This window comes from Zingiber officinale, chromosome 6B, assembly GCF_018446385.1.
Source record: "Zingiber officinale cultivar Zhangliang chromosome 6B, Zo_v1.1, whole genome shotgun sequence".
Lineage (NCBI taxonomy): Eukaryota > Viridiplantae > Streptophyta > Magnoliopsida > Zingiberales > Zingiberaceae > Zingiber > Zingiber officinale.
This window is the reverse complement of record NC_055996.1, coordinates 6,269,932-6,342,020: the sequence shown is the minus strand read 5'-3', so window position 1 is coordinate 6,342,020 and position 72,089 is coordinate 6,269,932. Positions and strand designations below refer to the sequence as shown.

The following is a 72,089-nucleotide window of genomic DNA, read 5'->3' as shown; positions in this document are numbered from 1 at the left end:
GGGATCTTGACAAAGGTGAAAGTTCAATTAGTGGAGTCTTGGATATGTAAGTCCAAGTATGTAGTCTTGGCAACGTAAGTTCAAGTGTGACTTTACAAGGTTGAAGTCCCGAAGCGAGGAGCTCTTGGCAAAGGATGAAGCCCTGGAGGTGAGAAGTCTCTTGGCAATAGAAGACTCGACAACAAGGATAAGATCGAAGGAAGCTTTTGAAGGTAAAATGTGAAAGATGGAGAAGCATCTGAGGGATGCAAGGTTGATGGAGGAGACTAAAAGGTAAGGTTAAGGTTGTGCGGGTGAGAACGAGTGCTGAGAGAATGTGCTCAGGATAAACCTTAGGTTTTGGGTTTACCATTCGACTAGTGTATGTACCAGTCGACTGGTCTTGGCACCAGTTTACTAGTAACGAGCCATTGGGGTTATAATGGTTGAATTCCATAGAGGACCAGTCGATTGATGGTGTGACCAGTCGACTAGTAACAATAGAAACAGCTTGATTGTTTTTCTCATGCTTTATATAATAGATCTTAGAGTGGCTAGCTTAGGTGACCACAATAGGAGTGGTTAACCCCTATTGGAGTCTCTAAAGCTCTCTTGGTGATCAAGAGTGTATGTTCAAGTGTTTGTGGTGAGATTTCTCCACTGACAAGGAGCTTGAGCTAGTTGGAGCTTTTCGGGGAATCATCCACTGACAGATTGGGATCGTCCACCTTCCGAACAGCCGTGGAGTAGGAGTAAGCTATCTCCGAACCACGTAAACAAATGTATTGGTTTTTTCTTCTTGCTTTTATTGTCTTTAGGTTAAATTTCTATTTGCTTGTTTGTATTTTGTTGCACTAACAAGTGTAGGAAGCGATCGAAGTGGATTATTGGCTATTCGCCCCCTCTAGCTAGGTATCAAGGTCCCAACAAGTGGTATTAGAGTGGAGTCACTCTTAATTAGACTAATTACCGGAAGGAGCATGCGTTAAAGGAAGAAGACGATGAGATGAAGTCGGAAGGTTTGCTAGGATGGGACATCCAGATCCTACCTCCATACGAGCGGGAGGACTTCGACTATTAGAGAAAGCGCTTGGAGACATTGTTCCAAATGAATTAGAACCAATGGATTACGTTGGAGGAATCGTTTGAAGCTCCAATGAACAAGAGAAAGTGCCTCCGACCTCAATATTGAACTGAGGAGCAAAGGGAGCAATCAGAGATGGACAAGAAGGTAACAATAATTTTATTAAATCTTTTGCCTTCTAATGTGTTGGTTAGTGTAGGTGATTACAAGAATGCAAGTGACCTTTAGAAAAAGGTAATTGCATTTTATAAAAGTCCTACACAAGTCCATGGAGTGGAGGAGCCCAAGGAGAATGACTCATTGGTCCAAAATAAGGAGAAGGACCAATAGAATGTGGAGACAAGCTCAACATCTGAAAATGAGGAAGAAGTGGAACCGTCCACATTTTCAAGTGAGGAAGAAGAGTCTAAGACAAGTGAGGAAGAAGTCTTGGAAGTTCAATCCTTAACTTCAACTACTGAGAAGAGCGGAAAATCACACATTAAGTGCTTTGAATGTGGTGAGATGGGACACTACAGGAGTAGGTGTCCATTATGCAAGAAGGTAAAGAAGGTAAATCCTAAATCTTGTAAAGTTGATTTAAAAACTAATGTGATTTGTAGGGATGATGCCAAGAAGAAGTGTCACATCATATGCTTCACGTGTGGTGAGCGGAGACATAACCACACAAAGTGTCCAAGGAGGGATAAGCTCAAGAAGATAGAGCAATTGAAGAAGTGGAGGAAGAATGGAAGCTCAAGTCATGAGGGAGCTCTAAAGGTAAAAGGGAAGGTAAATCCTTATTTGAAGTTTAATTAAAATTTAAATTCCTCCATGCATGTTAGAAATAATATAAATTATTTATCCATGCATAATTATAGATTTAGGTATACTGATAGAAATATGGTTAACATAGTTGATAACTTTAGGAAATCATATGCAAAGGTTAAACCTAACAAGAACCAAACTATCATGCCTAAGGAGAGGAAGGTAGTGAAGGATCTAGGTATTAATCCCAAGAAGGGGAGACATATGCCTAGGAAGGTGGGTAGGTCTAAGAATGTCCATGGTGGATAAGTTGATTCTAGGGTTAAAAATCTAGAATTGAAAAATCAAGCTTTGAGGAAGAAGCTTAATAGGGTAGAAATAATTCTAGGTAGATTCATTAATGGATCAAAAGGACTTGATAGGATGTTGGGTAGTCAAAGACCCAATGGTGATAGATCCGATTTGGGATATCGATCATCATCAAACAAGGGTAAGGAGAAGTTATCCATGAAGCACTTTGGCGAATATGTCATAGTAGACTCTCCTAAGGCTAAAAGAAGGTCACATGCAATGATTGCAATTGTGCAAATGGTAAGGGGGAATCCTCCAAGGCTAGAGAAGAGTCATGTGCTAGGGTTAAGAAATGACAAGGGAAAGTCATATAAGGATAAGGAGAAATTAATCAAAAATAAGGTATCTAAGACTAAGAAAGTCAAGTCTGTAAGTCAAGTGTTATCTGAGGTGCAACGATGTGGTCTAGCCATAGTAGATGAGTCACCTAGGGAGGTCGCTAAGGTTAAGAGCTCTAGGGGGAACTCAAGGAGTCAAGTTGGGACCCATGGTCAATGGATCTCAAGTGGACCATGCTTGAGATTCTAGATGGGTTATGAAATGTGACAAAGGGTTTGGAGACAAACTTGAGTCTCTAATCTAGTTGGTTAGCACATTTGGGATGTGATTTATGCATAAAAATATGAAATGAGATTCATATTGTATGATAATTGATTTTAGATATATAAATTCCATATAAACTAATGCTATGGATGCATTATGATTTAGTAGGGGCAGACATATCAAGAGGAAGCCAAAATTAGAACTTTAGGTTAAAATTCAATTGAACCATTTAGATAGTTTTAGATTTTGTATCAATCTTAGGATTCATGATAAATATATTTTTTTAATATATTTTTTCCCAAGTAGACATTGGTAAAACATATCTTACCACAAAATTTAGGAATATTTGGAGGTCTGTGGAATTTGTAGTGTATTTATGAAATTTGATTCAGAATGCTATTTGAGGCTGAAATAGGGTACCACTCAACTGGCTCAGATACCAGTCGACTGATAATAGTGTTCATTAAGCATAAAATGGTTCTGTGAGGTAATTTGATGAGATCAGTCGATGAGGCCTATGATAATCGATTGATACAGGTTGAAATTGGTTTTTCAGAAATAAAAAATGACTAAAAGAATGGTAAACATGTATGTAATCTTATGGGGGATTAATACATGATAATTAAAGGTTAAAGAGTTCAATAATTGGGATATTGTTGAATCTCTTTTTGATGTATGACAAAGGGGGAGAAGTTTAGATTTAAGTGGAAAACCTAAATACCTTTGTAAAAAAAAATCTTACCTTAAGGGGGGGGCTTAGGTGAAGGAGGAGCCTAGGATTAGGTTCCATGATATAAGCATGAGTAGATTTCTTATTTATTGGCAAAGGGGAGAAGTTTACATTGCGGGAAATCCTAGCTAAAAGGGAAGCTTAGGTAAAGGGAGAGCATAGGATTAGGTTTCATGATTTATGCATGAGTTGGTTTGTATATTTATGTGCATATGTATTGCTATATCGTTTCCCTAACTAAAATGAGTTGTCAAATATCAAAAAGGGAGAGATTGTTGGAGAAATCTGTGTGACCCTAGGTTTTGATATTTGGACAAAGGTTTAAGTTGAGATCATTATTGTATTTAATATGTGCTTGTGAGCGTGTAAGATACAGTTATAACAAGAAAAGTCCAAGTGTGATCTCAGCAAAGGTAAAGTCCAAATGAGATCTTGGCAAAGGTGAAAGTCCAAGTGGAGTCTTGGAGGTGTAAATCCAAGTATATAGTCTTGCCAATGTAAGTTTAAGTGTGACTTGGTAAGGTTGAAGTCCCGAAGTGAGGATCTCTTGGCAAAGGATGAATTCCCAGAGGTAATAAGTCTCTTAACAACGGAAGACATAATAATAAGGACAAGGTCGAAGGAAGCTCTTGAAGGTAAAGCGTGAAGGATGAGGAAGTATCTGAGGGACGCAAGACTGATAAAAGAGGCTAGAAGGCAAGGTTAAGGTTGTGCGGGTGAGGATGAGTGCGGAGAGAATGTACTTAGGGTAAACTTTAGATTTAGGGTTTACCAATCGATTGATACATGTACTAGTCAACTGGGAAGAGAACATAATGTTTATATTCTCTTAACCAAAGATGACCAGTCAACTAGTTCTACCACCAGTCAGCTAGTATCGAGCCGTTGGGGTTGTAACGGTCGAATTCTAAAGAAGACTAGCCGATTGGTGGTGTGACCAGTTGATTGGTAATGGTAGAAACAACTTGGCTATTTTCCCAAGCTCTATATTATGAAGCTTGGGGTGGCTGGCTTGGGTGACTACAATAGGAGTGGTTAACCCCTATTAGAGTCTCCAAAGCTCTCTTGGTGATCAAGAGTGTATGTTCAAGTGTTTGTGGCAAGGTTTCTCCACCGATAAGGAGCTTAAGCTAGTCGGAGCTTTTTGAGGAATCATCCACCAACGGATTGGGATCGTCCACCTTACGGACAACCATGGAATATAAGTAAGCTATTTTCGAACCACGTAAACGAACGTGTTGGTTTGTTCTTCTTGTTTTTATTGTCTTTAGATTAGGTTTTCTATTTGCTTGTTTATATTTCCACTGTGCTAACAAGTATAGGAAGCAATCGAAGTGGATAATCAACTATTCACCCCCTCTAGCCGGACATCAAGGTCCCAATTTCTTGATTCTGGGGTTAACAAGATTTGTTAATAAAAAATATCCTTCGATATTTGTACTTTGGGATAAAAAAACCCTTAAAACTTTTATAACAAAAATTCCATTTTAAATTATAAAAATTAAATTATATATATATATATATATATATATATATATATATATATATATATATATATATATATATATATATATATATATATATATATATATATATATATATATATATATTAAAAACAATATTAAAAAACATAAAGTAAAAAACAAAACATGTATTGTTTTGTAACCAAATTAATACAATAAAAATATTAAATTAAGTTATACCAAATAATATTAGGTTATATTTTATTTCTAATAATCTTGATTATATGATTATATGATAATTACATAACTAAAATTATACATAATAACTTGAACCAAACATATCTTAAGGGTGTGTTTAGTTAGATGTTATCCATCTAAGGTTATCAACGAAAACCATATTTAGTTTAGATAATCGATGATTCCCGAGTAATGTTCCATGCCCGACACGTCAGCAAAAGAGGCATATAATTCGGAATTAGAAAACCTCAGAAAACTAACATTTTTCTTGATTCCGAGGTTAACTATATATATATATATATATATATATATATATATATATATATATAATTTTATGTTAGAATAAATTTAGAATAAATAAACACTCCCTTTTTTTAAAAAAAAATCTCACGACTTATACTATGTTTTCTTAATTTTAAATATTTTAATTTTATTTACCAATTTTAGTAAAAATTGTTATATAAATTTAAATCAATTTAATGTTACAATAAACACCTACTTATATTTATATTTCTTGAATTCTCCAAACTTGGTACGCTCGGGACAGTGTGGCGCTTAAGAAATAGAGTGTTGCTATATAAGGTTTTAGGATCAAAACTCAATATATCAAAGCATGTCTTCCTCATATCTTGGCCACCTACACTAATGGATAGTAGCCATCTGTGATTTACCTCTTCCGTGTTGACCTAGGGACAGGTTAACGGGGGCGTTGAAGGCGAGCGAATCACCTTTTACCACACTTGAATTCTCTAAACTTTGCCCCTAGCTATGATGCAGCAGTAAGGGCACTCAGTTATCTCCCAGCTATGACATATTTATAGGAATTTTTTTCTCCGAATGAGACTTGCAACTCAGGTATGCTGGTTAATCATTTTTTAAAATCCTCTTGACTTTAGTAGACCTGAGAATACTGTTTGTCATGATAGACCTCCATGTGTACTTCCCCGATTTACTTTGACGACCGATGAAAAACTTTTGTAGGATCAAGCCGGTCGTCCCATGTTTGATGTTACATGACTTAGTTAATCATTTTTTTAGTCCTCTAGACTTGTCTCAAGATTATGATGTAGTGGAGGGGTGCTAAATTATCACTTAGACATCCACGGTTAGATCTCCAACTACGACACATTTGCAGAGATTTTTTCCTCCAAATAGGGCGCATAATTAGGGGATACCAGGCTTTTGAGTCGCTCGTCACGAACACTTGCCGATTTATTCTTATGGCTAGTGGAAAATTTTCGTGGAATCGGATCGATCAACTCATGTTTAGTGTTACTCTAGACTTGCCCCAGGTTATGATGCAGCGGAAGGATGCCGCCAAGTTGTCACCCAAATATCCATAGTTTAATCTTAAGTTATAGCATATTTGTAAGAATTTTTCTTTCAAACAAGTGGTGCAATCATGAAATACTGGACTTCTAGGCCACCCACCATGAGCACTCCCTGATTTATCTTAACGACCGATAGAAAACTTTTATAGGACTGAATCGGTCATTCCAAATTTAACGTTATTTGATTCATCAATAGTTTTTAATCCGGTAGACTTTAATATATATATATATATTCAATTTAGAGAAGTATAAGTGCTCTTCCATGCTTCAGCCTGCAACCCTAGCTCTCCACGATGGGAGCATTTGAACGATGGAGAAGTTCGCCCAAAGGACCACATGCACTGTTCCATTGGATGCCATGACATAGGGAACACCACAAAAGCTCCCTTCTAAGGCAGGTTACAATACTATATACCACCACACCCTCCCAAAAGTGGGAGGGGCATTCCGACATGAGAAGAGCAAGTGCAGCAGCAGCTAACAAGGGTCAGTAATGGTCAAACTTTGGGACTCACCCAAACGAAAACAAACACTTCTGTCTCTCTCTTTTGCCCCTTGCCACCTCAAGATCTTCCCGATCCCCTTCTCTTGGTGGTCAATAACAAGGATATATAGTTCAATTTCTTATACAGTCAGTAATTATTAAATTGTTGACACTGTCTCTTATTCTTCGGTTGCCTAACTCCTTGCTTGCCCTCCACTTTAACCATCTTACAGTCAAAACTCAAAAAGAGCTTCAAGTACAGATATCAAAAAGTCGATAAGCCTTTTTGCTCTGCTCCAAGGCAAGTTAGTCTCGGCAATTGTCATGAAATTTGACAGATAAGAAGAAGATGGCAGCGATCGATGCCCGTCGAGGTGTGACCTTTGATTAGATTTATTCAGTCAATTGGAGCTAGGCATGAAAACTTTTTTTAGCTGCACTCGAACTCGGCTGTCAGAAAACAAACTCAGCTTTAAGAAAAACATGACAATCAGGAGCAGAATTTTGAGGGTGGAGCTGGCCCATACGCCACTCATTAGGCGAGTTGTCCATCGGACAAAACTATTTTTTTTTTGCCTTGTTAATGGATGTCGCCATTTCAAACAGTTTAGAGAGCGTGGTTGAAGACAACAAAAACATATTTCCCTAAATTTGTGCAGATGTGAGCTTCTCTCCAACACGCGAGCCCACCGCAGCAAGTTTTCATATGATCGCATCTGATAGAGGATCTTTCGAGCAATTCTGAAACGGGAGAGCCAGCCAAAATGAGCTCACGATTCGCTTGGGATTTTTAGGAGCAGATTCTGTGACAGATTAAGACTGGCCCTGCCTACCCTAATAACCAGCAGATGGCTGCTAATTCAGGCAGCAAGATTTAATTAACAAAAAGGAAGAGTTATCCTTTAAAACCCAATTAGCTTAATGATCACATCTTGAAATATCACTAGAAGCCATCACAAGTTTAGTTCTTCGTGTCCTCTGCCATTTTGTAAGCTAAATACATTTGTTTTTCCCTATCTATATCGATGAACAGCGATCGAGACAATTATCCACATATATATTAATATCCCTTTTGAAACACCATTTGGCGATTCCACCCTCATCGCTCACCATCTCAAGAAAAAAAAAAAGAAAAACAAAACAAAGTAGTCTTTGTTAATGATTTCCTGTTTAGAGAAGAGAAATGGCAGGGATCGTAGCAACACATAAAGAGAGGAGTCCTTTCTCTGCTTGTCTCCTTGCTGCGGCGGCCAAGGCTAAGTTCACCACGAGAGAGATGCAGTACTACTCGTGAACTCACTCACTCACTCCTCTTCTCCTCCGAGAGCTCATGGGAGAATCCAACAACCTACTCTGCTACGAAGATGGTGCGTTCTTGGACTTCTCCCTCACCGACGTCGCGCAGCTCCATGGAGTTCTCGTCGCCTGCGACGAGGACTGCCTCGAGAAGCTCGAATCAAGAGACTCCGTCTTCCGCTCGCAACACCCAAAGCCTTCCGACTGTTGCTCCAACCACTTCCGCTCCGATGCTGTCGAGTGGATCCTAAGAGTGGGTTGATTGAAATAAGAATCCATCCAAGTAGCTTTTAGCGTCTAGAAATTAAATCTGTAAAGCTTTTCAGACTAAGTCCTGCTTCGGATTCAGCTGCCGGACTGCTTACCTCGCCGTCGCTTACTTCGATCGTTTCTTGGCGCAACGGAGCATTGAGGTGATATGAAGCTCGAGATCTCATTGCCTCAGCTCTCCGTTGTCTTCACCAATTTGCTTAATTATTTGATTATTGAATAGGACGGGAAGCCATGGGCGGCGCGGTTGCTGTCTTTAGCCTGCGTCTCGGTCGCCGCAAAGATGGAGGAACGCAGTGTCCCGACGCTAACCGACCTCCAGTCCGACGCGCTCTCCTTCGACGCTAATTCCCTGCAGCGAATGGAGCTGCTGCTGCTCGACACTCTGCAATGGCGGATGAACTCCGTGACCCCGTTTGATTACTTGAGTTACTTCATTTCAAAGTTCCGCTGCGATTCTTCTCCAGAGGAATCGTCGCGCAGAGCCATTGACTTCATTTTCTCCGCCATTAACAGTCAGTCACTAATTCGATCTCTATTTTTTTTTTATTCATCGCACCAGTGATCAGGGTTCGATCAGTCATTCAATATCCTGTTTTATTTCAGTGATAAATTTAGCCGCCTATCGCTCGTCTGCCATTGCTGCAGCTGCCGTATTGGCTGCATCCAGCAAACTGTACGCAAAGGAAGTTCTAGAGTCAAAGATTAGCAGTGTATCAATGTTTGGATCCTGCTCAGAGAAGGTGATTTGTTGCCGTCCATGCATTAGATTTCTCAAGAATTAATCATCATTTGCTCCAGTTTCCTTGTCTTTCCTTCAGGAGCATGTATTCTTCTGCTATAAAATCATGACTCGAGATCCATCACACAATGACAGCAAGAGAAGAAGCGCAAAGAGGCCTAGTTCTTCAACAGAGGAGCACTCCAGCATCACGGAGGTCAGTGACAGTGCGCCCTCCAACTCGTCCATGAACAAAAGGAGAAGGCTCCGATTGGCGGATACCAACAGGAGACAACCTTGACACACCGCTAGCTTCACGATTGCTTTTATATATTTTTTTCCCCCTTTTTGCAGTTTGATTCGATAACTGTTCGAGTTCTTGCTCGATCAAGTGTGTGATATCAATTAATAAGATGAGAGTTGAAGAATTGGCCAGGGGAATGAGAAGAGGTGAGCAGTGTTCCAAGAGTGTGTGTGGAGTGTGAATAATGAGATTATTAGATCTCGATATTCTTTGCCTGGTTATTGAAAAGACTGGAGTGAGGAGGTACATGAATCACATTCTGTAAAGTGGAAGAAAATGTACTTGGATTTGTTTCGTTTGATGGAATGGAATTGTGAGTGCATATGGCGATCATTGGATTTTGTGATGTCATGTCACGGGAATGGAACCCCCGGAGGGGCTTCTGTTCCTGGAAGCAAAAACCAAGCAACATGCTCTTGTCAGGAACAAACTAACAACTGTTTTGCACACTGAAGAGGATTTCTCTGATCAATTGAAAAGAAAAAAAATATAGATATATAGATAGATAGATAGATAGAAACGATCAGAACAGATGTATAGAAACTGACGTAGATATCTGCAGGAACAGAATCAATTAACTGAGACAGCACGCACACTTGCTTAATTAAAAGCTGCTGCCCATTCTCTTTCGGTTTCATCCACAGGCTGATGCCTCTCTGCCCTGCTCAACGCAGAGATTCCAGCTGCAAATGCATGATGCCTCCTTGGCAATTTTTTGAGGGGAAGAAGAAAAATGTAAAAAACGCTGAGCGGCATTTTCGACGCGGTCAAATGCAGAGGCGCATGGCGTCTGAGGGGTTCGGTAAACCTACTGGTTGAAAAGCCTACCATACCTTGATGTGAGTGAGCTCGTTGGCAAGCACCACCAGCACAGCAAGACACCTCGGCTGGTTACAACAAAAACTCTTAATTCCACTGTTCATTTGATAAAGTATTATGACAGGAGGAATTTATGCATGAGCCCTGTCCCTGTGAACTAAAGGCGAGCAAGGATCTATGGCGCTAGCAAACGGCATTAAAATACACCAACTCTATAAGCACACATGAGACTGACTGCTTGGTCAAACAAACATTTGTTCGCAGGCTTTGGTGAATGATGATCTGTCTTTAGTATGCAGAGAGCTGGTAAAAGATATGCAAAGGTGTTTGCAAGATTTACCAAACGCAGATGATCATACTACCCTGGGCTGCAAGCCTGCATCTGCATAGTGAGAAGAGCTAGCATTTGTTCACTGTGTATTTTATTTCTCCAAGGGGTTATCAATGGAGATCTGCATTGCTTTAAATCATCCTTGACTGTATCTCTCTCCTTTGCTATCTTTTTTCTTTCTTTTGTTTTTTTAAGTTATCCTTGGTTTCTGGGAGGAGCTAGTGGGGTTTCAGACTTTCAGTGAGGGGAGTAGTTTCATCTAATCTGTTCTTGGTATTGTTGATAACAACAACCAACAGGATTCTGAAGAAAGAGTGTTAATGCAGATATTGAATGAGAAGATAATTGGTTATTAATTGTTGATGCACACACAAGTTTAATTTCCTTAGAGTTCAAGCCAACTCTGTTTAGCTCAATTATCTGGGCATTTATTCTAAGCAAACGCCTAGTCATTAGCTTCCAAAGGAATCTCTGTCGGATAAAAATCCGGCAACATCTCCCCTGTATCGGTGACAATCTGAAGCATCAATACAAACAAAATATATATCAGCCACATACGGCTGAAATATATACACAACCACACAGTTAATAATCTCAGCCGACACGGCTGGACAAATATAACAACAATCACGCAGTTATATATATTTCTATCAGCCCACTCGGCTGAAATCAAAACCAACACAGCGGAAAAACATAAAACAAGCTCATACAAAACACATCAAGACACTGCTAGCCCGCTAGACTTTATACAACAACACAAATACAACAACAACACTAAATACACCAAAAAATTGTAAGTCTTATCTAAAATATCTAAACACATTTGTATTAGATTGGGCTGTAATCAACTAATCATTCACTAAAAGATCTTTAGCAATATTAGAAGCTTACTCGCCACAAAGAGTCAAGAATGAAGAAATTAAAGAGTCGGTTTAGCATAGTTTACGACATGATCTATCAGATCTAACAACATTAATCCTAGGGGCATTAAAGAGTCGGTTTAGCATAGTTTACGACATGATCTATCAGATCTAACAACATTAATCCTAGGGGCATTAAAGAGTCGGTTTAGCATAGTTTACGATATGTGGATGTTCCGTGAGAGAGGAGACCAACAACGAAAAAAATAGGGAGACTAGGGTAAACAAGTTCCTTAGGCTCTGTTTATTTGGGAGAGTGGAAAGTAAAATTAAGGAAAAATTTTCACGGTGAAAAAGTTTCCGTCGTTTACTTTATTAAAATTTTTCGAAGGAAAAGTAACGCAATCCATCAGCGGATAATTTTGGAGTCAAAATAGATCATCTCAAAATCGGACGAAAAATAAAATCATGCATGTACCCCTTTTGCATTCACAAAATTACACTATATACCAAAAAAAATAACGCATGTAGCCTTTTTAACTCACAAAATTATACTATGTACCAAAAAAATGACGCATTGACCCTTTTTTATTTACAAAATTACATCATAAGTATTCATCTTCCTCTATCAAGGTAAACAAGTGTGTAAAGGAAAAAAATTTCTTCACCCTTTCTTTTCTCTTCCGCCAAAGATAATTCCTTTCCTTTCCTCATCTACATTCTAGAATAAACATAGCCTAAGGATACTCCTAGCAATGATCTTTCAATGGGTTTTTTCCAAGTCCCCACCAAGTGAAAACATAGGTGAAGCTGTGCCCACGTTTCCCACATTTGCTTGGGGCAAAACGTCCTTTCTAACCCTGAAGCGTCGAAGGGTTCAAACGTGAGAGAGAGATTCGTTTGGTTTGTGAAATCACCGAGAAGTGTTTGTCTCCATCCGGTATTTTCTCCCCTCAATTCAATTATTATTTCGTACAATATTTCCGTTCTATTTTCATGGTTCATTGGTATCAGAGCATTATAAGGGCAAAGGAAAATCGTGAATTTATAGCGTTTTCCGCACATCGGCAAGGTGCTAAACAGAGATCCGTGGCTGGAAGGTAGCTTTGGGAGGCCGGCAACAGAGTCGCGAGTCTGCGACCGTGTCACTCGAGCCGCGTCGCGTCAAGACTAGAAAGTGCGACAGTGTCGCGCGGCGGTGTTCCGTGGCTGGCAATCGGCTTATGTAGCTGGAGAGCGCCGGCGACTGTGACGGGAGGCAGGCGTTCGGCAGCCTCTCTGGACCCCGCATTCGGTAGCTGCTTCGGCTGCCAGCGCGTTCGTCGCGTTTGAGAAAGGCGTGCCTACACTGAATGTGACGAAGACCATTAAGTGAGAAAAAGTTTAATTTCTATAAACAAAACAAAATTAAAAAAATAAACAGAGACATAAAAACGATAATTTTTTTTTTAAGTTTTCTTTTCGTCTCTTGTGAAACAGCGAAAGAAAAAAAAATAAGTAAAACTGTTTTTCCTTTCAGTTTTACCTGTCTGATTTCAAATCAAATTGATTTGAACGAATTTAATTCAAATCAGATCTAGATGTAATCTAGTTTAAACTATTAATTAGTTTAATTAAATTAGATTGGTCTAATTCAACTTAGATTTGATTTAAATTATTAATTGATTTAATTAGACTATTTTGATTCAAATTAGACACGGGTATTATTCAAATCATTATCGGTTTAATCGAACTAGTTTGATTCAAACATGAATCAATTTTGGTTGATTTGATTAAATGAGCTTAAATAATAATAAAATATAGGTACAAAAGATTTCTGTCTAATTAGATTAGTTCTAATGAGGACCATGAACAAGTTCAAGGTTCGAATTTCTAATCAGACCAGATTGAATAAATTGGATTAGTCGATTTAGACTCCTGAAAATCAAGAAGATATGTTTTTCTTAATTAATAATGCTAATTCTATGCCTGTATAAATTAGATTAAATCGATTTTGTACTGACTTATTTAATTTTAATTTACAGATGACACAGATGATTACCACCTTGACTCATCGCGAAGTGTGACGAAACCAGCTGATGGAGGAAATTCAGGAGATTGAATATAACCCAATTTATGGAGTCAGCGGACACATTGAATGACTTGATATGTTATTTTAGAAACTTGAGTGGGAAGAGTTTCCAATCCTGGACAATTATAGAATCTGGGCTTTGATGCGTTACCGGAGTATCCAAGGTGGAAGTAGACTATGTAAGGGGCTGCCATGAAGGGCATGTCTCATATTCAGAGTTATATGTGGAATTACTGTTAGATTTTGAGGGATGTCCTAAGGCAATCACCTTATGATTTTATTATTTATTTGATAAATATAGATTTATTATTTAAGTGCATATTATATATTTGAATAGTCTTAAACCTATTTGCTAAATGTCCACAATACAATTCATAACACAAGAAAATTTATAATTGAATTACAGCTTGTGATTATTTTTACATATGCAATTATGAACGTATTGAAATTTTCCTAGTCGTCAAATTGGTGCATTCGGACATCATCAATTCTGTAAGACTAGCATGGGTTATACTCTTTGGTTCATCCAAGCAGTCGTTTCTCACTAGTTGGAGACATTGAGATGCCGAGAGTTAAACGTCGATGCTAGTTATGGTAACTAGTTCATTGGAGTGACTTACTGTAAGATTTCATATGGTTCTCTATATATATAGATATGTCTGTAAAGTTCTTACTATAGCTTGAGTGCCAGTTTCTTTCGACTTGAGGTATACAAGTCATTTTGGTCATAAAGACTTATACTTTGACATTTTAAGCAAACATCTCTTGAAGGTGTAGACTCGAGATGATTGGGTATAATTCAAAGTGTCCGAAGGTGTTTGGATAACTCACAGGGGATTCACTGCTCCTTGCGAAGAGATATATATCCTATGGTCACTCATTAGGATTATTACTCAAAGTGTTTGACCAAAGCATCACATGCTAAGAGTATGAGACTCTTGTACACATGTATGAGTAATTTGAATTCATAGAATGAGGAAGTATTACTTAGGTTAGGTGTGATGTAGTTAGCCTAGTGGGGGCAGACGCATAGATCATGTCTTGAATCAAGTGGGTATAAGATGATTGAAACAAACGAGACATGACTCACTGTAGCTACTGAAGGATTCAGAATTAGTTCTGAGATCAACTGTGATTTTTCGATTAATTGAGGATCATGATATATTACTAGATGTCACTCATGATCATTCCATAATTAAGTAGTTAATTATGCATAGTCAAGATAAACCGGAAACCTATTGGGTCATATGCACTACGAGTCTCTAAAAGACTTAAAATAAGTTAGAAAATAGGATTTAAAGATCGAGAGATAAATATTTAGTTGGACCATACATAAGACAAATATAGAAATATTTATCTAAACAGAAGCACGGATGGGTCACATCTATTATGAAAGAGTTGGACCCTATTTGGTTTAGTCATGAACCAATTTGTTTTAGCCATGAACCAACTTGATTTAGTTATGAACCAAACCAAGGGGTTAATGAGCTAATTTTTGGTTAAGGTATAATGGGTTGAATTTGAGTTTTCTAATCTAACTCATTAAAGAGGACTATATATTGATATGGTTAAGAGAGAATTAATACCCAATTCATTATTGGCTTAATTTAATTTTAGAAATCTAAACCTAATATCTCTCTCTCCCTCTCCCTCTCTCTTGTCACCGACCGCAACAAGAGGTTCTCCTCTTGTTGCCATGTGCCACCCAAAGGAAGAGGATCTTCCTTTTGCTTTTTCTTCCTCTTCTTCATCCTTCTCCTTCATTCGTGGCTAGTACCTTCTGAAGGTGAAGCTTGTTTTCTTGGTGTTGTCTTGAAGAACTCAACGTGAATACGAATAGAGGTGAGGTTTGATAATGTCGCAAAAGGTTGATGCCCTTCTCGTTACAGATCATCCGTAAGGTATACCTAGAATAATTGTTATTCGATTTTATTTTTATTTTATGATCTTGTCTGCACGATTGTATCTTGCATGTATGTGGTGTGTGATGTAATAAATTAGTTTATTTATTGTTAAGTCTTCCGCTGTGCATGTTTACGAAAAATATTTTTAGCACACACCGTATCGGACATATCCCAACAATTACTTTACTATGTGGATCAAGAGGATCCTGAAGAGTATGAAGAGGACCTGAAGAGTTTGAGGAAGATCCAGAAGAGGATTTGATTATGGAACTAACAGAGAATTCAGAAACTAGTTTACCTGAGATTGTACCAAATGAGTCCAGGTTGAAAGGGATAATGTTGGCCACTGTACTAGTATATGTCCTATTGGGAGTAGTGTTAGCTTATATATTTTATTAGAGTTTTATTATTGCTATTGTTATTATGTATAAACAATATTAGTCCGTTTAGTTTATGTGAGTTTGTTATATGTTAACAATATGTAGCATATTTATGTTAATGATATGTTTGTTTATGCTGATTACTCCACTTAATGTATGATAATATGATCAATGTAATATACTTTTTGATTAGTTCATTATGAGTATAATAATAAATGATTATAAATAAATGAAAAATCATGATTGAATAATAATTAGTTCATTAGTTGGGATGTATATAATAGTATTGATCAATGTTGATTTGATTGGTCATACGAATGATGAGTAGAAACGTAGTTATCACTTGATTTTATAAACTAATTCAAATTAATATTGAGTCAATTATATATTACACACATATGAATTACACTGAATACTAAATAACATGTTTATTTATGTTAGATCATGGTAACTAAAAATATCATAGCTGAACTCAGCAAGCGAGAAAAACTTTATGGGAAAAACTATAAAATCTGGTACCTCAGGATACAGTATGTACTTGAGTTGGAAGCTATAAATCAGGTTATGGTAGAACCTGTAGATGGTTCACAGAACAGACAAGATCTCGATGTCTATAAGGCATAGAAGAAAAAGAACTTCACTGCAAAGGGCATATTGATTAGTTCAATAGTTGATGACTTAGCTTTTGAGTATGAGTCGTATCTTTTGGCTTATGTAGTCTGGGTAGCACTTAAGGATAAATACAGTGAAGTAAGTCTAAGCAAGCTTTGACAGCTGACGATAAAGTTTGACAGCTATAAGAAGCGTCCGAATATTTCGATGGTTCAACACCTCAGGGAGATGTCGAACATGATTCGAGAGCTTAAAACTGCTGGTCATAAGTTAACTAATGAACAACATATTCAAGAAGTTATTTGTTCCTTTCCAGGTTCTTGGGAGACTATGAAGCAGACTCTAACTTATAGTGAGAATATCAAGACTTTCACTGACGTCTCATGTCATGTAGAATTGGAGGCGGAGAGAGTAGAATCCGCAAGGATTTATGGACTGGCCTATGTGGCTATCGATTCTGTTAAATGAGCTGGATTCAAGAAAAAGAAATAGGTCAAGAAGGGGAAGGGAAAAAAGAAAGAAGTTGTTGCTATGGAACATGGCTCAATCAAGAAGAAAGGAAAGAACTGGTGAGAAACCTAAAAGCAAAATGACTTGCTATAACTGTGGCAAGAATGGTCACTTCGCACGAGAATACACTGAGCCGAAAAAGGTAAATCCGAGTACGTCTTTCTTTTTTGAGCATTTTGTTGCTAGTTCAGTATTATTAGTTGATTCTTATCGTTTGTGGATTATAGATTTGGGAGCAACCAACCATATAGGTCGGGAGCGAGTTACATTTATAGAGTATCATCGGGTACCAACTGGTAACACATGGATCTATGTAGGAAATAATGTAAGAGCTGAAGTCAAATGAGTTGACACTTGTAAACTCAACCTAAATTGTGGTAGTGTTTTGTTTCTACATGATATTCTATATACTCCTAAAATTCAACGGAATCTTATTTCCGTTATATGTCTTTTTGATTTAGGGTATTGTATTAATTTTTATAGGTAGTGTGTTGAACTTAAGATTGACTCAGTGTCAAACGGATATGATTTTTTAACAAATGGTTTTATGGTTTTTAATGTAGAACCATATTTCAATTGTGCGATTGAGTGTTGTTTTTCAAACTATGCTCTAACTAGTAATGCATGTATAACTTATGAGGTTTAACATGCTAGATTAGGACATATAAGACAAGAACATATTAATCGATTAGCTAAAGAGGGTTTATTAGGCGCTCATGCTAAGATTAACTTGTCTATATGTGAGTATTGTCTTGTTGGAAAAGCAACTAAGAAACCATTTGGTAAGACTATTAGAGTTGAATCACCATTACAGTTAATTCATTCAGAAATTTGTGGTCCAATGAATGTGAATCTAGACGTGAAGATTCATATTTCATTATATTTATTGATGATTTCTCTCGTTTCAGTCATGTGTATTTAATTTCTCATAAATTTTAAGTATTAGATTGCTTCATTCGTATAAATGAAGTTGAGAATCAAACGGAATGTAAGGCTAAGACTTTACGTACTGACCATGGGGAGAAATATTTGTCTGATATGTTCAAGATAATATGTAATGATAGAAGGATTATTAGATAGCTGATAATCCCTGTAACTCCACAACAAAATGAGGCAGTTGAAAAAAGAAAATAGGACTCTTCTTAAAATGGTTAGGCCTATGATAACGCATGCTAATTTGTCGATCTCTTATTGGGGAGATGCATTATTAGCTGCAGCTTATATACTTAACAAAGTACCTTTAAAGTCAGTTCCATCTACCCCATATGAATGTTGTATAGGCAGAAAAATGGATTTGAGTAATATAAAATCCTAGGGGGCAGCTGCTTATGTTTATGATAGTTTTCACGAGTATGAAAAACTGGGACCTAAGAGTAAAAAATATATCTTTATTAGATATCTTGAGATCTCCATGTTGGTGCGTGCGAGGGGGGGGGGGGGGGATTGCTTGAAACAGGAAGATAAACCCTTTCTCAATCTTTGGACTTGATTAGTTACGTACAATTAATTAAACATAAAAATACACGAAGTTAACAACTTTAAAGAGAATAGTAAGAAGACTAGATTTATTTGGTTACAACCTGGTGGTTGTTAATCCAAGGCGTTGAAAAGCTCCACTAGAAATCTCCTTTGTTGAAGGTGGAGTACCCTCTTACAAATGTTGACAGCTCAAGAAAGATACTAGGAAATGATTACAGAAGTTATAGTTTAATTATTATTGAATTCCTAGCTCCAGGAGAATTTTATAACTTCTTGGAAAATGTTACTATTGCTTGGAGCCACTTCCAAAGAGGTGCAAGGCACCTCCAAGAGGATAGAGTTTTATTCTCTTAACAACAGTAGCCTTACAACTACTGGAGGAGCCTCAATGGCTTGAGGGTGCCTCCCAAAAAGGCGCGAGGGAGCCCAAAGCCTTGAGGGCGCCTTTACTACCCAACCTGGGATGGGTGCCTGGACTGGGTCCAAGCGCCAGGAGTCCGGACGCGAGGATGCCTCTAAGCCTCTTGGAGGCACCTTCCAGTAGGCAGGTCAGTCTCCAAGTTGATCTTCTTCACGTGGGTGATGCTTCGGCCAACCGTAGTTGAGCTCACCTGAACCCAACTCTGACCTTCTCCTCGAGCAATCTTCTGCTCTGGCTTCTCGTCCATTGAAAATATTGCTCCCTTCTTTCTCGTCTGTCAGCATACTCTTCCACAGTACCTTGTCTCTCAGAAGCACTGAGCCTGTCTACTCCATTTCCACGCCATCCTTCTCGCTAACCGCGTCTTCTGCTCGACTTCTTGTATTTCTAAGTTCCTGAACACTTAGACACAAGGATTAAATATAACATGATCTAACTTAACCCGGTTGACCACATCAAAACTAACTCGGAGTATTTATAAGGTTATGTTTTCATAGGTGAACAATTAGATGAATCTATCTCCGAAATAGATTCGAGAGATGCAACTTTTCTTGAAACAGAATTTTTAACCAGAGGTGATGTTGAGAAAAGTGTTCCTCTTTTTGAGGAGGATAAGATATTATCAAAAAGAGAAGTGTCAAAAGTGATGCTTGAGTCTAGTTAACCGAGTGGGAGTGATTTGTCAAGTCATGAGTTGACTTCTCAACAACCTAACTTACAAAGAAGTATTCATAAGATTAAACCTCGAAAATAGTTTGATATTGAGTATGAGGCATTAATAACACTTCATGTTGACGATGATGAACCTTAATCTATTGAGGAAGCATTGGGTTGTAGAGCTAGAGAAAAGTGGAAAGCTACAATGGTTGAAGAGATGAAATCTATGAATCAGAATCATGTTTGGGACTTAGTCGATCTTCCTCCTGGTCAAAGGACTACTAGGAATAAGTGGATTCTCAAAATAAAGAGAAAAGCTAATAGATAGATTAAAAGATACAAAGATTGTTTGGTTGCAAAAGAGTTTACCTAATTGGAGGGTATTGACTTTGAAAAGATATTTTCTCCCGTAGTGATTGTGTCAATACGAGTTATTTTGACCTTTGTGGTACATTATGATTTGGAATTACATGTAGGTGCAGCGGAGGCCGGCAAGAGGGGGGGTGAATTGCTGAAAACAAAAAATAAACTATATCCTCCTCGTGCTTTCAACTCAATTAGTGTAATAGTAAATAAGACAGTAAAGTAATAAAGCAATCAACAGAAAAGAAACAGGAATTTAACCTGGTTACAACCAAGGAGGTTGTTAATCCAGGGCAATGAGAAGCGCACTAAAAGGAATCTCCTTTACTGAAGGCGGAGAAACCTTTTACACTTTGGAAGCTTAGAACTATTGCTAGGAATGACTACACAATTGATTGCTTGAGTTGTTTTGAATTCCTAGCTCCATAGGCCTTTAAATAGCCTCTGAAAATCTGATCTCGAGGGTCCAAGGCGCCTCCAATAGGGGTCCAAGGCGCCTCTAAGGGGTGAGCGGATAAAACTTTATCCGCAGCTCGAAACGGTCAGTTTGACCTGTTGAAGGCGCTTTCAAGCTAGAGGCGCCTCCAAGCCTAATGGAGGCGCCTCCAAGCTGGCAGCTCAAATTCCAGCTTGCTTTCTTCAGCTTTGCTTTGACTTCCGACGCTCCGATCTTTTGGGTGATTGCGGCCAACCGGAATAGGGCTCACCCGAACCCAATTCCCGGCCTTCTCCTCGAGCAGGCTTCCGTCCGGCTTCTCGTCCCTCGAACGCCACGTACGTTCTTCTCGTTCCACCGGAGTACTCTTCCGCAGCTCTCTCGTCCTTCAGACGCACCGAGCCCGTCAGCTCCCTTCCCATGCCGTCCTTCTCGCTAGCTGCGTCTTCCGCTCGACTTCCTGCGCTCCTATGCTCCTGCACACTCAGACACAGGGATCAAACAAAAAGTAGGACCTAACCAACTTGGTTGATCACATCAAAACTATCACGGGGTCCAACAATCTCCCCCTTTTTGATGTGCATCAACCCAAGTTCAAGTTAGGGTAAACAGAGACACAACAAGTAATTTTAAAGAAAAATTACTAAACTAGCATGTTAAGCATAAGTTTTGCAATTAATAAAATTGCAACATATTTTAGAAAAATATTAAAATTTTAAATTTTCTAACTCCCCCTTAACTTGTAACATTTCTCTCCCCCTTTGATCACAGCAAAAAAAATGGGGTGATAACTTAAAAAATATTTTAGAAAATATTCAACGTTAGATAAAATTTCTAAAAAATGATATCTCAGAAAATTGAATTTTTCAAAAAATATTTTAGAAAATCTATGACTTTTTCATAAAAATCGATTTTTTTTTGAATTTTTCAAAAATGTTTGAAAACTTTCAAAGCATTATTTAATTCTTGTTTAATGCTTTTTTAGAAAGTTAATTAAACATTTTCTTTCAATATTTTAGCTTCCAGGTCGTGGCGAGGCACTAGGCCTTCTTGGTTATTGGAGCAACAACCAATTCCTTAGACAAAGCTTTCATAAAGAATTTCAATGTTTAATTTTCTCACTGTAAACTTTTAATTAAAAGAGAAATTTAAACTAGCAAAGATTTTGGAACCCAATAAAGATTCCTTCCTATAGGGTTGGTCAAAAACTTAGGGGGTACATGATTTTTGGGCACTTTTCTAAGTTGACCCTGGTGTTTTCTAATGTACCAATTTAATTTTTCATAAATTCTTAATTTTGATTTAGGAAATTTATTTAAGCATGCATCATGATATTTCAATATCTCAATTTCAACTTTTAATTTTTCATTTTCTAATTTTAAATTATCATACTTTTCTACTGGGCATGCTTTTGCAAGGATCAATTTCAATTCAGTATTTTCTTTTTCTAATTGATCTAATTCTTTGGACAAAGACTTGATAAATTTAAAAGACTGAGTCGGGGTTAGATTGCGTACCTTACTTACCTGATCTGGTGACGCTCCCCCTTCACTGCTGCTTTCTTCTTCTGATGTTCCTCCCCCTTCATCGATGCTCATCTCTGAGCTAGACGTTTCTTCTAGCTGATGGTTGGCCATCAGTGCTATTCCCAAGAATTCTTCGACTTCTGATTCGGAGGACGAAGAATCATCCCACGTGGCCTTTAGGTTGTGTTTGGGTCGAGCTGGATTCTTGCTCCTTTCCTTATCCTTCTGTTTGCTCTTCAATTTTGGGCAGTCCTCCTTGATGTGCCCTTCTTCGTTGTAGTTGTAGCAACGAATCGTTCTTTTCTTTCGTTGATGCCTCTGCGATCTAAACTTATTAGTATTAAAAAAATTATTGAAGCATTTTACCAGTAGTGCCGCTTCGGATTTGTCGACCGAGGCTTCTGAGTCAGAACCGTTTATTTTTGCCTTTAAGGCAATGTTCTGACTGGTCTTCTCCACTCCATTGGGCTCTACAACTCGAGATTCGTGAAGTTCAAAAGTAGAAAACAATTGTTCTAAAGTACTTACCTCGAAGTCCTTAGAGATGTAATACGCATCTACTAAGGAGACCCAATCAAGAGTTCTCGGAAAAGCGTTGAGCGCGTACCGGATCGAGTCCCGGTTCGTTACTTCTTCTCCAAGGTTGTTGAGTTAAGTTATCAGCTCTTTGATCCTCGATTGGAGTTGCGCTACCTTCTCGCCTTGGTTCATCCGGAGGTTCGTCAACTGGGTCCGGAGGATGTCGCGCCTCGCTAGCTTTGCTTCGGAGGTACCTTCGTGAAGCTCCAGGAATTTTTCCCAGAGATCTTTCGCGGAGTCGTAGCTTCCGATCCGATTTACCTCCTGAGGCGGCAGAACGCTGAGTAGGTGGAACTCAGCCTTTCCGTTGGTGACGAAATCTGCTTGCTCCTTTTTCGTCCAGGTGTTTTCCTCCTTATCTTTCGGAACTGCATAGCCATATTTCATTATTAAAAGAATGTCAAATTCAGTTTTAAAAAATATCTCCATTTTGCGCTTCCATGTGGCGAAGTCTCCGTCGAACTTCGAGGGATGGATGTTCGCTTTGGCCATCGTCTTGATCGTAGTGCTTCAGTTGGCGGTTAGTCCTTCTGAGGTGATCAGGCTCTGATACCAATTGTAGGTGCAGCAGAGGCCGGCAAGAGGGGGGGTGAATTGTTGAAAATAAAAAATAAACTATACCCTCCTCGTGCTTTCAACTCAATTAGTGCAATAGTAAATAAAGCAGTAAAGTAATAAAGCAGTAAACAGAAAAGAAATAGGAATTTAACCTGGTTACAACCAAGGAGGTTGTTAATCCAGGACAATGAGAAGCGCACTAAAAAGAATCTCCTTTACTGAAGGCGGAGAAGCCTTTTACACTTTGGAAGCTTAGAACTATTGCTAGGAATGACTACACAATTGATTGCTTGAGTTATTTTGAATTCCTAGCTCCAGGAGCCTTTAAATAGCCTTTGGAAATTTGATCTCGAGGGTCCAAGGCGCCTCCAATAGGGGTCCAAGGCGCCTCCAAGGGGTGAGCGGATAAAACTGTATCCGCATCTTGAAATGGTCAATTTGACCTGTTGAAGGCGCCTTCAACAAGGCTGAAGGCGCCTTCAAGCTAGAGGCGCCTCCAAGCCTGATGGAGGCGCCTCCAAGCTGGCAGCTCAAATTCCAGCTTGCTTTCTTAAGCTTTGTTTTGACTTCCGACGCTCCGATCTTTTGGGTGATTGTGGCCAACCGGAATAGGGCTCACCCGAACCCAATTCCCGGCCTTCTCCTCGAGCAGGCTTCCTTCCGGCTTCTCATCCCTCGAACGCCGCACACGTTCTTCTCGTTCCACCGGAGTACTCTTCCGCAGCTCTCTCGTCCTTCGGACGCACCGAGCCCGTCGGCTCTCTTCCCGTGCCGTCCTTCTCGCTAGCTACGTCTTCCGCTCGACTTCCTGCGCTCCTAAGCTCCTGCACACTCAGACACAAGGATCAAACAAAAAACAGGACCTAACCAACTTGGTTGATCACATCAAAACTACCACGGGGTCCAACATTACATTAGATGAATGTCAAAACCGCTTTCCTTAATGGTATGCTTGACGAAGAAATCTATATGGTTCAGATAGAATGTTTCATTGCTGAAGGCCAAGAGGAGAAAGTATGTAGACTTAAAAAGTCTATATATGAGCTTAGGCAAGCATCAAGACAATGGAACATAAGATTTAATAAACTAGTTTTATCTTATGGTTTCAAGATGATCAATGTATTTTTCTGAAAAGGGAAAAAAGAAAGTATGTTATTTTATCACTATATGTTGATGATATGCTGATAGCTGAAAATAACATAGGGTATGGAAATGAAGTCAAGAAGTGACTGTCATCATAATTTGATACAACGAACATGGGAACAGTTGAATACATCTTGTCATCTTGTAGGATCAAATGCATGTGAGAGGGGAGGTTGAATCATGTGTTTAAAAAAAAACTTGTTCTTTTTGGTTTTATAAAGTAAGTACGCAGTGGAAAAGACGAAAAGAGAGAAAGAAGGAAACATGAACACAAGCGATTTTACTTGGTTTGGAGCTTTCGACGACTTCTACTGCAAGACCCAGATCTCTCGGACCTATTGATGGCCAATTCACTAAATCCTCTTTCGGAATCGTCGAAAGAGTGATTAAATACAAAGAAACAAATAGGAAAGTGTAACAATCCTATACTTTTCTTTTGCAAATATATAAAGCAAGCACAAATTTAAAACTAGTTACCAACACGAAGATGTCGAAGTGAAAGTGCTCGTGTGTCGGTAACGGCCCGTCTGTAGTAGTTGGGTGTATCAATGTCATAGTAGAATAGCAGCACGAAGTTGGAGCAGTCGAAACGTCGAATGATTATGTAGAAGCTTGTAGAAGAGGTGCGCTTGAAGGGTTGGTCGAACAACCCTTTTAAAGAGGATTAGAGGCACCTCCAATGCCACCGGAGGAGCCTTCAACTCTAAAATTAATCCCTGAAGAATTGGTTCTTATCGTCGATGAAGCCCTTTGCCTTATCCGAGCAAAGGCGCCTTCAAAGCTCTCCGAGGCTCCTCCAACACTAAGCTTCAAGATGCCTCCATTTGCATGAGAGGCACCTTCACGCCCTTTTGTGCAAGGACTTTGACCAAAGCCTCTGAGGTACCTCCAGCAGCACAGAAGATGCCTCGAGTACTATTCACCCGAGATTTCTTGTTCATTGTTGCTCCTGCAAAACATATTAGTTCAACAAGAAAATATGTAACCTGCAAAATAGAGTTATCATAATTATAATATAACAGTATTAATTAGATCATATCTTTCCAAGACCAGGATCTAATATGGTATCAATTTAGGCTTCCAAAATGGACCTAAACTGGACTTGCACCTAAAGTCCCAAATTGAGACTTGTCCTCACTAGAACACTCTCCTCTAGTGACTTACCTTACTTACCATGTAGAATTGCTTAACTACCTTTCAACCCACCAAGTCTTTCCGCTAGTTATCAAGTCCGCAAACCCAATTGGACTTTGGACAGTTGTCAGGTCCTGCGGACCTAGCCAGACTTTTCGCTAGATATCGGGTCACTCCTTGACCTATTTAAACTTCTACATTAGTTATCAGGTCCTTCAGACCTAGCTAGATTTTAGCCTGGTATTAGACATTGTCAAATCCTGCACACTTGGTAGAAAGGTTAGATCACACTTAGAAGGGTAGATTTTTAAAAAATTTAAGTTGATTTTAAAAAAATTTGATTAAGTTTAAGGTTAAGGTTGAGTTTTTATTTTATTTTATTTTAATTTAAATTTAAATTTAAGTTTTAATTTTAATTTTAATTTTAATTTTTAATTTTAATTTTAATTTTAATTTAAGTTTAAAGTTTTATTTTAATTTAAGTTTAAAATTTTAATTTTAATTTAAGTTTAAAGTTTTAATTTTAATTTAAGTTCAAAGTTTTAATTTTAAGTTTAATTTAACCTAATCATCTCACTTAGTCTAAGTTTTCAGACAAGGGAATCTTAGAGTTTTGTGAGATAATTTATTTAAATTTTCATTTGAAGATAATTTAACTTTGTATTAGATTTGAGTTTAATTATCAGTCAATCAAATGCGCATTTAAAAATTAGCTTTAAGCTGTGGTGAGGCACAGGGATCTTCTTGGATATCGAAGTAACAATCACTTATAGACAAAGTCTTTTTAAGAAATTAAACATTTAATCTTCCTATTGATAAACTTTAGTCTAACTATTTTAGGATTTGACAAGGTAGCTTTGATTAGTTTTACTTAGCTAAGTAGACAAAAAATGGTACGCCTTACCTTACTTGACTCCCTAGACTGGGCTTCCCTAACGTACTATTATCTCGCCCCATCCTAGTACTAGTTTGGATAAAAGTCAAATTATCTTATTAATCTAGTTCTAATTACCTAGCTAGGTAGACTATTATTTGGAGGTGTCAACTAGTTTGGTGCCTCCACCTGAATTATTAAACTAGGATTTGTTTAAGGTTTAGGTTTATGCCGATTTATTTTATAGTTATAGTATACTTGATTATAGTTTTGTTTGTAAGTTTTACTTTGTTTTAACTTTGACTAGTAACCCAAGTTTGGTTTAGCTAATTTGAATTTATATTTTGGATTTAGTTTATTAGATTTCTTTAGGATATTTTCTCGTTTTGTTCTTATATAATGTAATTCATTTTTAGGTACGTAGTATTAATTTTGATTTAGTCCTATTTACTTGGTTAGACAAGCTTTTGGAATCCAAGGTTTGATTTATTTTCTATTTTTGGTTACTTGTGATATAAATATTTTATTTATTGAGTTGGACTTGTATTCGAGTCTAGATTTGTTGTACACAGTTCATTGTGATCCAAGTATCATATCTAGGTACTTGAATCTTGTTGTAAATTTTTCTAAAAGTTCTTTTAGTTTAACAACTTCACTTTTCAATTTGGAATTCTCCTCCTCAAGTTTTGCAACTTGAATTGGTTTTCCATATTGAACTGGTTCAGTTGTTAGATTTGATTTTAATTATTCTTTTAGATTTTGATTTTCCTTAAGGAGTTTATTAGCTTCCTCTAATACATTTTGAGGAAATGAGTTTAAGGCATACCTCATAACATCTCAGTTCTCCATCTGGTGGCTAATCATGTGAGGTTCGTTGAGGATGTCCTTGATCCTCGCATCTAGTTGGTTTGTCGTCTCTCCATCCTGTATTTTAATATTAAATAATTTATTTAACAAAAGGTCGCGTTTAGTTACCTTGACGTCAATTGTTCCTTCATGTAACTCGATGAGTTTGTCTCACAGTTCTTTTGCGTTCTCATGTGGGCTGGCGCGGTTTAGTTTTTCCTTTGTGAGTTTGTACTGAAGGGTGTTTATGGCTTTGAACTCAATATGTGCCTTTTTTTTCATCTCTAGGTTTCAATTTTCTGGGTCGAGAGGTACTTTTATAGTTTCATCCATTGGTGTCTTGTATCCTCATTGAATGGTGAACCATTGATCGATGTCGGTCTTAAGGTGCACATTCATTCGCTTCTTCCAATATGAGAGGTCATCTCTGTTGAAAAGTGGTGGGGGGGGGGGGGGGGCGAGCGGTATTGTATCCTTCATTTTGGGCCATATGATTATTGACATAGAAAAAAACTAAATAGATATCAAGACTTGATCTTGGGGTAAGTAGTGCGAAGGAAGTGAAAATAGAATAAAGTTCAAGTGGTGTTGCACTAATTTTGAGCAATTCGAGAAAATCACAGTGAAAAACTTATTTGAAGAGGTAACTGTACTGGTTCAGAATGATTCGAAAAACTTAAGATTAAAAAAATAAAGTAGAAGAAAACAACAGAAATTAAACCCCCTGCTTGATTGATGGTTGCACCAATTCAAAGCTAACATGACTCTGATACAACTTCTAGGATCGAATTCACATAAAGGGGGGTAAATCACGTGTTTAAAAAAAACTTATTCTATTAGGTTTTGTAAAATAAGTACACAGTGGAAAAGACGAAAAGAGAGAGAAGAAAACATGAAAACAAGCTATTTTACTTGGTTTGGAGCCTTTGGCAATCCACTAAATCCTCTTCTAAAACCACCGGAAGAGTGATCGAATACAAAGAAACGAATAGGAAAGTGTAACAATCCTACACTTTTCTTTTGCAAATATATAAAGCAAACACAAATTTAAAACTAGTTACCAACACAAAGGTGTCGAAGTGAAAGTGCTCGTATATCGGTGATAGTCCATCTGCAGTAGTTGGGCGTATCAGTATCGTAGCAGAATAGCAGCACGAAGTCGGAGCAGCCGGAATGTCAAACGATTGCGTATAAGCTTATAAAAGAGGTGTGCTTGAAGGGTTGGTCTAACATCCCTTTTAAAGAGAATTAGAGGCGCCTCCAATGCCACTGGAGGCGCCTCTAATGCCACGGGAGGCGCCTTTAACCCCAAAATTTATTCCTGAAGAAGTGACTCTTATCGTCGATGAAGCCCATTGCCTTATCCGAGTGAAGGTCCTTCAAAGCTCTCCGGGGTGCCTCCAGCGCCAAGCTTCAAGGCGCCTCCATCCGCATGGGAGGCGCATTCCCCCCCTTCTGCGCAAGGACTTCGACCAAAGCCTCCAAGGTGTTTCCAACAGCATAAGAGGTGCCTCGAGCACTATTTACCCAAGTTTTTTTATTCATTTTTACTCCTGCAAAATATGTTAGTTCAATAAGAAAATATTCACCCAAGAAAATATTTAACCTGCAAAACAGAATTAGCACAATTATAGAATAGCAGTATTAATTAGATTCTATCTTTCCAAGACTAGAATCTAGTCATAGTCTTAGTTTAGGCTTCCAAAATAGACCTAAATTGGACTTGCACCTAAAGTCCCAAATTAGGACTCGTCCTCACTGAAACACTCTCCTCTAGTGACTTATCTTACTTACCATGCAGATCACACCACATCTAACTTTAATCTATTTGTTATTCATTAAAACTTAAGTTTGATAATCGGTGTCAACTACACCAATACATCTTAGGGGTGAAGATCATTAGAAATCGTTCTAAAAGACTTTTGGGGTTGTCACAAGAGTCTTATATAAATAAGATGTTATATCATTTTAACATGTCTAATTGCAATGTAGAACATATACCTATTGTGAGAGTTACTATTTTAAGCAAGAGTATAAATCCCAAAACTCCTAAGGAAATAACCAAGATGAATAAAAAATTATATACCAGTGCTATTGGTAGTTTGATGTATACTATATTGTGTATACATCCCGATATCAGTTATGTTGTTGGCATAGTCAGTCGCTTCCAGTCAAATCTAAGACCGAGGCACTAAAATGCGGTAAAAAGGATATTCAGATATCTCAAAGGGACAACAAATTATTGTCTATGTTTCTAAAGATCTAAGATGAGTCTGAAGGGCTACACAGATACATATTAGACAGGTGACCTTGATGATAGGAAATCCACATCGGGCTATATATTTTTGTTGAATGGTGACTCCATCTTATGGAACAACAAGAAACATGTGTGTGCAGCGCTGTCGACAATGGAAGCAAAGTATTTGGCTTGTGTAGCGGCTGTGCAAAAAGCTACCGGGTTGAGAAGGTTCCTGAAGCATCTGAACATTGCTGAGGATAGTGGGAGTCATGTTACAGTGTACTATGATAGTCAAGCTACAATAGCTTTCTCGAAGGATCCCAAATATCACAGTAAGGGCAACCATGTGAGGGATGTTGTGGCTAAAAAGAAGGTAATTTGAAATAATTTTATTGGAATTTTTTAAAAAAATTTAGAAATTTTCAGAATTTAAATGGAATCTGTATGACAAGTTTAAGGGGATAAATCAGTTAAGCTTGGGGAAGGCCTATTTGGAATACCCATTTTAGTTGGGAGTTGATTGGAATATAAACTTATGGTTTGATCAATTGACCCTAAGTTGCATAATTAAGCTATATAAAAGCCTAATCCTAAACTGAGCCACATTCTTCTCCTTCCGACTTCTTCCTCTTCCCCGATCCCTCCGTTGCCTCCTCCCTCACGATCTCACCTCACTGACACCCATCTTGCTATTGTCGGCCATTTTTCTTCATGTGAGACCAGGACAACGACTCAACCGGCCGTGTGAGAGCCACAGGCACTCTCCCTCTTGCGAACTCCTCTTCTTCCCTGACATCCCGTTCTCGCGTTCACATCGCCTTCCGCCCGATCACCAATGACACCGCTTTATCGCCGGGAGTCATCATCGCTGGAGTGGAGGATCGACACAAGGAGGGCTAGAGCTACCCTCCTTCCGGCTTGAGGACCGAATCAAAGTAGCGGTTGTGGCCACCCGAGAACTCATTGGCGACGAAATCCTAGCATCCTGTCCATCGCCACACTAGTCTCCTTCACTGGATTTGAGGCGCAACCATCAGACTCTTTTCTCTATCCACAAAAGGGAGACAGTAGCTTCGGCCATCACTTTCCGACTGCAACTCCTTCAGCTGTGAGTCAACGACAGTGCATCCAAACTTGGGACTCAGATTCGAGATGAACACTTTGACGTGAGGATGATTTAGCTCGATCTACAATAAAGACAGGTTCTTTTGGCTTATTTATTTAGATATTTGATCTTAATGTATAAGTTATGACTTGATTAGTAGTTTTATTACCTTGACTTTATTCACTTTGTTACTTGAGTTTGATACTTACTTTACTTGGCCTTAGAACCGACCCATTTTATATCTACGTAGTCTCATTATTCTACATGCTTGACGTTGTTATATATGTATGATATCATCATACCATAATGTAGTGTTGGGTAGTCCGATACGGGTGCGTGCTAAAACACGTTTCGTAAACATGCACAGTGGAAAATAAAAACAATAATAATTTCTAATTATTACATTACACGCACCACACACATACAAGGATACAACATACCAGACATAATCGCATAATAAAAATTTTACGAAAAGTAAATTTATGCTAGGTATACCTGTCAGATGATGCATAGAAGATTCCATCGGATAATCCGAAGTGGGAAGGAGATCAACCAAGCGACACTCGAAAGCCTCGCTTGTACTTGTATCCATGCCCAGCTATCTTCGAGACGACTTCAATAAGTCCAAGTTGTGTCTCCGCTTCGGTACTCGCCAATGGTGGGAGACGGTTTGATCAAAGAGAGGGATTGCGGTTCGATTCATGTCTTATGACCGAAGCAACCCGACGACATAAAAGGGAAGAGAGGAGATCCTTTTACGGCTGCTGTCCCAGCGGCACAGCAGGTCCTTACCTGCTGTTCGGCGGCCAGAGGGTGGCCGGAGGGTCCGGCAGCTACAATAGCTGCCGGCAATGAAGCTGTGAGCAGCGGCAGCAAGAGGACAGATTCCTCTTGCTGCTGTCGAACGCCTGTAGGACCTACTGGTGGCCGGAGATGGCTACTAGCAGGTGGTCAGACCTTCCCGGAAGGCAGCCGGTAGGAACAGCCGGCAGGAACAGCCGCCGATGTAGTCCTCCGACGACCGCAGCAAGCGGCGGCACTCGGGCGCGGCAAGCGCGAGGTCAACGCTAGCAGCCAAGGGTGACGGTGTAAGGAGGACACTCCTCCTTTGTCCTTGCTGTCGGGCGACTGTGGCCGGAGGACTGGTGTCAGCAGCGACGCCGGCGAAGCTTGGAGGCGACAATACAAAAAGGGGCGAAGCCTTGTGTTCGGCGGCGGCAGAAAAACGAGAGAGAGAAGAAAGGAAAAATGAGAAAAAAAACCTTTTTTTTTAATTCACGTTTATATATATATATATATATATATATATATATATATTCCTAAAATATATACATATATAAATATATATATCCCTATATATATTTATATCTCAATATATATTTCCATATATAAGGATATATATATCAAATACATATATTTTTTATTGGATTTGGATCAAATCCAAAATTTTAACCTTTAACCCGCAATCCATACTAATAGTATCAAGTTTAGTTCAAAATCAAACCTCATGATTTAATAACCAAATCTTGTTTAATTAAAGAACCAAATCAATTTAGTTCATTAATTAAACTAAAGAGCGTCCAATTCGTCTTTAAAAGATGTGACTCATTCGCTCTTTCATTGTACCATTCTGATTTCATATTTGCCTTTTGTTTGGTCAAACCATAATTAATCTTTCTCGATCTGAGAATTTAATTCTCAAACTCATTTTATATCTCTTAGATAAACTCGTAGTGCGTGTGACATTATAGGTTCCCGATTATATTGGTCGTCCATAATTAACCATTAATTATGGAACAATCATGAGTGACACCTAGTAGTACATCATGATCCATAATTAAGCGGAAAATAATAGGTTGATCTCGGAACCACTTTTAACCCCTTCAACAGCTACAATAAGTCGTGCAATGTTCCTTTCACTCGTTTTATATCCACTTGGTTCAGAACATGGTCTATGTGTCAGCCCCCACTAGGTTGACTATGTCACACTTAGTCCAAGTAATACTTTATCATTCTGCGGATTCAAATTACTCTGACATGTGTCTAAGAGTCTTGTACTCTTAACATGTGATGCTTTGACCAAAGACTTTGAATAATAATCGTAACGAGTGGCCATAGGATATACGTTTCCTCGCAAGGAGCGGTGAATCCCTTATGGGCTATCCAAACACCTTCGGGCACTTCAACTTATACACAATCATCCCGGGTCCACACCTCAATGAGATGTTTGCTTAAGATGTCAAAGTATAAGCCTCCATGACCAAGGTGACTTGTATACCTCAAGTCGAAGGAAACTTGCACTCGAACTGCAGTAAGAGCTTCATTGACATATCTATATATGTAGAGAACCATATGAAGTCTTACAGCAGGTCACTCTAATGAATTAGTTATCATAACTAGTATCCACGTTTAACTCTCGACATCCCAATGTCTCCAACGTATGAGAAAATAACTGTTTGGCCAAACCAAAGAGTATAACTCATGCTAATCTATTAGAATCGATGATGTCCAAACTAATCAATTCATTGACTAGGGAATATTTCAATACATTCATAATTGCACATGTAGAGATACTCACAAGTTGTAATTCAATCGCAAGTTCTCTCATGCTATAAATTGTATCGCGGGCATTCAATACGTGAGTTTAAGATCCAATCATACACATAGAGAATGTGCACCCAAATAGTGAATATATATTTATCAAATAAATAGTAAAAATCATAAGGCGATTGCCTTAGGAGATCCCTCAAAATCCAACATGTAGGACGTTGGATATCCTACATTCTGCTAGACCCCTGGCTCATAATTTGAGCTATGCTTATGGTTAGGTTGATCATACCGTAGTATAGGATATCGAGTATCCTACTAAATCTTGATTGTTAATTAGGCTCATGCCTATACGCTAGTGAGGTTAGACTCTCTTGCGTATCATTTTATCGATATATCATATCGACCATTGTCTCTCATTCGTAGTTGAGAGAGTCATCAGCGATCATGATGCATATGGCTAGATAGTAACCTTACCCATTGTCTGCCCACGGGACCATCCGTGGTAGAGTGTTTCTTCTGTAGACAGTGGTCACTTATATGTCTGGACTGCCCACGAGATTCATCAATGGTAGAGCGTTTCTCCCGCAGTCCGTAGCTAGATAGCTACTACCTGTCTGCCCATGAGACCATTCGTGGTAGATCGTTTCTCCCGCAGACAAGGGCCTGACATTTTGGACTTCCCACGAGATCATTCGTGGTAGAGCGTTTCTCTCGCGGTTCCTATTTAGATGTCTTAGTCATTTGCAGTTCTTGTGGTAGAGTGTTTGCTCACATGTATGATGACTTATTTTTGTTATATGCTAGTTATGCATTAGTTTGTGTAGGGTTAGATGTACAGTATGTACTCCCCAGTTATTGGTCTTACTTGGCTGAGCAGATTAGTAGATGGTTATAGTGTCTGCTTATATTAACTCTGTTACTTTTATAGTAAGTACTTCACCTGAGGTTATATCCTATGTTCTATTTACCTTGTACCCGCTAAGTATTTTTATACTCACTACCCCTTGCTTTATTTTTGTTTCCAGGTTAGCAGGATATGTCATGTCGCTCGAAGATCCTGGCTGCCAGTCCCGCATTACATTCGAGATCGTGTTCTCCTCGTTATGTATGGTCGCTTGTATTACATTTTGGTTTTGTTCATGGATTTTAGTCTTGTGGTGGATTTGTATTTATTGTGTTAAGCCGAGCCGGCTTGCAGTTTATCGTTTTGGATTGGATCACCTACCCATTTGTCTTCTACTGTATTTTTAGTACAGTCATGTGGGTTGTTGTTTATTACTTGTGCGCCCTTGTGGCCTTATATCCATGTTTGAATTGTCACAGTTATAGGGGAGATGATGTCCATTTGTCAGGCAGAGACTCTTCTGGGGTGTGACATGAAGTCTTTGGGATTTCATAAAATGTAACACTTTGTAAAGATAATTGGATATATGAAATATCATGATCTGTTCAGTATAAGTATATTTGTTACATTTGGATAGAAGTCTCGGTGAGCATGTGGTAGGTTGAGATTAGTTCACTCACATGGACAATAGTCTTTATTTGTTAAGTATAAATAGAGGTAAAATCGTTACTTATGAGACAACTTATGTAGCTATGAATAGAGACATACCCATAAGTTAAGGTCGCCTTGATAATTGTGTCAAGGTAAGATCATTTATGTATTAATAATTATTGAAATAAATGTACCTACTATTTATTGAACCTATTGGAAGCCAGATTTGAATTTCTGAGTTGCATTCAAGATTAGACATTAGGTATGTTTAGATTAAAATCTATACGATATTAAATTTGATAACAACATGCGCTCTTTTTAGTAAAAAAAATATAATATCGTAGCATGTAATTCATACCACATGTGCTATTGTGACAATGAGAGTAGTAAGAGAATAGATCCCTACTTTTCTACTATATGAATCCTTTGAGATTATAAGTTAATCTCAGTTTTACCCCAAGTGACTATTTAACTGTTTACTTGAAGTTTTAATCAGTGACTGCTACTTTACCATGTATCCTATGGCTATGGATGATTCGGTCTTGGAGCATAACTAGCAAAGTGATTGATTAGAATGAATATATTCTAGCTAAAAAGAAAAATTAAATAGATTTACATCTTTTGATATTATTCGTTGGTCCACCCATTTCTGTTGTGTGTAGAAATAATTGTGAATATTAAATATGAAACATGCTCTTGACATAATAGTCATTATGAGGGATTAGAGATGTTCATATTAATGTAAATGAAGATTATTTAATCTGGGTAAGTAGTAAGACAGAGATATCTCCAAGATAATGACTGTGTGCCACCGAGAGATTAGATGTTTCCTGAATAACAGATATGTACCAGCAGAAGAGAGACTATGTGTCATTATGAGAGTGTCTCTGATTCATTTGGAAGAGCGGTTATGTAAGGTGTTACAATCTTCTTAGTGACAATCACTCAATATGCTTGCTGTCGCACGAACCATTTTCCCTTAAGTATAGATTGGATGTTCTGCTTACTCTTTGTGACTTGATTCTTATATAGTCTATGTGACTTATTTAGTCTTTGTGACTAACTAGTCTAAGTAACTTGATTCTAACCTAGTCTTAGTGACTTAATTATCTTAGATGACTGGGAGATGGGAACGTGGGAATGCCCACGTTCGCCACATTTCCTTGGGACAAAATGTCCTTTTACTTATGAGATAATTCCCATTATAAAAGGAGCATCCAAGGGTGAGAAGAAGGGTCTATAACGTGAGAGATATTTGATATGTAAAATTCGTTTTCATCGAAAAAGGAGAAACATCCAAGCAACAAGGATTTGATTTGTGGATTTGCCGAGAAGCATTTGTCACTGTAGCCTTCTCACCGATAGCAAGAGGTGGATTTCTCCGGTATTTTTTCCGCTCAATTCACCAAGATCTTTTCTAGATCAAGGTATGAGATTTACTATTTCCTACAATATTTCTGTTCTATTTTCATCATAAGTTTAGTCGAAGTAAAAGGGAAGGAAGAGAGACTTTTGATGGCTTGGTTGAAGTTATCGAAGAGACTTGGTACTATTTTGGGTGTTGAGATGAAAAGGTCAATTGAGAGAGACTTAGTCATTGCCATAGAAGATCAATGATTAATCATATTTTACATCGATTGCCTCACCTTACTATGGTAGGCCGTATAGAGCCAAGCATATAATTTGATGTGATCACAAGTCGATTGGTGTCTTGTTAAGCATATATGATAATGAGATGGTGCCTTAAGTGAAGACACCTTTTGGTGATAGCATCTAAGACTTCTTTTTGACGAAATATAAATAGCTATGTGAACAAAGTTTAATGTTTAAGAGTTTTCCAATTTCTCTCTTTTTTCTTAATTGATATTCAAGTGCTAAATTTTTAGTTAGAATTATGTACTTATCTATATTACTGTTTATGTTTGAACTGAGAGTGCCTTAAAAGCATTTATGGAATATTATCAATATATCATGCATAAATGTTTTATTCTTCTATAAGAGGGTTATCAAGGTATTTTTAGGTTAAAATGGCAATATGAGATCTTAATTAAATTTATAATTCTTTATTTTTTAAAATAATATTTAATTGTCTCCGATGATATACTGATATGAACTTTTATAGATCTCTATAATTGCCTTCATAAAATTCTCTCTCTAAAAAATTAAAATTTTGGAGACACTTATGCCTACTTTTAAATAAATTTTAAAGCCAAAATTATTGACTATATTTAAAAAAATATTTTTAAAATATGATTATTGTTTCTATAAATATCTTTAAATATAATACTATTTTAGGACACTAAATTTTAGAAGCGAATTTAAAATTTGCCTCAATATATTTTAGAGATCAATTTCTTTGTTCCTGTGATGAAACCATTAACACAAGAAAAATAGGAAGGCTGATCAGTTCTTAAAAAATTCAAATGAAAAAAAAAATAGCCCCATAAAAGCAGCAAGTGAAAATTAGAGATATCTTCACCAACATTTCTTTAAAAAAATAAAGTAAAATGAATATTAATACAAGAAATATTAACTGCACAATTAGCTCACCATAATTCAGATATGCACCATGAAACTTGAGGATGGTTTAAGATTTAAGATCAACTTAGTCTCCAACAACAAAATATTCTCTTTCGTTTATTCCATTAGAGATCACAAAAAAAAAAACTCTACCACTCATTGTACAACTTGCAAAAGTCGCACAAACAAAATGCCAAAAAAGCCTCATGAAATAAAAATTACAGCTGTTGACAGTTGAAACTTATTGCATGCCAAAGCATTAATTTGTAGCAGTAATGTAATTATCGCAAGCATAGTTCAGTTTGATGAAGAGGAATGGGGTGAGGCGGATCGAGAAGAAGTTGGATCTGATGGGCCACTCTGCTGCTCTTCTGCGATCGATTCAGCTTGTGCCATTGGAGTAGGATCTGGTTTTTTGGTTTGCAACCGATATTTCTAGGAGAGAAAAAAATTGAATTTTTTGTTTTTGTTTTTGTTTCAGTGGTTAAAATAATGAGGAAGGGAAGGAATTTGATAGTGATTGTAATCGTAAACTCACCTGCAAATGGCTTTTCACTTCATCGTTGGAGAGACCATCCACCTTCATCACTTCTCTGATTTGCTTAGGAGTTGCCACTGCGCACAGAACAAAGATGTTGAAATTGTCTTCAATTTTTATTTTCTTTTTTGATTGTCAATTTCGACTTAGAGAATGGAGAGGAAGCGGAATTGTGAGTCCAACCTCGTGCGCCGCCGAGCTGATCGAGAGCGGAAAGGAACCGTCGGTGCAGATCCGGCGACCAGCAGAGCCGCGCTTTTCTCGGTTCCTGGTGTTGCACATGCGAGATGCGGTGATTGTTCGGCGTCGCCGGAGATATTCTAGTTTGGCGGTAACCGTCGGTGATGGGAGGGAGAATAAAGCCCCCCCTGTTCATAGCAGGGGCATGGTCGAATAGACCTGGAAATCTCGGCCTCTCCTGATTGTAGTTCGCAGCTATGGAGGATGGGCTTCGGAAAGCTACGAATGCGTCGCCTCCCCCGCCGCCGCCGTAGCAGAACATTCTCGGCTTCATCTGGAAATCGAACTCTCGACCATCCTGATGACCAAGAAACACGAAAGGTGTCATCTTTTTGCAAGAATCGTTTGCAAAATTGAACCTTTATACCTCTTTCACAACAATCCCCGCATTCTCCCCGTTCCACCGATTGCTGCTGCCGGGACTGCTGCCCCAGCGTGGAGCAGATCTCTTCCAGTTCGTCATCTCGACGCCTCTCACCGGATCAACCCCCTTTTCCACCTCTTCGAATCTTCTCTTAACGGGGATGTACCTCCCAAACACGCGCACGAACTTATCGCCTCTCCATCGCTCGAGCTCCTTCTCTAACCCAACAATCACTGAGACACCACCAGCGAAACACACCAGTCGGAAAAAAAATTTAAAAAAAAAAAATCCTCTTTTAGGTCAAAAGAAATCGGAAAAGGGGGAAACCAACAACGAACCATCGGCGAGCAGATTCATGCACTGAGGCAGCTCCCTCTTGAAGCCCGCGATCTTCCGCCTCTCCCGCTCCAAGATCCTCACCGACTCCTCCAGCCTAGCCGCCGCCCCTTCTCCGCTCTCCGACGCTCGCTTCACGTAGTCGCCGACTATCATAGCGGCGAACTGCGCCAAGTCGGAGCGAATCTCCTCCGCCGCCGATTCCATTTCCGCTCTCAGACCAGAACGACAGGGCAGGGGAAATTGAGAGAAACCCGTCCTCTTTATATAGATGGATTGAGGTGGCCAGTGGAGGAACAAAAAAACAGAAGGTGACGAGTCCCCGATTCACCGCGTAGCGATCCGCCCCGAGTCACTACCTCGAGCTCGCCGATTTTGGAATCTCCTGATCGGTTCCGACTCGCCGAGTTAGGAATCGTCCTAACTGCCTTCCAAACCGCCCGCAATCCAGTTAACTAAAATATTCCTCTATATTATGGCGGGGCCCGCGGAACGTTCTATAAAATTCCACAGAGCAAATTCCTTTGCCATCGATCAAAAATCAACGGCCGCAATTCAATCTTAATTTGATCAAACGGCTACAGTGACATTTCGACCAAAGATCCCTCCGGACAAATCACCTTCCTCATCGCGTGGGTTTGTTATGGAATGTTCTTCAGTTTAATTATCAATGACTTCTTTAATTTTTAATTTTTTTATTAAGAATTTATTTAATTATATATGAATATTATATATTTTTTTATCATGAACTATATCCATTAATATTAAGCATAAGCAATTTAACTATGTTTGGTAAGGAGGGATGAATAAAATAAAATGAATATTCAATAAAGGTCTATTTGTCCATTCCATATTCAAAGAATTATAATATTAAATTTCGATCTTCCATTTTATTTTTCTCGTTGTGTATTTAAAAAAATAGTGATAAAAAGGATGAATAAATCAAAGTAAGTATTCAAAAAAAATGTATGAATATAAAATAATTAGAATTCTAAATTTTAAGTTTCCATTTTTTTTCCTGTTATGCATTCAAAAACTTGAAATGAAAATTTTTATCTAATAAAGCATAATATTAAAAAAAAATATTGTATATCTAAATAGACTATGCACCATGTGAGACTGATAAAGTAAGTTAATTTATCTGAGCTAATGCTAATTAATTCTCAACTATTATAATCTTGATGTTCAAGTGAACAGACAAGTTTCCTTTATTTTTTCTTATCGCCATCGCCAGCCAAAAATACAATTTCACGCGTTTGCTGCCAAAGTCAATCAGAAAAGAGAAAACTTCCAAAAAAAAATTCTTTTTATCTATGAAATTTGAAGGTAGATTTTTTTTTTTAATTATGTACCGCATAGATCTAAAGTATAATTTATACAAAGTATTAACTCTAAAATATTCATCCTATTTAAAATTTTAGTTTTATTTATTTTGTTTATTCCTCTGAATACTTTATTAGACGCAATTTTGAGAAAATTTATATTTCTTTTACTTTCCTACTCTATTGATTGTTGCCCATCATAACTGATCCAATTGAGATGGGTCAACTTTTTGAGACTGATCCTGTCTAAATTTAGTGAAGATAGTTGATTGGAGATGTGACTTCTTGATAGATTGTGTGAAGATTATATCTAATTTATAAGGATAAAAATATCAATATTGGGTCGGAGAAGAGTTTCTCAGTGTTGGCCCTTCGACGCTCAAGTCAGTCACCGGTAGCAACAAAGAGGAACACGAATAGTAAATGAGAGCTCTCAATAGTAGAATAGGTGTGCTCGCATACTTCCTCCGGTAGTTAAACCTCTCCTTTATATAGAACTACGGTGACGGGCGAGCATGTGCCTCCAAGCGTATGGAGCTGTAGAAACGTGTGGGGCACACGTCCCAAGGCACCTATACGTTTTCATACTTGTCTTATGAAAGGACGTGTCAGTAAAGCGTCTCTGACACTTCACCTTAACGGCGTGTGCAAACCTCTGATGAGATAGTGAAAGTTTTTGTCATACGATATGCTTGTTGACTATGCTTGGTGTCAGCGACATTATCTCCCAAAAGAATATTGAGAGATACGTCAGTGATCCCTTTGCTTGGCCGAGCGGGATAGCTACTCGACTGAGTACTTCCCAGCTCGACCTGACTGGACCGCTTTTCCATGGGGTAATGAGACCTGACAGCTTGTGTTCACCCGACCGGGCTAACACCCCGATCGCCCTAACGCTCCTCTGCTCCATGATAAGTATCCAATGATCTTAGTTGCACGGGCCTTCTACTCTAGCCAGATCATTGTCGGTCGAGAGCCTTATTCTCGATTAGCCATTGCAGTAGAGACCGACTCGGGCCCCTTCAGGGCATGTTTGCTGGTTCCCTGACATTGACCTCCTTAACTTTGACCTCCACGTTGGCCTCCATCTCCGTCCTTTGCCCCACACTTAATAGGCTCTCCTTTATCACCGCATCACAAGCCATTTCCTTATATCTAGTTGAAAGAAGCTACAGGTCTGACTGACTAGATAAGTAGCGCCTTGGGTGACCTTCTGCCTATCGGGCACTCTCTGTGGTCTGGTTGTCGATCGGGAACTAGTTAAAACACCTGCCCTAGACTCAGCCCTGAGGACTTGACCTGTCGTTGCTCAACCAAGAATTATACGGCGATAGGCGCCAGGGCCATATGTAGAGACTGAGCTGCCTAAGCTTAGATAACCTGAGCAGTAGGTAACAAGCTAGAGACTAGTTAAAACACCTGCCCCGGACTCAACCCTGAGGACCCGACCTGTCGTTGCCCGACCAGGAATGATATGGGGGTAGGCGCCAGGGCCATACGTAGAGACTGAGTTGTTTGAACTTAGATAACCTGAGTAGTGATAACCGGACGGGGACCAGTTGAAGCACTTACCTCAGACTCAACCCTGAGGAACCGACCTGCCTTTGTTATTTTTGGACAATGCCTGAGCAGTGCATTACCCGGATGCTTTGGGGCCTTAACCATACGGATCTCGCCAAGTCGGGGGCATGCCCGCTCAAGTGCGCTCCTTCAATACTTGTCTCCTGTAGTCATATATTTTGGCATCTGGTATTTGTAACTATCGTTCGATCCGAGATCGTCATTATTACGAGCTTAAGGTCGCCTAGGTTTCATCAACCACACCTAGGTTTATAGCCTTTTCTTGGCTTAAATCGTGAGAGTTTATAGTCGTCGCTCGACTTACACAAGAGTTTATAGTCGCTGTTCGACTTTTGATTGGCGTAGACATGAGTTTATAGTCGTCGCTCGACTGTTGATTTTCTTCGCAAGAGTTTATATCCATCGTTCGACTGTTGATATTATTTTACTCAAGGGTTTATATTGCTGCTCGACTATTGACGAAGACTAGGGCTTATAGTCACCACTCGACTGTTGATGAAGATCAGGATTTATAGTCGCCGCTCGACTATTGATATTCTTTTACTCAAGGGTTTATAATCACCGCTCGAATGTTAACAAAGACTAGGATTTATAGTTGCCGCTCGACTGTTGACAAAAACCAGAGTTTATAGTCGCAACTCAACTGTTGATATTCTTTTACTCAAGGGTTTATAGTCGCTGCTCGACTATTGACGAATACTAGGGTTTATAGTCGTCGCTTGACTGTTGACGAAGACGAGGGTTTATAGTCACCGTTCGACTGTTAATATTCTTTTACTCAAGGGTTTATAGTCACCGCTCGACTATTTCTGATTCTCTTGAGTTTATAGCTGTCACTCGGTTTTTTTTAACTTTCGATCTAGGGTTTATAGTCGCTGCTCAACTTAACACATGGCTGATCGACCAAATAGTCTCAAACACTTAGTTTTTTCCTTCAATATTCCCTGCATAGCTAATACAAATGCTATGACAGGTTACTTAACACATTCACGAACCTTTAGCCCGTTCAGTACGGTTGAAGATGATTTGTACTCCAGGGTCACTAAAGGGCTTATCCATGTTCGTCTTCTAAATAATATGCTCTCAACCCGAGCTTCTGAATCACCTTGTATGATCCTTCCCATGGCGCCTCGAGCTTAATGACGTCCCCGACCGACTTTACTCTTTTTCAGATCAGATTGTCGACTTGGAATGACTTTGGAATTACTCTACGATTGTAACTTTGCTTTATACGCTGTCGGTACGTCATTAACCGTGCGACCGCTTTATCCGAAGCTTCATTTACCAAGTCTAGCTCCATCAATCGTTGATCGACGTTATCCTCATCATAGAGTGACCCGATAAGACTCTACTCCCACTTCGACCTGCACGACTGCCTCCCCCCCATAAACTAGTTGGAATGGGGTTACGCCAAATGCCTCTCTAGGAGCAGTGTGATACGTCCATAGCACACTTGGGAGTTCGTCGACCCAGCTTCCTCTAGCATGGTTGAGCTGAGTGTGAAGCCCTCTGAGGATTTCGCGGTTGATGACTTCCGTCAGGTCGTTGCTTTGCAGATATGGCACTGACGTGAATGATTGCTTTATCCCGAGCTTCTGTAGGATATAGTTGATGTCTTCCGATCCTACACACTTGAGCAGCGATTGGGAGAAAACTTTCTTGTATAAATTATCACCGATTAGCGTGAACCTTCCGACTCTCTTTTTCAGCATATGTGCTTCCATCTGATCGACGGGCCTAGTGCCCGCTTAGAGAAATTCAACGGAAGGCATCCTCCAGTCGCTCGGCAAACCTCCTATGGTAGTCCTGTCGATGTGCACCACCAATAGAACTTGTTCGACCGACTTATCAACGATGATCGGGCTCAAGGAGCTTGCTAACATAGCCAGCTCGTCAGCAAATTGGTTGTCCGATCGGGGAACTTTCCGAATGATGACCTCTTGGAAGCCCACTTTTAACTTCTCAAATGCCTCAGCATAGAACTTAAGCTGAGCGCTATTTATCTCGAAGGTTCATGCTAGTTGTTGGCCTGCCAACTGGGAATCTGAATGGACGAGGACTATTGTGGCTCTCACGTGTCGAGCTGCTTGCAGACCGACTATTAGGGTCTCATATTCAGCCTCATTATTGGTGCCCTAATAGTCTAGCCGCATGGAGAGTTGCATTCTGTACTCCCACGGTGATATCAAAAAGATTCTGATCCCACTGCCTTGCCAAATAGACGAACTGTCCACGTATATCCTCCATGTCACCTCCAGCTTGGTATTCTGGACCTCCGTGATGAAATCAACTAAGGCTTGAGCTTTTATTGTCATTCGAGGCTAGCATTATATGTCGAATTTACTTAACTCGGTGGTCTATTTGATCAATCGATCAGACACTTTAGGGTTGAGCAGGACTTTCCTGAGCATGCTATTAGTCAATACCACGATCGGATGTGCGAGGAAGTAGGGTCACAACTGTTGGTTGGTACTAGGAGAATCGTATCGGTTCTACTATACAAAAAATTTGTACAAGTGTCGAACCTTTTCCTAAGCAACCTATTGTGTTCTTTAGAAATTAAATTAGGAATCGCAAACAGAACTTAACATTATTGATTCCAAATTTAACTTATCTGTTCTTAATGGTTTAGACTTGGATCGCAAGCGGAACTTAACACTATTGATCCAAATCAACCTATGTTATAAATTCAATTAAATATTAATTTCCAAAATTGGCTTCCAGGACTGCATGGCGAGACACATGACCTTCTTGGGTATGAGAGCATCCACCACCGCCTAGACAAAGCCTTTTAAGGAAAGCTAATATTTAATTTCCTTATATAACTCTAGGTTTAACCAAAAAGAACAATCGAATCACAAATTCGAAAAATAAAATAAAAGAAACACAAATTCGAAACAAATCCGAAAACTCTAGAATCATATACTTTTTGTGTTTGGTATTTCCAAAAATAACTATACAAAGAAAACTAGTATGATGCGGAAAACAATTACTCGTTATACCTTTCTTTGTAAGAAAATAATCTCTTGATCTTCTACCATATTCCTCTTCTAATCTTGGACGTTGTGTGGGCAACGATCTTCCGAGATGAGAACCACCAAGCTCCTTCTTCTTCAAGCTAGATTCGGCCACCATCAATTCTCCAAGAGAAGTAGAGGTCCGGCCACCACCACCAAGCTCCAAGGGATGCTAAAAACAAAGCCTCCTTTTCCTCCTTCTTCTCCAAGAAAGATCCGGCCACCTTCCAAGCTTCAAAGGTTGAAGAGATTCGGCCACCAAGGAGAAGAAAGAAAAAGGAGAAGGGTCGGCCACACCAAGGAAGAGAGGGAGAGAAAAAGAATAGAGTCGTTCCCGTGAAGGCACCTTTACCACCTCTTTTATAATCCTTGGTGTTGGCAAATAAGGAAATTTAAATAAAAACTTCCTTAATTCCTTTGCCATGAAAAAGAAAATTTAATTAATTAAAAAACAAATTTCTTTTCTCACATAACATGGTCGGCCACTTTAAAATCCCAAACAAGGAGAGTTTTAATCAACACAAGAATTAAAACTTCTTAATTTGTTTCCGGAAATTTATTAAAAAATTTCTCTAATAATTTTTCCCTTCATGATGGATTATAAAAAGGAAATTTTATAAATTAAAATCTTTCTTTTAAACATGTGGATGATTTTCAAAAAGAAAAGTTATCTCTAAAAATTAAAATCTCCTTTCAATCTACAAATAAGGAAAGATATCAAATCTTTTCTTAATGTTTTGTAGAAACTTATAAAAGAAATATTTAATTTTTAAACTCTCTTTTAAATCATGAGCATGGTTAAAAAAAAGAAAGTTTTCTTAAAATTAAAATCCACCTTTCAATTTATAAATAAGGAAATATTTCAAATCTTTTCTTAATCTTTTGTAGAAATCTATAAAGGAAAGATTTAAATTTCAAACTCTCTTTTAAAATCAAGATATCCACATAAGAAATAATTTTAATAAAAATCCCTTTTTATTTTCTATGTGGCCGGCCACACCTAGCTTGGACTCCAAGCTAGGGCCGGCCACTAATCTTGGCTCTATCCTTGAGTCTTGGTCGGCCCTAGCTTGGGTTCCAAGCTAGCTTGGCCGACCCCCTTGGGTTGGGTAAGAAGTGGGTATGTGGTGGTTATAAATCTCTATATACAAGAGGCTACAATAGAGACCGAGAGGAGGAATTGGTTTTGGTCTCCCGATGAAATTAAGCTTCCAGTGTTCGCCTCGAACACACAACTTAACTTCATCAATAATAATTCATACCACTAAAGAATTATTATTGAACTACCGCACCAATCCCAAATTACATTTTGGGCTCCTTCTTATTATGAGTGTGTTATTCTCCCTGTGTTTAAGATGTTGGATGTTCACTAATTAATTGAGTTACTGACAACTCATTTTAATTAATATCTATCTCAGTCCCAGAGTAGTACCACTTAACCTTATTGTCATGTCGGACTAAGTCCACCTGCAGGATTTAACATGACAATCCTTATGAGCTCCTCTTGGGGACATTATCAACTTAGATTACTAGACACAGTTTCCTTCTATAATCAACAACACACACTATAAGTAATATCATTTCCCAAGTTATCGGACTTATTGATTTATCAAGCTAAATCTCACCCTTTGATAAGTTAAAAAATAAATATTAAATATATGTGTTTGTTATTATATTAGGATTAAGAGCACACACTTCCATAATAACTAAGGACTTGTTCTTTTATTAAGTCAGTATAAAAAAAACTTTCCTTAAATGGTCCTGCTCAATACACTTAGAGTGTACTAGTATAATTTATTAGTCAAGATAAACTAATACATAATTACACTATGACTATTCCAATGGTTTGTTCCTTTCCATCTTAGTCGTGAGCTACTGTTTATAATTTATAAAGAACTGATAACAAGATCTCCTGTGTGTGACATCACACACCGTGTTATCTACAATATAAATTAATTGAACGACTACATTCAGTATATATAAATGTAGATACTTGACCAATGTGATTCTTATTTCTAAATAAATATTTATACAAAAGTTAGACTTTTAATATACACTCTAACAGCAACCTCTAGGAAGCTAGGACCATCCCGTATACTAGATTTTTGAGACAGGCGTGTTGGCACTCAACATCTTTTAATAGATGATTTAAGAAGTATATCGACTACTATTTGGACTCGTTCTGCTATACCAACACTGAGCCAACTGCTCGCTCTGTAGATGATAAGTAAATCTAGAGTAGCTCCCCTACGATGGGTTTTGCCAATATAGAGAGAGAATAAAGGTACTCCTTCAACTCTTCTAGTGCCTTGTCACATTTGACGTCCCATTGAAAGTTGGTTGTTCGTCGCAATATGTTAAAGAAGTGATGGCTCTGATTGGATGACTTTGAAATAAACCTCGGCAGTACCATGATTCGTCTGGTCAACCATGGGGCATGTCTTGAAGAGCCTTTATCTTGCTTGGGTTCGCTTCTATCTCCCGCTCAGTGACAATGTAGCCTAGGAAGCATCCACTCTTTGCCCCGAATAGACACTTGCCTGGGTTTAGCTTTATCCCATACCTCCTTAAGGTTGGCAGGTCTCCTCCACATCTACACAAAGGTCAGTAGCTTGGGTATACTTTATCAATATGTTATCTACATATACCTTCATATTGCGGTTGACCTGCCCTTGGATACTTTATTCATCAGCCTCTGATAAGTTGCACCGACATTCCGAACAACATGACCTTGTAACAATACATCCCGTCAGTCGTGATGAAGCTAACCTTCTCCTGGTCTTCCTTGGCAAATGGGACCTGGTGGTAGCCCAAGTACGCATCGAGCATGGAAATGAGCTCACACCTAGCTGTCGAGTCCACCATCTGGTCGATCCATGGTAAAGGATAGAAGTCCTTTGGGCAAGCCTTATTCAGGTCATGAAAATCGATGCATATCCGCCATTTGTTGCCCAGCTTGAAAACTAGCACCACATTGGCAAGCCAATTCGGGAACTGTACTTCAGGAATATGGTCAGCTTCAAGTAATTTCTTGGCCTTCACTCAAATTATCTGGTTCTGCTCCGGGCTAAAGTTGCGCTTCCTTTGCTTGACCAGGTGGGCGTCTAGTCGGGCATGTAGCTCATGCTGAGCCACACTCGGTGATATGCCTGGAAACTCGTGGATCGACCGGGCAAAGACATCGTGGTTTCGCCTAAGACACTCGACCAAGTTAGCCTTCTTCTCCTGAGGCAAATCGACGACCACGAAGGTTGTTGCTTTCGGTCAGCTGGGGTGGATTCGGACCTCCTCCTTCTCATTGTAAACTAGTGCAGGAGGTTCTTCGAGGATTGCGTTCACCTCCAGCCGTCGTGCCTTCCGTGCGGCTTTCGTCTCTGACTTGACCATCTTGGCATAACATCGCCAAGCGGCCAGCTAGTCTCCTTTGATCTCTCCGACAATGTCACCTACCGGGAATTTGATCTTTTGGCAGAAGACAGAGACGATTAGCTGGAATTCATTCAGGGCTGATCTATCGAGTATGATGTTGTACGCCAATGGCGCATCAGCCATGATAAAGTTTGTGGTCCTCATTCGCTTCAGTAGCTCTTCTCCAAGTGATATGGCTAGCCATGCCTGGTCGATCGACAACATTTCGTTGCCGGTGAACCCGTATAGAGGGATGGTCATGGGCAGCAACTCATTACGATAGATCTGCATCTTGTTGAACGCCTTTTGAAGATAATGTTCATCGAGCTGCTTGTATCTATAAAAGTTCGACAAACATTGTATTTGGCTATTACCGCATGAATGATCAGGTCGTTGTCATGAGGGACTTCTAATCCCTCCAAGTCTCAGGGACTAAAGCTGATCTCCAGTCCATCCGTCTTATCCTTGCTACATCCAACAGCATGAATTTCAAGTTGCCGAGCATGCGACTTCCTTGTCCGGTTGGAGTCCCCGTCCGTTGGGTACTCAGCGATCATCCTGATTTCTTCCCGAGTGGCATTGTTTCTATTTTCCTCCTCCCGCGCCAAGAGCCGAGTCCGCTTGGTCGAGGGTCGGGAAGGACTAGTCTCTCTTCTTCGATGGACCTGATCTTGATGTTGTTCATCCCTAGGACTCGCCTCGTCCCTTTTTTCGCCCGACCGACGGTGTTGTTGGCGCTCAGGTGAAGGAATTTTGTGATGGAACTTTTGCGGGGCTGGTCGGCCTACCCCTGCTTTCAAATCATAGCAGTTTTGTATGTTGTGCGTTGCTGACCGATGGTAGGAGCATAACAGGGGAGTCCATTTTCGGCCTCTTGAGCTTCTGGGCCATTTTGCTTCAACATGTTGAACAACATGTGCTCGGTCCTCATGCTGCTGCTGAGATGTTCTCGCTCGGGGTCCCTTGGCGGGTGGTTATGGCTTGAGGGACGTTGCTCGGAAGTGGTGGTCGGCTCTACGATCGGCTCCTTCCTTTGCGCCACTTGGGCCTCCTAGACATTGATGTACTCGGTGGTCCGTCCGAGAAGGTGGTCGAAGTCTCTAGGGAGCTTTCAAATGAGTGAACGGAAAAACTCACCTCTGCTAGCCCCTGCGAGAAGGCATTGACCAGCATCTCTAGGGTAGTTGAAGGGATGTCCATGATCACCTGGTTGAACCTTTTGATGTAGACCCGCAGTGCTTCTTTGGACCCTTGCTTGATGGCGAATAGTTTGACATTCGTTTTCTAGTAGTGACGGCTGCTAGTGAAGTGCTGCAAGAATGCCGCTCGAAAATCATTGAAGATGCTCATTGAGCTTACTAGCAAACATCGGAACCATCATTGTGCTGATCTAGCAAGAGTGTGAGGAAGACCCGACACTTCACTTTGTCCATGTATTGGTGCAGAGTAGCTTGGTTGTCAAATTTGACCAAGTGGTCTTCAAGGTTGGTCGTCCCATTGTACTCCCCGATTATCATTGGTCGGTAGTTGGTCGGCAGTTGGTCCTCCAGAATCTCCTGAGAGAACTGCTGATTGATCTACTCGAGGGAATCATCTAGTCGGGGTGCCTTTTCCTTTCGTCTATCTCGAGCAAGCACATTTTCTGAGGAGGGTCCCTCTGCCTTCTCCACTCATCCTTGCTCTTCCGAGGGCGTGCACAACAACACTCAATAAAAGGGAATTGGAGAGTTCGGTACTTCATATGAAACGTCGATTGGTTGGTTATGCGATCGTCGACCAGTGTGTTCTTCAGCTTGGCTCTGCTGGTTGGCCCGCGGCCCTCTCAGTGACACAGTCGGCTGGTTCATTGCTCGCCCATCAGCTGCTGCTTCTTGCTACTGCTATAACAACTTGGCTGCTCGGGCGTTGACCAACAAATTCAAATCTTCCCGCGTCAAAGTGATGGTGGTGAGTCATCCAACGTTCTCCATCTTCACGGTTTGAGTGCAGGCTAAGTTCCTATAGATGGTGCCAAATATGATCCTATCCAAACTCGGTGAAGACGGCTGGCTGGGGATGAGGCTCCTTGGTGGACTCTGCGAAGACTATGCCAGATCTGCAAGGACAAAAGCATCAATGCTGGGCCGAGGAAGGGGTCCCCGGTGTTGGTCCTCCGACGCTCAAGTTAGTCACCGACAGCAACAAAGAGGAACACGAATAGTAGACGAGACCTCTCAATAGTAGAATAGGTGTGTCCATGTACCTCCTCCGGTAGTTGGACCTCCCCTTTATATAGAGCTGGAGTGACGTGCGAGCATGTGTCCTCAGGCATATGGAGCCGTAGTAACGTGCGGACACACATCTCAAGCCGCCTGTACATTTCCATACTTGTCATATGAAAGGGCATATCAATAAAGCGTTTCTGACACCTCACCTTAACGGGACATGTAAACCTCTAATGAGACAGTGGAAGCTTCTATCATACGATCTGTCTGTTGACCATGCTTGGTGTCGGCAGCACTATCTCCCAAAACGATATTGAGAGATATGTTAATGATCCCTTTGCTTGTCCAAGCAGGATAGCCGATCGGCTGAGTACTCCCCCGCTCGGCCTAATCGGGCCGCTTTTCCACAGGGTAATGCGGCCTGACAGCTTGTGTTCGCCCGACCGGGCTAACGCTCTGGTCACCCTAACGCTCTGGTCACCCTAACGCTCTTCTACTCCATGATGAGCGTCCAATGATCTTGGCTGCATGGGTCTTCTGCTTTGACCAGATCATTGATGGTCGGGAGCCTCATTCCTGATCGACCATTGTAGTAGAGACCAACTCGGGCCCCTTCAAGACATGTTTGTCGGTTCCTTGATGTTGACTTCCTTGACTTTGACCTCCACATTGGCCTCTATCTCTGTCCTTTGCCCCGCACTTATTAGGCCCCCTTATCACTGCATTAAGGGCTATGAACCGATCACTATCAGATGAGGGTCGGTCGCTTCTAGTCAGACAATTCCTTATTAGATCAATAATTAATTGGGTTGATAAGTGATTGGGTCATTTCTTGATCAAACAAGCCACAGTTTTTTCATTGTCAACTTGGCTTTGGCGAAGGAGGGCAGCTATAGATACATCCACATAAAGCAAAAATTGATAGAATGATGATTATTGAAGTCTAATCCGGATCTCTTCCATGATTGATGTGCGAACATAGGACTACGACCACAAAGTAAAGTTAGAAGGGAGGTTAAGATGAATTTTAGCGAGACCCCTTCGACACTCAAGTTAGATGTGGAGAAGAAGAGGAAAAACTTCAATAAAATGATATGACTAGATACCACTTGTTGGATCATAAAGACACCAAAGGGGAGGTAAATAGCGTTCGCCACTTTTTCAGAAATCGAGAGTACGCAGCAAAAAAGAAACACGAAAGTACAAACACTAATGCAAGTAATTTTTACTTGGTTTGGAGCCTTCGACGACTCCTTCTCTAAGGCTCGCACTCGTTGAGTGATTTCATTAGGTAATCACTATCAGTTCAAAAATGAGTTACAAAGATTTGAGTATAAGAACTGGAAATTCAAAGATTATCGACAATAAGAAAGAAAGAACAAAGTTCCTTGATCGTTGATTGTCAAAGCAGTTTTTCAGGATCGTCAGAGCCTTCTCAAAGCAGCGCACAAGAACGAAACTTATAGCAAATATTGTTATAAAGATGCTAGTTGAAGGCCGCTTTTATAGACCAGTTCGGGAGCTTGGATCCCCTCCTGGGTGCCTGGACTGTGCTGACGTGGTGAGCTCTTGTTGAAACTTCATCCTCGAAGTTCATACACCTCCGGGCGTCCAAACCCCCTTTAGGCGTTTAGACCGTTGATGTGGGCTTGGCCATTCGACGCACTTCAACTCAGCTTCTAGATAAATTTTCTACTCCGAGCGCCCAGATCGCTCGGGTGCCTAGCCAGGCAACCCACCCGGTGAAGCTGGTCTGGGCACTCGAACCAGCTCCAAACGCCCGGACACTCTTTTTTTAGCCCTTTCTTTTTTGTAAAAAAGAGTTAGTCAAGGTAATCAAAATATGTTTAACCTGTAAAATAGAGTTAGCATAATACAATAAGATAGTAGTATTAATTAGATCTCGTCTCTCCAATACCAGGATCTAGTCAAGGTCTCGACTTAAGTTTTCTAAATGGATCTAATTAAGTTGGGCTGACGTCTACTATTCCCTCTACCAGGAATGCGTCCTCACTGGATATCTCATCCAGTTGCTTATCTTTTACTTACAAATTGTAGTTGCTTGACTTCTCTTTCTTTGACCCACCAGGTCTTCCTACCAGTTGTTAGGTTTGCAGACTCAACTGGACTTCGGCCAGCTGTCAGGTTCCGCAGACCCAACCAGACTTCTCACAAGATTTGGGTCCCGCAGACATATCTGGACTTCACACTAGCTATCAGGTCCCACATATATAGCTGGATTTTAGCCTGGTGTCAAGTCCTCCGGATCCATCAACTCCTGCATACTTGGTAAAGCAATTAGATCACAAACACTCTAACTTTAATTCACTTATCATTCATCAAAGTCTGAGTTATATCATTAGTGGAAATTGCACTAACAACTTTTGTAATTAGAGGGAGCTCGTCAAAGCCATTGGTGTATATGACTCTAATACTAGATTTGTTAGAATTTTGGTGGAGCTAGGATGAGAAAATAAGAATATAGGAGACACTTTGTAAGAAAGTATAAGGATGGGAGAGAGAATCTTTGAAGAGGAATATTTACTACATATATTCTTCATCATACAAGTTCTCTATTTATATACTTAGATTTATGCTTCCACATCCTTCTATAATTAATACATCACATCATTAAACATAAGCTAATTAGAATTTATTTTTTTCTATACTAATGACTCTTGTCATAAAGAGTTTCATTGAACTTAGTCAGATAATTAAACTTTGCTTAGTTCATAAAGAGTCATATGAAATCAAATTGATTTTGATAACTTCCTTGCATAGTTGATGAAGTCAAGTTGTTCTTGACATTGTTCTTGAATAGTTGAAGAAGTCAATTTATCTTTGGAATAAGCTTACATGACAACATGTAGCTCTTGTTGGGCACGTGGCTATGGGCAACTCCTACTGTGAGTGTGGCCACAAGCATCTCCTGCTTTCCTATGCTCACGGTGTGACTGCGATAGGAGAATAGGAGATGCTGTATACTTTAATTTTTTACCGTACTTGATGGAGATGCTGCCAAAAGAAGAAGTGAGCTAAATGTGTAGGTTTGAAACAATAATAATAATTTTAATTTATCTCACTTATTCTTACTGTGAACACTTATTCTTTTAATGTCCATTGCACCCAGGGCAATAGTGCAACGACAGGTCATTTTCTAAGTTTCTCAAACATGTAAGAGTCGAGTTTTAGTTTCAACGAATTAACGATCGACTTTTCTTTAATGGATGGTAAATCTAAGAATGCTAGATTGATGAGTTGTCCACTATAAGAACTTCTCGATTTACCCAGATGACTAGTGGAAAATTTCCCTAGGACTGAATTGGTCACCCCCAAGATTAGTTAACATAAACTGGATACCTAATGTTAGCTAAAGAATCATGAAAACTTGTATGATCTTAGTTTAACATCATGGTTTTCTTACCTTGGATTTTAACCTAAAAAAAGTGACAATTTTGTGCTTATCTTTTTCACTTTCTGTTAGTAATTATACTATTTTATGTGAGTTTGACCAATTATTATTTTAAGGTTATTTTAAAGTTGTTCACTTTGTGGATTAGATTATTTGTTTTGTCTATTGGCTATTACTTGTTTGGCTATATGACTGTTATTTATTATTTATTTAGAGATATAACTTGAATTATTTTAAAATGGAACATCAATCTACTATAAAGAAAGAAACAATATCCTCTTTCTTTAAACAAAAGAGATGATCAAACTAGTGAAAACACTTCAATTTCTATCTTCCTTATAATGCAACATCAATCTAATGAAAATCTTTCAATTTCTAGTATCTAAATTCTTAGTCATAAGTGGAACTTTTTTTTAATACAACTTTAGATTCTAAAAATTCATTTAACTCATTTAACAGTAATGATATTTGCAAGCTTGTAAGAATAAGGTTATAAGGTTGCAAACAAAGTTCCATATTAAAAATACATGAAAAAATCATAGATTTATAAGAAATTTAGATATCTTTTTAATGACATGATATTATCCACTTTGGGTCTAAGCACTGATGGTTTTATTTTTAGGTTCTACCCAAAAGACCTCATATCAATGGAGATATCTTTCCCTTATAAATCTATGATCTTTTCTATGTATTTTCAATATGGGACTATGTTTGCAACCTTGCAACCCAACAATCCCCCCTCAAACAAAGGACTGTGGACTTACCACGTCCGATCCTCGACCCACCAGGTCTTTCTGCCCCTTGGTCCACCCAACCTATTAAGATTTCCTTGCTTAATCGTAATTAGAACTTCCTGCCTGGTGTCTGATCATCTTGATTCAGACATGGGAGCCCCTATTTCCTTTTTTCGAGGTCAATATTCTACTTACATAGTTCAATTAGACTATAGCTCTTATATACAGTCGGCAGTTAGACCTTCTGGCGGTCCAGACTCTGATACCAATAATAGGATCAATGCGGTCGAGAGAGGGGGTGAATATCGACTCGTCGATTTTTGTTTCAATTTTGTTCATTTTTTCTATCAAAGTGTTAGTCGCAGCAGAATATAATAAAAACTTGAAGGAAAGAATACTTACAGGATTTATTTGGTTCCCAACCTCCCAGGGTCAGTGCATCCAAGGCCTAATCACGGGAGGCGCCCGTCCACTAGTGGTCTCCTTTCCAGAACTTTCCAAAGGCGAAGAAACTCATCTTACAGTTTGTGATACAAGTATAAATAATAATAAATTAAGTACAACTTATAATAAACAGACCAAACAAAAGATGACTGCCAATCTGAAAGCTCCCTGGAGGCATAAATTAAGTACAACTTAGCACAACGCACCCCCTGGAGATTCCCTGGTCGCAGAGCTTCACAGCGTAACTTTTTGAGAGTAGAGATGAAGAATCGGTGTCTTGAACGTAGAGCCTTCATCTCCTTTTATAGAGTTGGATCAGATCCTTATCTGGATCAACTCTTATCTGGATGAAGTTATATTTGGATGAAGTCATATATGGATGAAGCAATATCTGGATCAAGTTTTATCTCTATCCATATCATCTGACTTATCCTTATTCTCATCTAAATCATAAACATAAACTAGATCTTTTACCACATTATCTTCCATATCAACATTTAACAACTCAGCAATTTGGACCAAGCTCAGTCGGTCTAGCAAACCGTTGGTTCAGTCTATTGAACCGGTTTGGATCCGGTTCGACCAAAGTCAAGTTTAGTTCACCCATTTGTGTTTGTTTTCTCTCTATTTTGCTTCCAACTCCAAGTTCCTACAAAACAACGAAACATACACAAACAAGCAACTTTAGCCTTAATCCTATATGTCTACTTGACCTACTAGGCTTACATTTTACTTAGAGGTCTCTCCTCCAATTCTACTATCTAAGGGTCAATCCCTTAGGATCAAGCCACACTCCTGTAAGTCTACCCGACCTACTAGGCTTACTTTTTACTTAGAGGTCCCTCCTCTAAGTCTACCACCTAAGGGTCAATCCCTTAGGATCAAGTCGTTCTCCTATAAGTCTACCCGACCTACTAGGCTTTATACTTGGACAATATCCAAGACTTTACCATTACTTAGGATTATCTCTCCTAGGATTTCCACTGTCTAGCTTTACTCATCAAGACCTCCACCACCTAGGGTTACCTCCCCCTGGGATTTCCATTTCCTAGCTTCACTCACCAGGTCTTCCACCACCTAGGCTTACCTCCCCCTAGGATTTTCACTGCCTAGCTTCACTCACCAGGACTTCCACCACCTAGGGTTCCCTCTCCCTAGGTTTTTATTGCTTAGCTTCATTCACCAGACCTTTCACCACCTAGGGTTACCTTCCCCTAGGTTTCCCCCTTGCCAACTAAGTTAGAACTTTTTCTTGCTAGTTTCTTTCAAACATCAAGTCATGTTTGGATCAACCCTTGGTCAAATTGACCAGACTTAGGTACACTATCAAATATCAAAACCCTGGAAGATGATTGCACCAACAATTTTCAGTTTGACTTGAAGGAGGGACATATGATAATAGCCGTTGTTTTCCTCCAAAGAATATTATCTTTAAACATACACTTAATTAGACTTCATTCGACTTCGCTCATTAGTTTAATTTGAAGGAGGGATATCGGATAGTAGTTGAGTTTATCTCGAGTAATATATTAAGGTTCTCCCAGGCAATATAGTCGGGTTCCGTCCTATGTGCTAAATAAATATTGCTAGACAATATAACCAAAGTTTAGCAGAGCAATCGTGATAGAGTTTCTCCCGGTGACATTACAAAAGGTATGCCAAGCAATAACACCAAAGCCTCGTAGAATAATGTTATGGAGGTGTCCATAGAGCAATGATACTGAAGGCCCACCAATCAATAGTACTAAGTTCCATAAAGTAACATCATCAAGGTCCACCGAACAATAATACTAAGTTCTATAGAGTAACATCATCAAGGTCCACTGAGCAATAATATTAAGTTTTGTAGAGTAACATTATTGAGGTCCACCAAGCAATAATACTAAGTTTTGCAGAGTAACATCATCGAGGTTCATCGAACAATAGTACTAAGCTCTGTAGAATAATATCATCAAGGCCTGTCGAGCTATAACACTAAAGTCTATGAAGCAACATTATTGAGTTCCACAGAGTAATATTATGAAATTCTTCTGAGCATTGAGGATCACTTTACTTAGTAAAACAAATCCTTTTACCATATATCAAGTGTGGTGATGCTTCTTATTATTAACACGTGGCAATCAATGAATGGAGAGGCAGTAATGGATGTTAGAGGTAGTTCTTCTGATTCCTTCTTCACAGTACATGACAATCAATGAATGAAGAGGCAAGTAATGAATGTCAGAGGTGGTTTTTTTGATTCCTTCTTCATAATATGTGACAATTAATTAATGAAAATATGAGTAATGGGTGTCAAAAAGTAATTTTTTTGGAGGCTTTCTTCACGCTACATGACAATCAAGGATTGGAAGAATAATAACGGATCATCAGAACCTTGTCTTCACTGACTCACGAAAGAAAATGACTTGGAGATTCTCTTCTATATAAGCATCACAAATGGTCTAGATACGCTGGTCTTTTTCTCACAAGTAGAGGTATGTCTTCTCCGCCAAGCTCCTCTCATCTTCTTCTTTACTTCGTTTTCTTTCTCTTCTTTATCTCTTGGTTGATAAAGCCTAGTGTTATTCATTGTTAATTTAGTTTTGGCAAAGGAGGGTAGCTGGAGATATGCCCAACTTAGGCGAAAATCGATAGAATGATGATTATCGAAGTCGAATCCGAAGCTCTTCCACGACTGATGTGTAAATAAGAGGACATTGCGACTACAAAGTAAAGTTAGAAAAGAGGTCGAGATGAATTTTAACAAGATTTTTTGACGCTCAAGTTAGCCACAGACTAAACAAAAAAATCAACGATGTAACTAGATAGTAAAACAAAAAGATAATTTATACCTCCGCACAGTTTAATCCGATTAATTATGAAGATAGACGACCTTCTCTCTTATTCATCAACCACAACTTATATACACTTAGGAATTACTTTTCTTAAATTAACTGTTGGCACATCCACTTTCAATCTCAAGTATGTTAATCGTCAATTGCATCTTGCCTGAGTCGACCAAATGTAACTGGGTAACCTTAGGCAAGTCATGTAAATGCTTACTAAGTTTGACGAAACGGCCTTAAAAAATAATTTTAAATAAAATTATTATAATATATAATATTTTCGACTATATTTATTATATATGTGGTAGCTTGTCGAAATTGTTATAAAGAATTCTGATTAAATTATTTTATATTGTAATTATAGGGTGTGGAAATTTTGAATAAAACTATTAAAATAATAGTATTTTTAGAATAAAAAAGATAAGGCGTTATTTTAGAATTTTTTTTAAAAAATTATTTTTTTGTTGAAAGGGGGAAAAATATAGGGGTGCTTTTATTATATTCAGAATAAAAAAGTGTTTTTGGGTAAATTTGTTCGCATTGAAAACTTCAGAAATCTGCCTCTGTACTCGATCAATTAGGTCTCTCCTCCTTCTGGATCCCGATTCAAGGAACCGGCCGATATGTATCGCCCTCCGTCCACCTCCTCCTCCATGTATCCTAGAGTCGGCTCCTCCGGCGCCCCTACGCCGGACCTCGAAGCACCTTATGCCCACCCGACCTCATCTGCACCTCCCCCTTCCTCCGTCGGTACAGTCTCTTTATTAAAATATCTATTTTGGTAGATTTCTTGAATTATTATTATTATTATTTTCTTAATATGTTCGGGTCTTGGGTTTCTTTGTTCACAAGCTCTCTCTTTGTTCCGTCGTTGTGTTGACTGCCGACTTCAATTAATTGGATTTCCTGAAGAATTTCTGTGTGATGATAATTCCTCTTGTTACACGTTTAGTTATCTGGTTGCCTTTAGTAGGGAAAGAGTTAATCTCTGATAAGCCTACATCTGTGATTTTGATTGCCTGAGTTGAGCACCAAGGAAAAAAGCTTCAAATAAGTTTTCAATTCATTTCTTTCTTACCTTTTTCTACATGATTTTCTATATTCTTGAATGTATGCGAAAGTTCCTGATACAGGGATATAGTCAAAAGTCCACGAATTGCATATACTATGTGATTGACTACTCACATAAAATAGGTTTCATAGGATGATTGAGTGATTCATGAATAATTTTAGCTTGTTTTTTTTTAATGAAAAGTTGTTCTGGACAATGAATTTGAGTGGATCATAACTTATTGGATTCATTTTCTTTGACACTATGTCTCACATTATTTAGGATAAATCACTTTTACTCCATTCTATTAAAATTAATCTCATTCTATCTTATTTGTGCTAGTAAATACATTCAGTTAACTTCATGTTTCTACTCTTGCATACTTGGAGATTTTCAATATTTCTGAACCTCGAATTGTATCTTGTTGATGAAGTGTTCAATATCCTTTTTGTATGTGACTTGCTGCATATCTCAGATTTGTTGGTATAATAAATGGCTATAGATTTCAAGTGTGAGCTTTTCCATGTCACTGATTGACTGCGTGAATTTGTTAAACTTGGGCTGTGTTCTCTTTTGTTTCTTCTTTATTAGATGTTTTCCAATGTCATGTGGACTTGGAATTAATTTAGTTAATGTGTTTTTTTTTCTTTTAAAACCTTATAAAATTTGTTGTCTTTTGCATCAGCAGTAGCCAAGTTTAATGGGAAGCATGTAAGACATGGTGCTTTATGTTATGTTTTGGCTACTAGTTAATGTCAGATAATAGGATGTGACAACTTGAGGATACCATTTTTATTCATTGTAATATGGTTGGCCTCGTTTGAGCAATTTTGATTTCAGAAAAAAAAAATTATCGACTAAAATACAAGATCTGTATGCTTTTTCTTGAAGCTCCTGCTGATTTTACAGATATCTATTGTCAGTTTCTGTTTCTCCAGTCATCTTTACTTCACTATCAGAGATGTTTGACAATTAGGTGAATAAAAAATATAAACCTTCATGAACTAAATCAATAGTTATCACCAACTTATATTTCTTTTGATTTTCTTTGTCATTTTATATGGTTAATGCTCCTTTTGATACTAAACTCGTAATTATATCTGCATTAATTAATTGTTCTTTGAAAATCTTTAATTATCACTGAAGATTGGCATAATATATTCAAGCCTCTTAAACATTTTAGCTGCAGGACTTGGCATCAAAGTTATGATAAAACCAGAATATCTTATAACACCAGTAAGTAATTTGTTTCATAGTTATATTCTATTCGTCATTAATTTCCTATTCCAGCACTTGCCTTCTCAAAATTAGCATATAATAAGTCTGTAATCTTCATTTTTTGTTTGTGTCAGTTGTATTTGATCTTATATATCAATACAAATATTAGTTAATCTTAATAGATTTTAAGTATGATTTTCAAAATTTCCATTTCCTTGATGTCCAATTCCTCAGTTTGATTATGACACAAATTACATATTCTTCCATTAATTAGTTTTTTGGATACCTAACATATAAAGTAAACTTGGAATTGCTTCTGAAATTTCACTTTTGTGCACCCTGCCTATTACTAAATCATCCGTATTGCTTGCCCATCTTTATGAAATGGATGAGTGCTAAATATTTTTTGATTTTCTTAAGGTTATGCTCATCCATATATATCTTTCAAAAGAAAAGTTAAATCACATGCATTTTGCATACTAATTTTGGTTACTTTGCATTCTTATTTCCATGTGTCTAACGTTGTACAACACAATTTTGAATACATGGTCTCTCTGATTTTTCCTCAGCATTTGTAACTATGATGTGATGAACCATACAATGCCTCGTTCTAATACATCTCAGAGACAAGTGTTGTCACATTAATACAAGTCAGGAGCAAACTAATGTAGTGTTGAGAAAACTAGTTACTTGAGACAAGAGAGATGTCAAGAATGATGAAAGCTGTTAAGTTTTGTTTCATATTGACTAGGGTTAATTAATAAATTTATCACAACTTTTGTACAGATTTTCATATCTGTCACAACAGTTTGATTTTTTTTAATGTATCACAACATCTAAGTTTATGATAGAGTCCAGAAATTGTATGAAGAATTCTAGAAAAGAGATATGTTAGTGTAACATATATTGAACTAATTAAGGATATACACGAGGATATAACAACTAGAGTAAAAACTTCAGGCGGAGTAATTGAAACATTTCCAATAAAGATAGGGTTATATTAAGGATCAACTCCAAGTCCATGTTTTTTTATATTAATTATGGACGAACTCGTTGCACATATTCAAGACACAGTATCATAGTGCATGTTGTTTGCAGGTGATATTATTTTGGTAGATGATACACACGAATGAGCAAATGCTAAACTAGAATCTTGTTTTAGGCTTAGTAGAATAAAGACAGAATATATGAAATTTAAGTTTAGCAATATTAGACATAATAAGACAATTGTTAAGATAAGAGATGATGAGTTACAGAGGTTTAAATATTTAAGATTATTTTTTGCAAAATAATGGAGAGATTGAGAGAGATGTCTCATAGAATACAAGCAGAATTGTTGAAATAGAGGAGAGCGAGTGTTTTATGTGACTGTAAAGTACCTTTAAAACTTAAAGGAAAGTTCTACAAAATTGCAGCTAGACCTACTATATTATATGAAGCTAAATGTTGGGCTATGACCCGAGCACATGAGCAAAAGACGAGTTGCAGAGATGAAGATATTAAGCTGGATGTGTGAACATACGAGAATGGATAGAATAAGAAATGAGAGCATTAGAGAGAAAGTTGGAGTTGCATCTATTGATGGAAAACTCTGAGAGACACGTTTAAGATGATATGAGCATGTACTTAGATGACAATAAATGCTCAGTTAGGCGATGTGAAATAATGACAAACACACATATCAAACGAGGAAGAGGAAGACCAAAAAAGACTTGGTTAGCAATAATAAAACAAGATAAAATTTATTTAAATATAGATGATGATATAGTAGGAGAAAAAGCTTAATTGCGTAAAAGGATTCATATAGCCGATCCCACCTAGTGGGATAAGGTTTGGTTGTATTATTTGTATCACAACATCTAAGTTTCAATGTTAAATCTATCATCCACTTGATTTTCATCCAGATGCTGTTAAGTTGATAACTGTTGTGACATGCTGCAATGCTAGATCATCCATTTTACATCAGCCTGTCAATATAACAGTTCCTTGCCAACTGATTTGCTAATTCATCCTTTCTTAATGCAAGTCCTTGCTCTTTCCTTCCTCCTCTTTTTCCTCATCCTCCTTCCACCATCCAACACAATTTTGTAGCTGTGTTGATTACTAATCATAGATTGCAATCACAAAATGATGATATTTTGATTGCTTAAGTTACTGAAGACTTGTACGGAAACTATCTATCTTATTGTTACAACAAAAAGGACACGTATTTCCGTATGCTGTTGGTATGATAAATCACTTTATGCAGAAGCCTAAAATCCACCACTTGAAAGCAGCATTTATAATTTTGATCACTATATAAAAGTATGTCCAATAAAATATTTACTCAATAAGAAGAATGAACATGCAAAGTTCAATTATTTCTCTGATACAAATGTTGTTGGTCTACGGATGTTAGGAGGTCGTTTTCAGAATGTTATAGTTTTGTTGGAGGTAAGCTGATATGTGGAAGAGGAGTATAATGTTGTTGTTCACTCTCCTGCTGAAATTGGATGTGGTGCCAGGTTGTGAAAATTTTTGAGATGCTGTGCAATAGCAGCACCTTTTCCCGTTCAAAATTAGTGAATATGCACACTAATTATCAAGCTACCATCTATAATGCAAATAATCCTATGGTTCATGATTCCATCAAAGACTAGACACAATGAACATTTGTGACTTCATCAGAAATGTTGTTATGTGCAATAAATCAACGCAGTTTCTTGTGGAGGAAAAATTGATTTGATTTTCTATGTCGTGTCACAAACTAGACATAATTGATATCTCCTTGTGAGAGTTAGAGTAGATGGAGCTATAGATGCACATTAGTTGTTTACTATTTTTTACTACTCTATAATAGACTTGTATATGTTGTGTATCCTCACCAGCTCACCTTTCCAAATGAAGTGGAACCTTTCTGTTAACTGAGCATATTTCAGCAATTATCTATGCTAACTTCTGGCCTTTAGTTCTTGTAGTTTGAGCCAACACACTCTTTTGAGCTAAACATAGGCAAAGCTATTTGATAAGAACATCAATTTCAGAGTTAATTGTTTATAAATTGGAGTCATTTTCATAAATAATTCCTTGTGTTATATTTTTCATGTGTAATTGTTGTTTTTAAGTTTCTGAATTTATTGACATTTGTTTCTTAATTAACATTAATCTTCAGCCTCAGTTAGCACCTCAAATGCCAGAAGTTCCTCGTAGCAAATTCAAATTTGATTTTGAGTTTGAGAAACAAATACTAGCTGAAGCTGAAAAAGATAGTCAGAGTTGGAGCAAAATCGCATCTCAAAAACAGCCATCAAAGCCTTCAAGTGTGTCATCATCTTCATCTTCTTCAATGGTAGGATAGACCTCAGCCTGACATTCCTGTATTGCATGTTCTTTTTATTTACTTGTTGGTTTCTAAAATTTGACTTACTTTCTATTCTATCATGAAACCCTCATTTGTAGCCAAATTCTGTTTGTTTGCTGGAATGCATTTTTTCTTAGATTTTGTTTATGTACTTTTATTGTCATATACATAATGCGTTTATGGGTTACTTTTATTTCTGTCCACTACCTTTCCACATTATATATAAAAAACAAGAGAAACTGTTCTACGAATCAAGACATTTCCTTATCTGGTCTTTGTGCAATCTTTTGAAGGCATCTTCAGGGGATCCAATTGTGGACAAGTATGTTGCCTCAGGGCTTGGACGTGAAGCTGTGTCACTTGCAGTGCTGAACTATGGTGACAATCCGATGAAGGTACGTAATTGTCTCTTTAAAATTTTCTCCCGTCATAGAAGTAATACAAACAGATCTTGCATCAATTAATTTCTTTTATGAGAAGTTTCCTCTGTCAACTTCGTAATGTTCTCATTACAACTGTGTTTTCTTATACAACAACAATAACCAAATTTTATCTCACTAGGTGGAGTCGACTATATAGATCTTTTTACGTCATTGGCCTCCATACCCTATTATATCATCATCTATAGTTAAATAAATTTTATCTTGTTTTATTATTGTTAACCATATCTCTTTTGGTCTTTTTCGTTTGATCTGCGTGTTTGTCATAGTTTCACATTGCATAACTGGAGTATTTATTGGTCGTCCAAGTATATGTCCGTACCATCTTAAATGTATCTCTTAGAGTTTTCTCTCAATAGATACAATTCCGATTTTTTTTTCTAATGCTCTCATTTCTTATTTTGTTTATTCTTGTATGTCCACACAACATTTACCTTAACATCTGCATCTCTGCAACTTTCATCTTCTCATCATATGTATAACCAATATTGAGCTCCACATATATATATATATATATATAGTATTATTTTGTTGCGACCTTCATGTTCAATTCATCATTATAAGTGGATGTAACAAAAGTGATTCATACAGCCCAAGGAATTAGATATAAACTAGAGTTTTGCTTCTAGGTTGTTTTTTCCCAAATGAATGAAGAGGTAAAAGAATAGAGAAATAAATCATTCTCGAGTAAAATGTAGGTAGGACAAACAAAATATGGTTACTTTCCCTTGATTCTTCTACCCATTTGAGGAATTTCTGCCTCCTATACCAACATATGCAAATCTTTTTCACCACCATTGTAATCAGCTTTCTCCATTTATTTTAGTTCTCGGGTTTCTCTCTCTCTCTCTCTCTCTCATTTGTATTTTGAACAATATGCAAGAATGAATTTTCATTTGTATTAAAACAATTGTTTTTCAGGTGAGGGAATTTGTAAAAGGGTACAACATTCTCCGCGAAATGGGGTTCCCGTCGAAGAATGTGGCTGAGGCATTGGCCATTTACGATAATGACACAGACAAGGCCGTCGCCCACTTTCTTAACACCTCGCAGTGATGCTCAGCGCTTAATGTTTTTAAAGTGTTGATTTTGTGTTCAATAGACCCTCTCGATGTTATTATTGTGTGTATAAACAGCAACATGTATTGCATAATCTTGTTACCATATAAAAGTATTATTGTTTGTTGACTAATTTTGGTTTACAATTTTATTGTGCACCTTTATGAACTGTCTTGTTTACGCTGCTTCGGGTTGTATTTCACCTCACTTTTTTGTTGTGCAAACTTGAGTTGAATGGTAGAAATTTTAATTCGTGATACATCTTCCAAATCAGAGCATCACTCAAACAAAACCCAAAGGTCATCGAATCCAGATGTCTGAGTCTAGTTCGACTAATTTTATTAAACCCTATAAAATTGGAGATTACAGTCCTTCGATACTAGCGTAATCGTTTTGTGTTTGGCTTATTATGTGGATAACTATATATACAGTAGAACACGGTCAACAAAGGCATAAATGAGATGATAACGATATATGGGAGCTCTCGTTTATATAATTATATTTAATTTCACATTTTTTTATATATAAAAAACTCATATAAAAGTTACACATCGATCTTATGCGTATCAGTGCTTCTTATCCATCACACACGGAGAAAACAAAGCTGTCACGTACCTTCTGATGAAGATGACATGCCTTTCAAGTATTTCACTACCTTCATCTTCAACTTTGTCCATACTCTTGGAATCAGATAACTCCAAGTCAATGAGAAGAAGAAAGCTGTCACGTATTAATTTCCTTGCTGCCAGATAAGGATCATTCTAATTCACAAAGAAGAATGAATAACTGTTGCTGCTTACCATTCGTCAACGTATCAGCCTTAATTTGACAAGGAAAGGTTCACCAGAAAGATGCCTGATCACTTGGAGCTGGCTGGGGCATAAAGCAGTGGTGTAAAGCTCAGGTCACTGGGCGACCAACAAGTGTCAAATGGCCATGGAGAAGAAAAGCTCTCCTTTTCTGCTGCCAATCAACCTCCTCCACAGTTTGATCTCCATAGCTATCCACCTCCTCATCATCAATTATTCCTCATATCAATCACATGAATCGCGTGCGTGGCTTCAACACCTCAAAATAGAGATAATTGTTAGGAAAATGTTTAAATGCTACACTGGCAATGAAATTTGATACTTTATTCACATTGATGAAATTATAATCAGTTTTTGGATTCCAATTAATAGTTTAATATACTTACTAGAAATCTAAGAAACACAAACGCAAAGTTAGAGAAGTAATTGGATTGAATTGTATTGATGTGAGGGTGTATAGTATGAGTTGCTTGCCTGTTGCAATTATTGGAGGAACATTAGTCTTCATATTTGTGGCATGTGATCCATCTATATGAGTCTCCACTTTAAAATAATCTGTAATAAAATAGCTGTGGTGATGTTTATAGTGGTTGTAGGATTTTAAAGATGCTTATATATGTATGTATATTCTCTGGTAGAATGGAAATGATACAATGGAGATCATAGAGCGCACGTGGTAGGCTCCGATCAATGGAGAGCCAAGTGATATATTTGAGGACTTGATCAACACATGGATTATTTAACCTTATCAGACCTTCCGAGTGCCCGACTTCTTGACCAATCAAGCCCATCTGACTTGTCGAGTCATTGAGTTACTGAGTTAGTAGGACCGAGCCTTAATTAGGTTCAACCAGACACAAAAAGACATGGGGCATGATCCCCACTCCTCCATTATCTCTTCTCCACCTCTCATGATCTCTATGGGTACATCAGATTGCCTTTTGCCACTATGGGTACATCAAATTGCCTTCAAAGGGTGACACATTGGTACTTACATGTGGTATTGCTGTAATAAATCATATGCTCGATTTTTAGTGTGTACGAAATACATTGTGGGTCACCTGATCCCCTTACAAAGGCTTATTAATGGAGTAGTCTTGGAAGGGCCTCGAGTGAGGATCATCAACTTTTTTTTTTTTACTGTAATATGGATACATCACACTTATAAAAGGTTGAGTATATGCTCAGAAGGGGCTCCCTCTAACTCAAATTACTTTGTCCTTTTTTTCATTGAAGTAGATGATTTAAGCATCTGAGTGATTTCATTGAGAAAATTCTCGACAAACTCTTTAATGTTTGTTACTTTCTGCAGATTCCGCTCCACCATGCACGAGGACATCAATAATAAAGTTTCAATGTCATCGCTCTTGGATGCAAGTGTAGTCAGGATTCAAAATTATCTATGACTAGACCGTCGACTATAATTGATATAATAAATTAATTGATTTAAAAATATAAATTAAAAATATGTTTATCTTAATTTTTCAAAAATATGGAACAAAAATACTCAATATAATTCAAAAGCATGGAGCAAAAATATTATTGAAGTTGTGCTCTCATTCAATGTACATGTCCATAGGATCCACTAAAAACTCTTCTTACATCTCATTATGAAGAGTTATTTTAACAAGTTTCATAATTAAAAATGTTTGTTCTATTGTTATTATATAAACGTAAAGAGTTAAAATAAAATTAATCAATTTGTTAATTAAATAAATATATTATATTCAATATATAAAGTAAATATTATATATATATATATATATATATATATATATATATATAAACTATAATAAATAAGAAAAAAATCATTTGTCAATCAAATTATATATTCTTGTCTTATTTATTTTTGACTAATATTCGATATAATTTAGAAATAGTGGATAAATTCTGAAATCTTTTATAGCCACCAACATCATGCATAAAGTGATCCAATTACATTTCAAATGGTGAAAATATTGTGCATCGAAATTAAGAGGAACGAATTTCATAATAAGTCGATAAATGTGATCAATATCTTTAACTTCCAAAGTACAACTAAATTTAAGAAGTTCAATTACTCCATCTTGAATCTACTATTAAGATTTTTAACTTAAAAATTTATTATAGCATTATCAATAGCGGTATGATTGATTGAGTTATTTTGTTAATAAGCGTTATCGATAGTGGTACTCAAGTGTGATTGAGTAATTTAATTAACAAGAACTACCTAATTAGATTTATAACTAATTTCCATGTGAGTATTTCAATGTCAAAGTTGATACAAACTTCAAAACATATAATAATAAATCAACCAATAAACAATATTAACAATCAAAAATCGAACTAATTCAAATAAGTAAAATTCTTACTCAAGACAGCTTGTAAATTGACCAATACAAGTTAGAATTGAACTTCAAAACTCCAAAAATTATAGCTAAATAGAACGGGTAAAATTTCTAACAATCGACAACTTGAAAACCCAAACAAAGGATTTGAAATCGAGCTGACAACTCCTTTAAAATGAAGGAAAATCAATTTGGAAGAGATCACCGATGAAATGACAGAAATCAAAGGCAAAATCACTAGCATACGACCTACGCGAACTAGAATTTATTTTTCTCCATTTCTTACTAAAATATTCTGATTCAAGTCATAAATAGATGCAATAGGACCTGAGTTAGATTGGGTTAGAATCAAACGCCCCTTTTTGATAGTTTTCCAACAACAATCAACCCTAAATTGGTAGGGGGTCAGGCCGGTAGGGGGAGGGGCCTGACGGCAAAAGGCATAACCACCCTTGAGTTTTACTATTTAATCAACCAACAATAAACAATCGTTTATCGTGAATTCATTTTGTAGGTTTTATAAGTAACTCATACATTACAATTTATTATGTCAAACTTATAAAATAAGTGGGGCTGGAGCCCACCCTAGTCCAAGGGTGGCTTCGCTCTTAGTGGTAAAAGGTGAATACGTTCGCGCCCAGTGCCCCCGTCAATTCGTCCCAGGGCCAACACGGAGAAGGTAAATCATGGGCGGCTATTAGCCTTTAGAATAATGATTAGCACATAAGGAAGACATTTTGACGCTAAGCAGAATATAGATTATTCTGGGGCGTGAAGTTACAGAGGGATTAAGAAGAAACAAGAAAGAAATAATGAAATAAAAAGTAGTTCAAGATAGGTTTTAAAAAGCCTTCTTGAGAAAATAAGAGCGAGAAATAAAGAACAAAAGAGATGTAGTTGTAACGTGGCTTAAGCGAAACTAATTGATTCAATATCAAAATAACTTGTCCCCAAACATCATCTAAGCATAGGTTTATATAGCTCTCAAAACCCTCAAAAAAATCTAAACAGAAAAATAACCAACTAGACTTATTCCCTAAGATTTAGGATAAATTAACTATCAAAATTCGGTTCATAAGGTTTAGGACAAAATTAAATATAAAAAATAAACTAAACTTAATTAACGGATAACTACTTAAAAACCCCCAATTTTGGATTCTCTCCTACATTAGTCGCCTGGAGTTGAAGAGAACTCGTCCTCGAGTTTAGGATGGGTGTATCCGGCTCTAGAGCACAATGACTTAGGTGTTTTACATTAAAAATATTAGAAGTTTTTAAATGGCTAAGAAGTCACAACCTGTAGGCATTGTTATTAATCTTTTCTAGTATCTCGCAAGGTCCAATATTTTGGTTTTTGAGCTTGTTGTATTCACCAACAGGGAAATGGTCACAAGCTAATACAACCCATACCATATCACCAATGTCAAAAAGAACCTGATGTCGATGCCGATTTGCCCTGATCTTGATTCGGTGTTGCTCTCTTAAATAGCTTGCTTAACTTGCTCATGAATAACTCGAAGATGCTCAGCCATCTCCTCAGCCTTGGGGTTAGTTTGTCTGGGACGCAAAATAAGGACTAAATCCAGTACCCCAGATGAGTTTCGTCCATAAACAACTTCGAAATGACTCAAACCAGTGGTCCTGTTCTTTGATCTATTGTATGTGAATTCTGCCTAAGGTAAAACTAGATCTCATTGCTTCGGTTTGGTTCCTATGAGACATCTCAGAAGATTTCCTAAGCTCTAATTCACTGCCTCAGTCTGACCATCTGTTTGACGGTGATAGACGCTGCTGAAGTTTAGCTTTGTCCCTAACTTTTTCCATAAAGTTTTCCAAAATTGACTGACAAATTTAGTATCACGATCCGAAGTAATAATTTGAGGAATATCGTGTAAACGCACAATCTTTTTGAAGAAGAGGGTGGTAATCCAAACAACATTCATGATTTTTTTGCATGCCACAAAGTGAGCCATCTTGGAGAATCGGTCCACCACAATTAGAATAGAGTCTGCATTGATGAGGGTTCCCTTAAATTGCTGACAAACAAAGCAACGGTCTACGAAATGAGCTACGTCACTATTTAGCTTGGTCCAATAGAAGTCGGAAGAGATGAGGGCTAATGTCTTATCTCGATCAAAGTGTCTTTCGTTATGTAATTCACTGATAATGTGTTGTATATCTAAGAAAGATCCAAAGCCGACAACCTTAATGCTCATGGTAGTAAGCAGGGAGGAATGATAGCTTAGAGCATATACAACACAATTAAGACTCCTGGATTGATGCTTCAGCGTGAATGTGAACTCTAGAAGTGCTAGAACAGGTGCTTCAGTCATCTTTTCCTACACCAGTTGAAAACTAATTGTAGCTGCTTCAGTCCACTTGAACCCGTGCCCCTTGAGATACTCAGTGATAAGAGCAATTAAGGTGCTAACATTCTAGATGAATCGACGATAGAAAGAGGCCAATCCATGAAAATTTCGAATGTCGTGAATGGTTTTTGGCTGCGACTACTCTAAAACTGCATCTATCTTTGATGGATCTACATGAACAACATCGGTAGACACTATAAATCCAAGAAACAAAATGAGGTTGTGAAGAAAGAACACTTCTTGTTGTTGATGAACAAGTGCTCCACCTTTAGCTTCTCAAAAATAGTGCGAAGGTGATCAAGGTGCAAAGCTCGTGTCGAGCTATAAATGAGGATGTTGTCCAAATATACAACCACGAATCTTCCCATGAAAGGTCTTAAGACTTGATGCATGAATCTCATGAACGTGTTGGGTGCATTGGATAGTCCGAAAGGCATGACCATCCACTCATACAACCCATGTTGTGTCTTGAAGGCGGTCTTCCATTTATCTCCGGGATTGATTTGAATCTAGTGACATCCACTCCTAAGATCAATTTTGGAGAAGATCTTTGAACTGGAAAGTTGATCAAACATGTCATCTAAGCGAGGAATCGGAAATATATACTTCATCGTGATTGTGGTAATGACTCTACTAGCAATACATATGCACCAGGAATTGTCTTTCTTTGGCACGAGTAGGGAAGGGACTGCACAAGGGCTCATACTCTCATGAGTATAACCTTGTCTCAATAGCTCCACAACTTGTTGTTGTAGTTTTTCAGCATCCTTAGGGCTAACACGGTATGTCGGCCGGTTCGGTAAGCTTGATCCCGAAACGAGGTCAATCTGGTGTTGAATGTCTCTCCTAGAGGAAAGTCTCAGAGGAAGGTCTTCAGCCATCAAATTAGCAAAGTTGGATAGGAGTTGTTGCACCTCAGCTGGTAGATCCAAGTCTAGGTATATTTTATTGCTTTTGTAAGGAAGCAAAGTATAGACCATGTCTTCGTGCTTCATCTTGTTCAAAAATCTGGACATAAAAAGTAGTGTAGAGTTATTAGTTACCAAATCTGAAGGGATTCCATCTTGTCCAGACTCCGAATATAGTGCAACCATATCAGAAAACCACGAACTCATCATCTTCCTTGTAAGTAGCCTCGATCGTCCTTCTTCTAGATTCAAAAGGAAAGTTAGTAGCTTTATTTTCTTCTCGTAACAACTCCAAGGGGAACATAGCCATGTTGGATGGTACGAGATGATTGTGTCACTGGATGCTCCTGCATCAGACGCCCCAGGTTGAAAAGAACTCGTCCTTGAGCTCAAAATAATGTCTTCAACATCTATAGTCTCCCTTTTCTTTGCATTGTCTTCCGATACGACACAAACTGCATCCTCAAATAAGACCAAAATCTTATGGTCATCACCATAGAGTACCTCGTCAACTTCATCATCAAATATCAGTTCGCCTAGTGCTTCGATCTCGTCTTCGTCGTAAATTGGATCACCAAATAATTCGATCTTGTCGTCGTTTTTGCTGCCTCCTGCAATTGGATGATCGAGAGAGTAGAACTGGTCGTACTCGATGTTGTCGAGGTCCGCATCCTCATGGTTGTCTCTACCGTCGTGAGAGGAAGGGGGGACGTAGAGGCACTGGGGAGTTGGTGTTCTCTCGAAGTTGTAGGTGGTGGGGTGGTTGAACCTGTATTTTTCGAAACCAAACTTGTGCTTGGACAACTCTTCTCGATTGGAAATTGGAGATTTTTCAAAAGGGGAATAAAGGAACTTATGATATTTACGTTCTCGTGTCACTAGACGTTGAGATAACTTTGTGACTTGTCTCTTTAGATACTGAATATCGTCTTGGGTGCTACGACCACAATTTGAGGCTTCCTCAGCTGGAACCTGCCTTTTACGATCATGACCACACCCATTGTTGGTGCAATCGACCTCAAAGGTTTTAATGTCCGACAAATATGTTTAATGAAGTTTGATCATGGGAAGTCCTAGTCGTGGCTAGGCAAGGGTGAGAAGTTAATCGAGTGACTAGTCCTAACTGCGGTTAGGCATGGAAAGTCCTAGTTATAGGCTAAGCAAGGGAAATCTCGGTAGATCGTGGAAGCC

At 38.3% G+C, this 72,089-nt stretch overlaps 3 protein-coding genes across 4 annotated transcripts; 2 read left to right on the top strand and 1 right to left on the bottom strand.

Moving 5' to 3' along the window:
* Positions 1-8,054: 8,054 nt before the first annotated feature.
* Positions 8,055-9,873, top strand: LOC121991813 (cyclin-D5-1-like). The gene is made up of 5 exons (XM_042545854.1): positions 8,055-8,498; positions 8,572-8,658; positions 8,739-9,030; positions 9,122-9,258; positions 9,337-9,873. Exons 1-5 carry the CDS (start codon positions 8,280-8,282, stop codon positions 9,535-9,537), a joined length of 936 nt encoding a protein of 311 aa, XP_042401788.1. The 5' UTR covers positions 8,055-8,279; the 3' UTR covers positions 9,538-9,873.
* Positions 9,874-37,105: 27,232 nt separating this feature from the next.
* LOC121989897 (transcription factor NIGTH1-like) lies at positions 37,106-38,655 on the bottom strand. The gene is made up of 5 exons (XM_042544196.1): positions 38,433-38,655; positions 38,098-38,327; positions 37,674-38,028; positions 37,491-37,567; positions 37,106-37,387 (listed from the first exon to the last, which is right to left on the bottom strand). The coding sequence occupies exons 1-5, from the start codon at positions 38,635-38,637 to the stop codon at positions 37,250-37,252; spliced, it is 1,005 nt and encodes a 334-aa protein (XP_042400130.1). The 5' UTR covers positions 38,638-38,655; the 3' UTR covers positions 37,106-37,249.
* A 19,268-nt stretch (positions 38,656-57,923) lies between these two features.
* Positions 57,924-64,618, top strand: LOC121991812. 2 transcript variants are annotated; one of them, XM_042545853.1, is made up of 5 exons: positions 57,924-58,127; positions 59,618-59,664; positions 62,798-62,974; positions 63,280-63,381; positions 64,348-64,618. In XM_042545853.1, exons 1-5 carry the CDS (start codon positions 58,001-58,003, stop codon positions 64,480-64,482), a joined length of 588 nt encoding a protein of 195 aa, XP_042401787.1. In that variant the 5' UTR covers positions 57,924-58,000; the 3' UTR covers positions 64,483-64,618. The 2 variants fall into 2 exon arrangements, with proteins under 2 accessions (XP_042401787.1, XP_042401786.1); XM_042545852.1 differs by having other exon boundaries at positions 59,612-59,664.
* The last annotated feature ends 7,471 nt before the right edge of the window (positions 64,619-72,089 follow it).

What these genes read in the sequence shown, in the direction of transcription:
- LOC121991813 (XM_042545854.1), top strand. Translation starts at nt 8,280, where the DNA reads ATGGGAGAATCCAACAACCTACTCTGCTACGAAGATGGTGCGTTCTTG. An exon ending in CTGTCGAGTGGATCCTAAGA is followed by an intron (nt 8,499 to 8,571) that starts GTGGGTTGATTG and finishes AAAGCTTTTCAG; the next exon opens with ACTAAGTCCTGCTTCGGATT. An exon ending in CATTTTCTCCGCCATTAACA is followed by an intron (nt 9,031 to 9,121) that starts GTCAGTCACTAA and finishes GTTTTATTTCAG; the next exon opens with TGATAAATTTAGCCGCCTAT.
- LOC121989897 (XM_042544196.1), bottom strand. Translation starts at nt 38,637, where the DNA reads ATGGAATCGGCGGCGGAGGAGATTCGCTCCGACTTGGCGCAGTTCGCC. An exon ending in CATGAATCTGCTCGCCGATG is followed by an intron (nt 38,328 to 38,432) that starts GTTCGTTGTTGG and finishes GTGGTGTCTCAG; the next exon opens with TGATTGTTGGGTTAGAGAAG. An exon ending in CGGGGATTGTTGTGAAAGAG is followed by an intron (nt 38,029 to 38,097) that starts GTATAAAGGTTC and finishes CTTGGTCATCAG; the next exon opens with GATGGTCGAGAGTTCGATTT.
- LOC121991812 (XM_042545852.1), top strand. Translation starts at nt 58,001, where the DNA reads ATGTATCGCCCTCCGTCCACCTCCTCCTCCATGTATCCTAGAGTCGGC. An exon ending in ACCTCCCCCTTCCTCCGTCG is followed by an intron (nt 58,128 to 59,611) that starts GTACAGTCTCTT and finishes TAAACATTTTAG; the next exon opens with CTGCAGGACTTGGCATCAAA. An exon ending in CAGAATATCTTATAACACCA is followed by an intron (nt 59,665 to 62,797) that starts GTAAGTAATTTG and finishes ATTAATCTTCAG; the next exon opens with CCTCAGTTAGCACCTCAAAT.